This window comes from Falco rusticolus, chromosome 10 (assembly GCF_015220075.1).
Source record: "Falco rusticolus isolate bFalRus1 chromosome 10, bFalRus1.pri, whole genome shotgun sequence".
Classification (NCBI taxonomy): Eukaryota; Metazoa; Chordata; class Aves; order Falconiformes; family Falconidae; genus Falco; species Falco rusticolus.
This window is the reverse complement of record NC_051196.1, coordinates 36,959,288-37,027,609: the sequence shown is the minus strand read 5'-3', so window position 1 is coordinate 37,027,609 and position 68,322 is coordinate 36,959,288. Positions and strand designations below refer to the sequence as shown.

At 53.8% G+C, this 68,322-nt stretch overlaps 3 protein-coding genes across 4 annotated transcripts; 2 read left to right on the top strand and 1 right to left on the bottom strand.

The window, feature by feature from the left end:
• Positions 1-19,670: 19,670 nt before the first annotated feature.
• On the top strand, positions 19,671-24,359 carry SRSF6 (serine and arginine rich splicing factor 6). The gene is made up of 6 exons (XM_037402435.1): positions 19,671-19,996; positions 20,255-20,403; positions 21,696-21,823; positions 22,049-22,257; positions 22,614-22,703; positions 22,825-24,359. The coding sequence occupies exons 1-6, from the start codon at positions 19,890-19,892 to the stop codon at positions 23,186-23,188; spliced, it is 1,047 nt and encodes a 348-aa protein (XP_037258332.1). The 5' UTR covers positions 19,671-19,889; the 3' UTR covers positions 23,189-24,359.
• Positions 24,360-31,787: 7,428 nt separating this feature from the next.
• On the top strand, positions 31,788-58,504 carry L3MBTL1 (L3MBTL histone methyl-lysine binding protein 1). Of its 2 annotated transcripts, none has more exons than XM_037402860.1 (23): positions 31,788-31,892; positions 38,885-39,082; positions 40,266-40,428; positions 41,299-41,522; positions 42,294-42,438; positions 42,592-42,730; positions 43,427-43,550; positions 44,199-44,286; positions 46,444-46,535; positions 47,168-47,272; positions 48,137-48,272; positions 48,569-48,669; positions 50,360-50,511; positions 51,440-51,516; positions 51,908-51,993; positions 52,578-52,688; positions 52,968-53,082; positions 53,327-53,426; positions 54,332-54,529; positions 54,856-54,902; positions 55,864-56,021; positions 56,858-56,920; positions 57,903-58,504. In XM_037402860.1, exons 3-23 carry the CDS (start codon positions 40,293-40,295, stop codon positions 58,035-58,037), a joined length of 2,532 nt encoding a protein of 843 aa, XP_037258757.1. In that variant the 5' UTR covers positions 31,788-31,892; positions 38,885-39,082; positions 40,266-40,292; the 3' UTR covers positions 58,038-58,504. The 2 variants fall into 2 exon arrangements, with proteins under 2 accessions (XP_037258757.1, XP_037258758.1); XM_037402861.1 differs by lacking the exon at positions 31,788-31,892 and adding an exon at positions 37,554-37,716 and having other exon boundaries at positions 48,578-48,669.
• Positions 58,505-62,009: 3,505 nt separating this feature from the next.
• LOC119155135 (immunoglobulin superfamily member 1-like) lies at positions 62,010-64,694 on the bottom strand. Its single transcript, XM_037403376.1, has 6 exons — positions 64,569-64,694; positions 64,443-64,478; positions 63,992-64,261; positions 63,458-63,742; positions 62,630-62,824; positions 62,010-62,231 (listed from the first exon to the last, which is right to left on the bottom strand). The coding sequence occupies exons 1-6, from the start codon at positions 64,600-64,602 to the stop codon at positions 62,212-62,214; spliced, it is 840 nt and encodes a 279-aa protein (XP_037259273.1). The 5' UTR covers positions 64,603-64,694; the 3' UTR covers positions 62,010-62,211.
• Between the last annotated feature and the right edge of the window lie 3,628 nt (positions 64,695-68,322).

Here is a 68,322-nt window from a genome sequence, read left to right as displayed (position 1 = left end):
AATTATAAGTAATCACACAAGCAAAGAAATGGGAGTGAATGCCTATAGGAACCTGAACACACGCCTGAGCACAAAGACAAGGCAACAGCTATAAAAGGGGGATGACAACGAAAGTATTTAAGAGTCATTATATTGAGTTAATCTGCTGCTCCTCAAGTACCTTCCTCCACCGAAGGTGCATCCTGGGGCACTGAAGCTCCACAATACTCCCGAGAAGTCCTACGGGTGAAATCATGGGCTGCCTCTGGCAAGGGGACCGCATTGCCCAGCAGCGTTCACTCACCCACCGAGCCAGAAGAACCGGAGTGCAGCCTCCCACCCAGGGCACACCATGCTTCTCCCACCTTCTCCCACCTCCTCCGTGGGTCTAAGCCAAGCTGGCATGTTCTGCAGGGCCAGAGAACACGCACGTCCCCTGAGGGCAGAGCTTCCCCACAGACAGGTGCCCCAGGCTCCCTGTGGGGTGGCAAAGGGTCTGCAGGGACAGACACCCCGGGTGGGAACCCGAGCCCCGCAGCTCGTCGTGTCCCAAGGCCACATGGTGGCCCACGTGAAGTGAGCCGAGTGGCCTGTCTCTGAGATGGCAGTGGGCCTGCAGCACTGCGGGGAAAAGGGAAAAAATCCTTTTGTTCCTAGAATAATCAGTGTGGGAGAAAGGAGGTGGGGAAACAGGAGGAGAAAAGTAGGTTACACTGAAAATCTCACGGTCCGCATTGGAAAAGCAAGTCCCGTGCTCCTGAGGGCTGCGTGGAGATGATGGTCAGGAAAGATGGAAACAGTCAAATTAATGTGTCCTTACCCAGAGGACAGTTAACCTGCAGAGCTCCCTGTGCCAGGAGGTCCTCGCATCAAGTACGAGGTGTCAGGCCATGGAAAGGGGATGGCACTGGACAGTATAGGGTGCCTCCTTGCTGAGATGTGGTCCGACACCTGACCTGGCCCCACTGAAGACAAGACTTGCTGTTGTCCTGAGGCCCTAGACACCACCTGGGCAGCCGGGTACCAGGAGGGCAGCAGCACAGAGGAGGCACCTGGCCAAGAATCAGCGTTTCCCAGTGGCCAGAGCATGGGACCGTGACTTGGCCCATGGCACAGGCAGGCAGGAGCCTTTGCACCAGCCACCCTGGCTCAGTCACCGCTTCCACTGCACCCGTGCGTGTGGCTCCCACCTTACGGCAGGCAGGCAGAGCCTGTTCAGGGAGCTGGGTACAGGAGGGCTCATGGTGCTGGGTAGCCATGAGTTGTGCTACTGGGAACCTGCCCTCCAGGCTAAACCCCCTGCCCAGGTCCAAACCAGCCCCAGATGCAGCAGCATCCACGACATTTAAACCCAATTATTCCCACTTGCAGTAAGGACCAGAGCGTGCTCTCCCTGAAATGCCGAGTGCTGCATATGAATCAATAGCTCATTTCTTTCTCTTATCAGAGGGGATCGGGGAGGGAGAGACCATCAACATGAGGAAATCAAAGAAAATGGAAATGGCATAGCAACAAGCTGATGTCTGAGTGAGCCTCGCGATATCAGCTGGAGGTCGTTCTTCTCTTCATGCTTCACGAAGAGTGCCAAGGGACTGCCACATCACTAGCAAATTCAGAGGTGCTGGGAGATGCAAAAGCCTTTTGTCACCAAGTTTTGTAAGCACAGCACCAAGTTGCAGCTCGCCCAGGGGGTGGGAGCTCTGGTTTGGCCCCATGCTGAAGAAACAGCCTGAGGCCACCAACCCAGTAGGGACAGACTCTGGCCAGGAGCCACAGCACAGCTGGGCACCCAGCAGAGGAATGGCTGGAGCTTGTGCCCAGCACCACATGTGTGGTTCCTGGGCATGGCCAGTGGTTATGGGGGACGAGATCCTGCCTCAAGTCATATCCCCTCCCTCCAGAGCTGGCTGCACTGGGAGGGTCAAACTCAGGCAACGTGGTGCAAGGCTGGGGACTGAACTGCCTAGATACTGACCTCCTGGGGCCATGGTGCTGCTCTCGGTGCCCAGCAGAGATGTATGCTGGTGCAATACATACCCACATCCATATCACCCCCTGCCATACCATCCCCTACCCATAGCTCCAGCACTAAAGCCCCACAGAGCCCAGACGTGGCTGCAGCGCTGCTAAAGCACACTTTCCTCCAGGGCAGCCTTGTTCTCAGCAGTAATGATCTCACCCTTCATAGACAAATCCCCACAGGTTTCTGAAAGAAAGTAACTGCTTGAATGTGTCCCAGTCCCCAGAAATGGCGAGGGGGAAATTGCTAGCCTGCGATTAAACATTTTTCAGTGATAAAAGCAGCATCCCAAGGATGATGGCATTGCCCAACCTTGAAGTCTCTGTTTAGCAGACACAGCCAGCATGCACCAGTGGGTGCTCTTCCCAGGTGGCCGTGTCCATCAGGCAGCTGGGGAGGCTCACGTGCACGCTGCTGCACCCCAACCCTGTACTGCTCAGTCACTCCGTGGCAGGGATAAAGGGCCATCCAGTGCCACTGCTGGAGGGCCCAGCCATCGAGCCTGTCCCCCCTCAGCCAGCACTCTAGGAAAGTCCATCAGGTTTTTAACTTCAGTAAATTCTGACCACTAATTGCACCCAGTTAGCCATTCCAATAAGCTATAAACTCCCTTGTGAATGTTACAGCCATCACCAGCAGTCCACTGGGCCATAATGATCACCGGTATCATTTGTAAACACAAAATTACCCTGATGTTCTGTAGGAGGATGCTGCTCCCCTTGATCCAAAAAGAACCAACTCCCTTTCAGGGCAGTGATGCCCTGCGGAGGGGACAGGGAGCATGGCATCCCCAGCTGAGGGACCCTGGGTCAGAGCCTGGCAGCACCCACTGACTCTCACAGGCACCATCTCGTAAGAGATGATTTCAATGTTCATCTACCTTGCATCAGAGGCTGCTTTTGAAAATCCTTGCCTGCCTTGCTGTGCCCAGATACCTCTGAGGTGGCCAAAGGTAAGTAAGATTTGAGAGGAATCATGTCTGAACCACCTGTCTCCCCCAGGATCACACGCTATGCTGTATTTGCCCTCAGTCCTCAGCAGAAGGCAGAAGCTCTGCACAACAGCCTGGAGAAGGACGACCAAGATAAGCACATGAAGTAATTAAGCTCCAGCTCACATCTCCCCCATGTCCCCCAGGCTTGATGTGTGCTCTGGACACAGGAGAATCACACACTGGAGTTGTATCAAATGCTGGAGGGTAGGAGAGATGCTCACAAGAAACAGTACATATTTTTCTGTTGAAGAGAATTTTTCAAGGGGAAAGCAATATACCCAGTTAAAAAAAAGAAGCGAGACTAACAGCAGCCAGCCAGCCTGGCTGTGGTCATCACCCTCTGAGCGCCTCTAACACTCCGGATACAGCTCAGCACCTTGCCTGGTGGATCACTGTTAGCTGCAGCACTCTGACATGGGAGACGGCTGGCAGAAAGGCATCATCTTCCTTGCTGCTTGGTGTGGCATCTCTGCAGAGATGCTCTTCAACAAGAGCTGCCAGCCAGGGTGCTTCGCAGCTCCTGTGAGACCGTGTACCCACAAAGAGCCCACCCCAGCAAGAGCTCAGCCAGCCTGGCACCAGCTCCTCCTGCACGAGCCCCAGCACAGCCGGCAGGTGGGCAGCAGGGTGCTGAGGGGCACCAGCCTGACCCAGCTGCGGGCAGCTGCAGCCCTTCCTCCCAGGAAGAAGAGGCTGGGACCCAGGAGACCCAGACTTGCTGTGGCCACCAAGGGAAGTCAGGAGCAGGGCTGACTGTGGGGAGAGTTTGGGGGCCAGGGGAGCGGGCAGGTATGGGCTGGATGAGGGAGGATGGGGCAGCTCTAGGCTGGGGCTCTGGCAGCGGGGCTCGTCATTAAGACTCGCCAGTCCTAATCCGCCCCTCCTTCCTCCTGCCCGAATAGCTGGGGTCTGGGTTTACCTCGGGAAGGAGAAATGCTATTTATCATATTTCTTGCAAATGTTCTTCTGCCTCAGCAAACCAGCACTGGCTTACGTAAGAGACCTCTGGGATATTTGCAACAGGCGAAGGCATTTGAGCATGCAGGAGGTGTGTTTTGTAACACAGTGTACGCTCATGCAAGCAGGCTGGGGACGCAGGCAGGAAGCTGCTGCAAAGAAAGAGCCAGCACTACAGTCCCAGAGCTGTGATGGCGCTTTTAGGTCCTCTTCCCCAGAGAAAAGACCAAAGAGCAAGGGATGGCATTCTCCCTGCCAGCTTGTACTTAAGCAGACTGCCTCTGAAAGGCAAGAGTCTGTGAACAAGAGCACTGAGGCCTGTCACGGCCCTGAAACCTCAGGGTCTGTCTGATACCTGACAGGATCTTTTGTCCACAGCTCACGGTGCTTAGGGTCCAGAGCCAGAAGAAAATCATCAGCATCAGCTCTCCTTGTTCACTCATTTGGATTCAGCACAGCATCTCCTTTCCCATCCCATCCCTAAGCCAACCCTGCCACCAAATCTCCCACACGTTCCAGGCAGCACCATGGCTGCTGGGTTAGAGACACCTTCCCAGCAAGAAGAATCCTGTAGCATCTGTGCTAACCATGAACATGTCTGCAGCTACAGCTGCGGGACTTCAGGGAAGCAGCAATCCTGTCTGGTTTATTCAACAACTAGTATAAAATCTTTGCCATGATTCAGTTGACTCTGGTGCAGAAAGAGTCGAAGAAGCTCTAGGTACACCCTTGGGCTTCAGATCTGGGGGTGGTGCAGCAGGGGTATCTAGTGGTTATAGGACTGGTTATATTGGTTATAGGATGTTTATAGGTTCCAGCATTTAGGTCACCTGGGATCAGTCTCAGTTTCATGTGCATTGGCCTCTTGTCTGACCTTATTTCAGTCAAAGCAGCAGGAATCCCGGACACTTTGGCATCAGGCTGTCCCAGGGCTCTCACCGGGGAGATGCAGAGGGATGCCAGGAGCTTTGGAAACTCGACTGGCAATCCTTCCATGCCTGGTTCTGCATTTGTACCATGGGGTTGCAAGACAGCTGCCTGGCTCTCATTTGCTTTGTCTCCTTCTGTGGTGATGCTCTGGTGCTGGGACCAAGTCATGACAGCAAACCAGGCAGCTGCTGGGCTGAGACCTTGTGCTTGTGCATTTCAAGCAAAAGCTGACAGCTAAATAAGACCTTGTGCTGGACTGCTGCACAGGTAAACCCTCTTCCATGGTCAGATTCACTGTGCTCCGCCTGCAAAGATAAAGACAGAAATTTAGTGCAGAAAACAAGAAGGACTTCTTGAGTGGTGGCTGCACTCAAGTGGTGAGTGGTAACAACAATAGGTTGTTACAGGAGTGTGGGCACCTTCGAGGTCAGAGCATTCCTCACTCTGCACTGGCAAAGGATAAATACATCTAGTCCAGCCTTCGTGGTGGCTGCTCGTTCAACCTGTTAGTCAGACGCCTGCACTTAATGGACTCCTCAAGGCCCTTTGGCAGGCTGGGGTATAAAAGCTGTCTTGAACCTGCAGCAATGCCCAAGGGTTATGAGCTGGGTGCTGCAGGCTGGAGCCAGGCTGCTCGGTCGGCACATCCCTCTGCAGTCCCTATAATTTAGTAAACAACAAGGAGAGTGGTGCTGGCAGGCGGAGGTGGCTTGCCCTTACACATGAGATTACTGAATTTCAGGGCTATAAAAACAGGACTCGCAGCCGGAATAAGGCAAAAGACTGGTGGATCACTCACCTGGAATAAGTCAGGTATGATCCCACAGCAGAGGTGAAGGGAAGATTTAATTCCTGCTTATCTTCCAAATGCTCTGCTGGGCTAGCTTTAAAATCACGGTGCTTTTAAGGGAAGCTATGGCAGTTGCTGAGCAGGAAATCCTGCAGTGACAACCACCTGAACTCACTGGAAGAGATTGTGGCCCTTGCACCCAGCCACACAGTCCCTTGCCCTGCCCAGTCTCCCCCAGCTCCTCTGCTGGTGGAATTCCCCTTATGCCATCCCATACCGTGTCAGAGGCAGCACACACTTAAGCCATCACAATGCACTGCACTGGTTTATACTGTTTGCATATACCTCTTAGCATTATAGATTTGGCCTTTGTCTTTGTTATTTGTGTCTCCAGTTCTTCCCCTACTAAGTACATTAGTTGCCATGGAAACAATTATTTCATTGGTATAAGTAATCTTCACAACAACCACAAAAGCACCAAAAAGTCAGTTCATATGCTGTACCTTCCACTTAATTCAGTTAGTTGCTAATTAGCTCTTCCCTTTAAAGTGATCAAAATCTCTGCCACCAATAATCTGTAGGGAAAAGTAAAGAGTTTTGACTGGGTGCTTTGATTGTTTTGTGCAACCACCATCCAGCCGCTCAGGCTCAGCGTGGGAGGACCAGAGGACATCAGCTGGATGTAGGAAGCACCCGGCAACTCGCAGCATCAGTGCCCAAACCGCTGAGCAAAGCAGAAGGACCCAGCACAGTCCCAGTGCCATGGAGCTGACACAGTCATTGCACCGGGGCAGAGGGTGCAGCATCCCCGCGCAGTGACGTGGGGATGCCGTGGGGACACCTCGCTTGGGAACCCACCAGAGCTAGTGCACTCCAGACTGAGCAACCCTCACTCAGCAAGCTCCTCTTTTGCGCTGTGCAGGCAGTGAAAACGCTGTTTCCTGCTGCATGCCAAAATAATGGGTCCTCAGGTGACGAGGGAGAAAGAAGCGGGTAGCAGGGGCCCTGCGGGCATCTCGCTGCTGGGCATCGCAGCTGGCGGTTACTGCCTGCAGCAGTGACAGCAACAGCTTTGCTGGGCCAGCCTCTGCTGCACCCCGCATCACACAGGTCCTGCGCCTCAGCATCCCTGGGCAGGTCTTCAGAAAATGAACCCTGCTTTGCAATATACCAAAGTTTATCCAAGGCTTTACATTAATGAGAGATGATTAAAGTCCCAAATCAGGCTCTCACAAGGTCTGATGGCACACCTGGAGCTGGCCTCTCAGCACAGGACACCAGCTGAGCCACCCAGTGCACGAGTGCCAGCTGGGCACTGCTGGTTGTGGGGCTGCAGGGCCAACATGCGGGGTGGTTGATTGGTGGAGAGGGCACTTTGCATCAAGCCCTAGCTAGATTTGTGGAAGCAGGTTTAGGTGGATCCAGGGGTGAGAGGGAATATGAGCTGGGCACATCGTGCCACCTCTGCCCGATGAGAGAGAAGTGGCTCACCTGAGGATGCTCCAGGCTGATAGCCTCGTCATCCTCTCAAGTGCTGCTGAGTGTGAGATGTCAGATGAGCACTTCTGGGTGTCTGGTGAGAGCTGATTATGCAGAGCCAGGCTAATATTAGCAGTCAGACAAGCTCTTTGGTCTGGAAAGGAATAGGCAAAAAGCAGACTGGAAAAACTAACCTGATCATAAATCACTCCCAAAGAAGCTGATGTCTCCAGTGATCCATCCACAAGAATAAACCCAGGGACACCCCCTGGACCGTGATCAGCCAGGCTGGATCTGCAGGTTACAACAGCAAGGGCTGAATGTGTCAACGGGATGGGACAGACTGAGCCACTGGCTTATTTCTCTTCTTTGTCTCTGCACAGGGAAAATTTACTGCAGCTCAAATAACAACACGGCAATTAATTCTTCCTGCCTTCTCTATTTGGCAGTCACTGCAGCAGGGAACTGATAGCAACATTTCTGAAGGTTAGGAGCAGTGCTCAGGAGGTCACAAGCCTGGCAATCCATGAATCCTGAACAGAACTACACCATCACCTCTTCTGGATGTTATCATGTCTTGTTTTCTTTTTACTCATGAGAAACTTGTTCCTCTAACATGTGCTGCTAACTCCTCAAAGACTTTGAGATGTTCTGGGATCAGCACCAGCTGGCTGGTGGCTGGAGGGACCACAGAATCCTCCAACGGCTCCTACCTGCTTGGTGCTGAGGGTGTGAGTGCTGGAGCTACTCTGGTCTCACCACATTTTTTGGTCAGCTGGGGAAATCAGTACTGTTCACTGTCAGCAAATGGCGCCCCTGGGGAGATGCTCCTGGAGGACCTGAGACGAGCAAATCGCTTCAGAGATAACTGAAGCAGCTGTGACTGCTGCTCCAAGCCCATTGCAAGAGACAGCGGTGGGGACAGAAAGACAAAAAAACATCAGTTTTTTAAGTCAGTCAGCTGGTTAAATCAGAGGCCAATTCAGCAGCCAACAATTATTTGGACAGAAGAAGTCCAAAGAGATCTCCAGAGTTTGGGGAGACCCCAAACACTCTAATACAAAGGGCCCAGTCCCAGATGGAGAAAAGCCTTTGGTGGCAAAGGGATGTGAAGAAAACCCTTAATTATCCCTGGGAGGAGAGAGCTCATGTTTGCCAGCTGACTGTCACATTTCTCTTAGCTTGCACAGCCAACACCTCTCTTTTCTGTGGTTGTATGGCACTGTGGACCATGAAGTTGCAGCCCATGCCTGGTCTTCCAGCATGCTGCCACATCCAGGGAACCCAGAGGGAGCACAGGCAAGGTGTGCAACTGCGAATTCTTTTGCACTAGTGCCCATCTCTAAAGTGGCCCAGTCCTGCAATGTGGGCTGCGGTGGAACCGAGCCCAGTGGGATGGGGCAGCACGGAGTCTGGTTGCTGCTGGCCCAGTTCCCTTGTGCCTCCAGGAGGACTCAGGGAGGGAGGTGAACTGCTTGCAAATGGGGCACTGTCAGGTCAGACAATCTATTTTCTGTCCCCTCCCAGCAACTCTGGCATTATTAGAAGGTGCTGATGTCTCCAGATTGATAAACAGGAGCAGAGGAGCTGCAAGGGAAGGTCACTGGTAATCACATGCCAGACAGCCTGATTGCTTTTTCATATTGCCAAGTGAGGCATTCTGCCTGTGAAGTGTCACCCTCTGGGCTGAACTTTGCACACACAGGGACACCTCATCCCAGAGAGGGCACACGATATGTGGGGTCCAGGCCACTTTCTGACTTGCCTTCCCACAGCTCTCCCTGCCCTGGTGTGGGAGCGCCAGGCTGAAATGCAGCCACTCCACTCCAGCGCCTGTGTTGCCTAAACAAAATCAGCTTTTCTTTCCCACAGTCCCTGCGCAATCCCACAGCTTAGAGTGTCTTCACTTCTAATGCCACCACTTCTCATCCTGCACGCTCTTTCTCTCCTTACGTTCCTGTATCTGCCTGCCTGTTCCCACCCGCGCAGTGTGTTTCACACAGGGACTATAAGCCAGGGCTGCACCAAGGTCTGGCCTTTTTTAAGTGCGTTCTGGGAGACTGGACTTGCTGTAAGGACTTGAAGGCTCAGATTCAGCTGGCCGAGTTGCCCCTAGATCGCTTATTAGCTGCTCAAGGCTTCATTCCCCAGGACCACTCCGCAGAGGTGGAGAACAAGCCATTCAAGCAGCTTCCAGAAGTGGTTCGCAGGTCAGCTCCCTGATGAAGATACCAGCGACATTAACAGTGCTCTGTCTCTGCCCTGGTAACCAGGCCTTTCTTGGGGCTCTCGCGGTGACCACCGATGCGAAGCCCTGATTGAGGGGACTGTGGGTATCTGGCTCCAAGGCTCAGCCTGCTTATGTCAGCTCCCTGCTGGAGCAGGACAAGATGCTGGAGGCAGTGGGACAGTCCCTGCACAGCACCCACCCCACCACAGATACAACATGTGGTGAGGTCACCGTAGCCCCACCAAGAGCCTTTCAAGGTCCTCTGTGCTGTCTCATGGCAGATCTCAGCTCTACACCCAGCTTCAGCCAAAACCCACCGATCTGCCGCCCGCAGCCCCAAGGAGCCTGGGCAAGCTCTGTGCTGCTGTACATGGGTACCACCAAGGTGCCAGGAGTGTCCTCAGCTCCGATGTCTTCATAGCACATGGGAAATGCTACAGGCATGGCTGATAACCCAGTTTTTATTTTTCTGGAACAATGGATGCATTTTAGATTTTACGGGGGGGGGGGGGGGGGGGGCGGGAATAATTAGCTTATTAAATGACTCCCAAACAAACTTTTACCTAGGTTTGTACAGTGTACACTAAACCATTCTTATAAACAGGCTTGTCAGCAAGGCAGCAAGTCATTAGAAAAGGGTAAAATTAAGCCATGAATGACAATATTCTTATAAGAAAATCTGTAATGCCTTCAAAGTGAAAGCAAACTAAAAAACCATCAAATCAGTAAAATCTGGGGAGAGGAAAACTAATGAACTATTCTTACAGAGGTTACCCATCCTTGAAAAATCCACAAACACACCAATTTCCTATTCTGTGCCACCTAAAAGGTACAAAAATGTTCTTGTTTCAGTAGCACCTTCCATCCCAGGCTCTGTAAGCACAACACAAGACTGTCCAATTGTGCAAGCAGTTACCTGCACCACAGTCATTCTTCTGTTTAGTTGTGTGTGGCATTAAGTACCTCTCTCTCGCACACATGGCATAAGCCAGAGATGTTTCACTGGATTTACCAGGTTAATTCTGAAGTCTGGTCACATAAAGCTGTGGCAGAGAAAAATAAACTCCAGACATCTTAATTCAAAGCCCAGAGATATAACCTTCATGGAAAGTACTTTGCACTGCTGAGAATAAATCTATATCTCTGCTCATGTATAAATATCCAAGAATAAATTATTTGATAATGTTTATCCTTGCAACATGTGTGAAAGTCTTATATCATTCATTAGATGTTTGGCTTTCAGGATCAGCAGATGAGCACTGGCTGCTGCTCTCTTGACTTGATAGAAATTCAGAGCAAAATAATTATTTTCCCCTCCTAGGATAGTAAAGGGCCATTGCCTAAAAGCCATGGCCAAGCTCAGCCCTGCTCCCGTGTGGCAGGATGCCCCCGTTTGCCCACCAGCCCTGTCCTGGAGGGGTGGCACCACCCCATCCACCACCATCGCATCTCCTGCCTGCTCTTCCCCAACACCTCTGCTCTGTTCACTGGATCTCCTGGGGCTCCTCCATCCGTCTCCAGAGCCTCTGACAGCTGGGTCCAACCCTCCTGCTTGGCTTCATCATAGTGCTCCGGCTGCAAACCTTGCCAGCATCCCAAGGACAGCCTCTCCCTCAGCAAGCCAGCGCAGCCTGGCAGACTGAAGGGCATGTGCCCAACCCCACATGCCACCAGTTCCATGACAGCTGCACTAGCAGGTCGGGCATTTTGCTGTCAAGCCTTAGCTCTCCACTTCCTTCCAGAAGCATTTTGTTCATGATCTCCCTGTTGCAAACCCTGCTCCTTCACTGTGGTTTGGAAGGAGCTCTGACAGGTTGCTTCTCATAGAGAGATCATCTCATTGAATTTCCAGCCCATAAGGGTTTAGGTTTTATTAACACTGTTGGGAGTGGGATTTTTAATGCTAAATAAGTTTCAGCCTGAGCCAAGAAGGCCAAGTATCAAGGGAAGCATAGAGAAGGAATCATTGATGTTAAAGAGGGTTGTTTTTTTTAAAAAAAATGAAAAAAAAGAGCTGTGATTAATCTGCTTAATGCAAAGAGCATTTTCTGTGACATCGGTTTAATGAGTCAACACTTTTGCCACCGCGCTGCAAAGTCCCTCCACTCATTCAGCTCCTGGAGTCCATAGAATTTCTGCTTTCTATTCAGAACAAAAATTGTTGAACGCCAGGGGGAGGGAGAATAGCTGGAGAAGGGGATAAAAGCCCCCTAGGATGGCGTGCAAAGAGACTTGGCAAATCACCACCCTCACACCAGACTTGAGGTTTCGGAGCCCCATCCCCACCCACCTCCCAGCCACTGCCTACAGCAGGCTCTTCCCACCCCCTACCCCAAGACCCCCCATGCCAGCAGCCACCCTTGTCCCTGCAGTGTGGTCGGAGGGCTGGGAGGGCAGGACACGAGCCTCCATGGGACGGGGACACAGGCACTGCCTGCGGGGACAGCCAGGGCTGGCCGCGGGCAGACCCTGCCTCTGTGGCAGTGGCCAGGCTGTGGTAGCCACCCTGGCCACGGCCCCCCAGGCGGCACCAGCAGCGCTGGGGACGAGCGAGCGGGTGCTGAGCAGGGCGTCCCGGCGGGCTCCATGCGCTGTGCTCCACAGAGCCATCCCGCAGCCACACACTTCTGCAAGGCCTGACACGAACCCAGAGCAGATCGACAGAGGCTGGAAAGCAGATGGAGAGAAGGAAATTTGGATGCAATTTGAAGGCCCCAAAGTGTCTTGTTAGAAAAACACATGCCACAGGCAGCTGCTGAGCAGCAGAGCAGCCTGCAGCCAGCCACGAAGGCAAAGGTGGAAAGGGGAGGATGCGAGAGGAAGCAAAGCACCGCCACCACTCATGAGCAAGTCACGACCTGCTCCAGCCACCAGCAGGCTCGAAGGACAGCCAGGGCTCAGAGCAGTACCACGCACCTCACCTCAAGCTTGCTGGCTGGACCCGGCAGGGACACAGGCAGCAGCTTTTCCCAGCCCTTGCAGGCGTCCAGCCCACACGCTCCAAGCAAACCAAGCCAGGAAAGGCTGCGACCTCTGCCAGCCCCTGAAACAGGCTGCTTCGCCCCCGGCAGCAGCAGAGCACCCCTGGGGGTTTCCTTTAGCTCATCATGCCCCGTGGTCAGGCCTTGGAGCAGGCTGCCCAGGGAGGCGGTGTGATTGCCGTCCCTGCAGGTGTTTGAAAAAAACAGATGCGGTGCTTAGGGGCAGGGTTTAGTGATGGACTTGGCAGTGCCGGGTTCGCAGTCGGACTTGATGATCTGAAAAGCCTTTTCCAACCTAAATGATTCTATGAATCTGTGCTCTTGGCCAGAAACCCCCGTGCTGGCCAGCGCCAGGCCAGCGCCTGGTCCATGCTGCCTGCGGCATGGAGTGATGGGCACAGTGCTGTGCCCGCAGCGGGGCAGGGGTCTGGGCCACTGCACCGCCAGCTCCTGGGTAGCTTGGTGGGCTTCTTCTCACCTCCTCCATCACCCCCACCCCTGCCGCCCCTCTCCGCAGGGTCGGGGCGGCAGCCGGGCCCCTCTTAGCTTGGTTTCTACACCCCTCTGCTGGGCACGTCATTTATCGCTAAATAACGTGGCAGAGAATCGCAGCGGTGGGCAGGAGTGAGGGCTGGCAGGGAAGGAAAGAACACCCGACAGAAGACATGTTTTCAAAATGGAAATGTCCCTGAAAGAAAAGTAACCTCAGCAAAACTTCCCAGGATGGAAGGTCTCCACCGGCCCTACGGGCAGACGAAGTTGGGGTCCGCACCGACAGCCCCCAGCCCAGGTCTGCCTGGGGCCGGGACAGGATCAGATGGGAAATTTTCATCAGAATCACTGAAATAAAAATAAGCTGGAAATCCTTGCCCTGCTCCTCTAGATACCTGCATGTAAGAGCTGGATAGCAGGCATATAGAAAAAAAATCATCACTCGTCTTTATATTCTTGTAAGGCAGCACAGGCTGGGGATTCAGGCTTGAATACACCCCAGATGGGAGGGGGTTCAGCCCAAGTTCAGCCCAAGGTGTCCTGGCATCCTGTGGCACCTGTGCGGTGGTTTAACCCCGGTCGGTAGATCAGCCCCCCACGGCCACTCCTCGTGAAGAAAAAGCCACGTGCAAGCCAAGCCCGGCAAGGCGTTCATTCTGCACTGCCCGTCGCGGGGCGGTGCTCAGCCACCCCCGGGACAGCCGGGCTCCATCCTGTGTAACGGGGACCTGGGGGACCAACGGCGTCACTCCGAGTGTCCCCCCAGTTTATGCGCTGCGTGATGCCACATGGTTGGGGTGTCCCTGGGGTCAGTGGGGGTCAGCTGTCCCGGCCGTGCCCCCTCCCAGCTCCTGGTGCCCCCAGCCTGCTGGCTGTGGGGTGGGCGAGGAGCAGCAAAGCCCTTGGCCCTGTGTGAGCTCTGCTCAGCCCTGAGGAGAACGCCCCCCTGCTATCAGCGCTGTTCTCAGCACAATTCCAAATCACAGCCCATCCCGGCTGCCACGAAGAAAATTAACTCTACCCCAGCCAAAACCAGCACAACATGTTATAAACCAGCAGTGTGCCAGCTGTATCTAGGCTCCCCATACAGACAGATCAAGTGGTTTTACATAAATATACATAGGATGAGCTGAAATATTCAGTCTCCAAATTGAATAATACAATAAATTTGGGTTCAACATGTAATTAGTGCTTTGTCTGGGCACAGAATGGATGGCATTCTTCCTGTGTCCTTCCTCAGGGGCACACAGAACCTCCACCTGGAACGGAGCAAGAACTTTTGCTGAAGTCTATGACCATGTGGGAGATGCAATCACCCACATAACATCAGCCACTGGTACTGGAGAGAAGAAAAAAATGCTTTCACAGCCCAAGGGTATCCATTTCTCCCTGTATGTGTAAGTTGTAGCTGTATAAACACTCATTCAGACCCACTCTGGGTGCCCCTGCTCAGATGGAGGGTCCATGGGGGAATGAAACCCATTTACAGAAGAGAGAACAACAGACTGAAAGCCATGAAAGCCCACATGCATCTACACTTGGCTGCTGTCCTAACAAGGTGCTTCAAAGACTGTGCCTATAGGGGACCTGCAGCATATATAAGGGCATTCACTCACATATTGCAAAAAAAAGCAGTAGGAAAAAGTCACATCCTAGCAACTCATGCACAGAACCAGCCATGGTCAGCTCAGCAGCTCTCTACGTGTGTGTCAGGAGGTCTCAGTCCAGTCCAAAGCCCAGACTGATGCTCATGAGTCAGTGGCTGGGCTGACCTAGTGTGGTGGCTCCAAAGGAGCTGCTAAGGCAGATAACGAGCTGCTTGAGCAACAGCTCTGGGCAGCTGTTAATATCTCCCATGCCTCGGCTCCCTTGGAGACACTTTTTATTTTGTACTGTGACTCGATGATGACAGCTTTTGGAGCTATTATGTTTTAACAGGTTGGTGCAGCTGGAGGACTAAAAATCCATACAAAAACATCCATTTCAAGCACGCTGATTTGCAGTGACCTGTCTCTGAGACAGCACTGCTTTGTCAGTTTGCTTTCTTCCCGCCATCCCATGGAAGAGACCTTTATACCCTCCAATGCTGCCTGACCCTGAACTTTGGGGAGGAGGACCCATGTGTGAGAAGAAGGGACCCTTGCAGGCACAGCCTGCTGCACAGCCAGGGGGGGGACCTCACGCCCTCTGGTCTCCCTAAGCCTCCCTTCCTCACAAACAAATGAAGGTGCAGGACCGTCCGCAGAGAAATACCCAGTGATCATAATACCTGAATACACCTGTCAAAGACCTGAACTGAATTGCCCATGTTTCGCGTGTGAATCCCGACTTGCTCTCCAGGGTCAGTGTCTATGGGATTCACAGCAAGGAGCCACAGGGAAACATGAGGAAGCCAGCCAGCCTGCCAGCCTGCCCATCCACTCTGCCTCCTGAGCAGCACCCATGTTCTGAACCGGGTTCTCCATCAGAGATGTGACAAGGATGAGGTGATGGGAGAGGGAAGTGTAACACTTGACAGCAGCATGCCGAGACACCAGTCTTGGCAACAAACAGCTGGTGCGTGACAAATTCATGATATGCATATTTTATACTGTTTTCATGAAACGCTCACATACGGCCATACCCACTGCTGGCAAGACTGGAGAAAGAGCATGAATTTCACACCAAGGGCTCCTCTAACAACAGATTATAAGAAATAATCACTAGACAAATATTAGTCCTCAACAAGACAGACAAATTACGAGTGATACTTTTTATTGGACTAGCAATAAAAGAAGCGTAAAAGGTGACCAGAGCTCTGTTTCATATCTCACAGATTATGATTAATCACAGACCTCAAACCTTTGTACCAAGAGATTAGAGCCTTTTGCCCTTAGGAGGAAAAAAGATTAATTGTAGTTTCTTCTTATGACCCTCCTCTCACCTTCCACTGTGGAAGTGGCATGAAAAGGTTGTAAAGCTTATCTTTCTGCATTTCTCTCTTTGTCTTAAGGGCCCAGGAAAAACCACCAACAGTTTGAACTACAGAGCTGCGGTTTCCAGTTCTGCAGTGTGGGTTGATTTGATGGATCAGGCCACAAAACTAATGCATTGGAGACATTTATCCGGGCCTCCCAGGGGTCAAGAACACACGTCCCTCTGTGCGTGAGAAAGGCTATTGATTCAGAGGCTGAACCTGCTGCTGTGCATGCTCGGGTACGTCAGGAATATGACTGTTAAGTCAAGGGCGTGAAAATAATTGGACACAACAGAGAGAGGTCAGGGAAATGGCCTGGGCCCACTGATCCAGAAGGATGAAGAAGATAATTGGATCTTATCTGCATCTCCTTTGAGCAACATCCACCAGCCTGCCTGGACTGCGTAAGAGGTGAGGCTCATCTCTGTTCACTGTGTCACTGCTTTACAGCCACTTCTTTCTGTTCAGGGTTACCAACAGACCATAAGAGAAGGCACAAGAGAGCACAGGGCTGAGGCCATTCTAATTAGAGCCAAGGCTGGTCCATAAATGGCCTTGGAATAGGAGGAGGTTTTGTCATTCTCCTACTGGGCACCAGGCTGGTCCTAACACAGCCATCAAGCTCCCCAAGGTGGGAGAAGGCTAGAGGAAGAAGAAACGATGGTGAAAGCCAGATAACTGATTACGTGGGACAAACAGTGAACAAAGGGCAGGGGTGTGAGAATCAAGGATTCAGAAATGGCTTGAGGGGGCACTGGAGCGGGACACGGAGCGTGGCACCCAGTGAGGTGGCACCTAGAATGCCCTTTATTCCTCCTCAAGTATAGGAACAGAAAAGCAAAACAAGTCTGCAACATCCTAACATGAATCCTCCCTCCCTTCTTCCATGTGGCCTCAGCAAATCTCTCTCTTTTGCCACCTGCCAAGAGCTTTGAGATGTCCTCCCAGAGAGAACCATCATGTAATGGGGGCCCTTGGAAGCCTGACATACCAGCCAGCAGCAGTGTATCAGTATCGCATGGAACATGGGACTTCACATCCTATGTGGTCACATCCTCTGTATGCTTACCAAAAGTATATGGGGCACAGGCAATGATACTCCTCTGGAGAAACAGGCACCGCACACGTGGAGGTACCCGCACCGCTCCTTTGTCACTGCATGTGCTTAGCACGTGTATGATGGAGGGCCACCCTGCATGTGTGCTTTACTGGTCCAGAACTGGGGAGGCACCCAGTGCCTGAGGCCCAGGCAGCTCTGCTCACCTCGTCAGCAGGATGTGTTGCTTGTGGTAACGAGCTAGGCCAAGGGGAGACGGAATCAGGCAGCTGTCTCTTCCTTCCCTCCCTAGACACTCCCCTACCTAGCAAATGCATTCCTAGTGCCACTTGTCCCTTTCACAGTCTCTCGCTCTTCTGCACTGCTCCATTGATTACTTGGGTTTTTTCCAATCAATGTTGCTTTTAGAGTGGGTTTGTCTGACTGTCTCACTACAGGAGGACTGTCTCACTCCTGTGCTTCTGTTTCCTACTGCTCAACATTCCAGCACTCGGGATGGGCAGGTCCCAAGCTCTGTCCTTTGCACACATAAAATGAGGCCAGAAAGTGCCGGGACTGTCTGTGCTCACTCATGTTCCATATGGCCCTGCACTGAACAGAATGGTTTTCATCCATTTCTAGGGCATTGTGTGGGGATGTTCTCCCCAGAAAAGACAGTGATATAAACACCAGCTGAAGGCTTAGAGGATGCATGGACAGTGCTTTTGTCATGAAGAATTTATTTTTCCCTCTTGGAAGGGGGAAAGAAATTTCTTATACTAAGAGGCAGAGACATTGAAATGGCCATCATCACCTATGAGACAGCAGCTTTTATGGGCTGTGAGGAAAGTGCAGATCTTTCAGGAAAGGCAGTTATTTAAGGCTCTGATCCTGAGGAGCATCCATTTGTAGGGACACCCCTAAAAGCAGGCTTAGCTTTCCTTCTTATCCTGGTACTTCAGTGCAGGCTTACACGTTATCTTCAACCAAGCACAGGATGTTTTAGCAAGAACTATCTAATTGTGTCGTTCCCAGTGAGTCTTAGCACACAGCTCTCCTACTTCATAGGTGCCAGCACAGACAATTTCAGGTGAATGCTCATATCCAAGGTTTTTAAAAGTTGAGACAGCGAATCATTATCCTCTTAGGAGCAGGAGTGGAAAATAACAGAACATAGCTGTAGTGGGGAAAGGACGTTTATGATCAGATATTATAACCTGCAGCTATCTCAAAGAAGACACAAATGACTGAAACAAATGGATTTTTTTATATTCTGAGTTTTTAGTAGGAGCAGCCATCCTTCAGTCCTGTACATAGAGCGCTCCATGCAGTGGTATTGCTGTCCATGGGAGAGGCTCAGAGATACTATTACATTTTAGCAATCAATAGCTGTGATGCTTTTCCCACTTCCCTGTTTCAGAACTTGTGCTTCAGAACTTTTCTCTAAACAAAACAGCTGAAAGACCATGAGTGTGAGATACATCCCAGCTCTTCCAGGAGAGCTTTTATTTCAGTAGGCTTAGGGTAAGGTACAGCATGTCTTGTGCTGTTCCCTTCTTGGCTGGGCTATTCAGGGCTAAAAAAAAGCCTTTTGAATTGTGTACACAGAGCTGACAAATGCTACGGCCTGGCTAATGGTTAAATTTACCCACAAGTCAAAGTATCTCTTGGTGATATTTTATAGCAGGCCCATAAATTAGTAACTTATCTGCATAAGACTTTCTAAAGCAGACCAAAACCAATGAACTCGTGAAACCTGCCAAGCGCTGTCCACTATAGCAGAAGAGGTCATTCATTGCCTGTTGTATTGGACAAACCAAGTTTTTATTAAGGGGGAGGGAGAAAAAGAAAAGAAAAAAAAAATAGAAGAGACTCTCGAGTGAAAGTCAAGAGATTTCCCCCCACTTCTTTAACCCAAACTTGGCATTTGCTTTATTACAGATTAACACAGGTAACATCCTGGAAACCGAAAGCAATCGTGGTGTCTTTGGGGGGCTGCATTACTGACTAACCCAGATGCCCACAGTACTGAAGCATTAGGCAAACATGAGCTGCTTCTCATGCAGCTGGGAGAAATCCAGTAGTAAATGCAGCCTTTCCACCTTAAAAAAATTGTGTAGTGTACATTAAAAAGATATAAAATAGTGTATATGTAAAATAGTGTTATCTGTAAAAATGTTACATGTTATTATAACATAATCTACACTTACAGTTTCTATCAAATAAACAAATCCTAGTATACGCCATGAGATAGCATTACAATGCACAGCCCAGCAGACTGAGACAGTGGTTTCAGTACTGCAAAAGAAATTAACTAATGCTGAAGGCGAGCCCGGACACAGAAGTTGTAACCTCGGGCGAGTACTGGGGACCACGATTAGGGTCCCACGTAGCCGTGTCTACACAGCAACTGCACCAACAAGAGGCCCCCGGGCTGCCCCCGCCTGAGGGGCCCCCCGAGGGCCCCGGACCTTCGGGCGGGCCACCCTCCCCGGCACCAGCCCCGGCTGAAGCGGGCCCGCTCGGAGACGACTGCCGGGCCGCAGCAGCGGGAGGCACTGCCCTGCGACCTCCTCCGCTGCGCCGGGAGGTGCAGCCCCCCGCCCCTGCCCCCTGCCCCCTGCCCCCTGCCCCCCCGCAGTGCAGCCGCCACCGCGCAGGCCCACAACGGCGCGGCCGCAGCCTCAGCCCCACCCGGCGCCAGGCGCATGCGCACCGCTGCCCCCTCGCCGCCGGCGCGCGGCGGCGTGATGACGTCCACGCTGCGTCCCGCTTCCATCCGGGCCTGCGCCGTAACGTCCGCCCCGGCCCCGCCCCTCCTATAAAAGCGGCGGCGGGCGGCGGGCGCCATTGTGCTGCGGAGCAGGCCGCGGCTGTGGTGCGTACGGGCCTGCAGCGCCGGTCCCCGCGCCCCTCTCGCCGCCTCTCGCGCTCTCTCTCTCCCCCTCCCTCCCCTCCTTTCTTTCTCTCTCTCTCTCTCTCTCTTCTTCTCCTCCCTCTCCTCCTCCTCCTCCTCCTCTCCCTCCCCTTCCCCCCGCCGCGGACATGCCGCGCGTCTACATCGGCCGCCTGAGCTACCACGTCCGGGAGAAGGACATCCAGCGCTTCTTCAGCGGCTATGGCCGCCTGCTCGAGGTTGACCTCAAAAACGGGTGAGCTGCGCCCCGCGGCCCCAGGGCCGGCCCCGCCCGGCCCACACACACACACACACGCACGCACCCCGCCGTCCCCTCCGGCCCGGCCGGGCCCTGCCCGCCGCCCCCATGTCGCGGCCGTTCCCGCCCGCGCTGCCGCGTGGCGCGCGGCGCAAGATGGCGGCGGCGCGGGGGGAGCGGGGGCGCTGCGGCGGGGCCGGCCCCATTGTCCTGCCGCGGGCGGGCGGCTCACCGGGCCGTTCTCCCATCTCCTAGTTACGGCTTCGTGGAGTTCGAGGACTCCCGCGACGCCGACGATGCCGTTTACGAGCTGAACGGCAAGGATCTGTGCGGGGAGCGCGTGATCGTGGAGCACGCCCGCGGCCCCCGCCGCGACAGGGACGGGTACAGCTACAGCAGCCGCAGTGAGTACGGGCCCGTCTTCCTGCGTGGTTCGGAGGCCGCTTCGGGCGGGGGGGCGCGGGGGGCGGCTCGGCCGTTGGCGGGGGGGGTGCCTGGTGCAGCGCCGGAGCCCGCTGGCTGCGCGCCCGGCCCCGCGCTGCACGCAGGTACCCCCGGCGGCGAGCGGGCGAGTGGCGTGAGGCAGCGGTGGCCGCAGCGCTGTGGCCGGTGGCGAGGGTCTGTGGTGTGTTGGGAGCGGCCTCTGCCCAGTGCAGGGCTCCGGCATTCTCGGGAGCGTTTAGCTGATACGGTGATGTTGCATCACTGACGTTAATGAATACCGTTGCATAATTGGGGTGGAAGCAATCAGCTGTGAACTTTCATGTGAATGTTTCAGTTGAATAAATATATATATGGAAGGGGTGGGGGGAGGTTTTCGAGCAGGAATCTGTTGTGCTAAGTGGGGGATATTGTAAATATGTTCAGCTAACTTGTATAGCTCCTTGAGCTGAGCCGTATAAGAACCTAGCTGGCCTAGTACTGTAAGTAAAAGTACTAAGGTCCATCTTTTGGTAGTCTGTAGAAGCTTGGTGTTGGGGGGGTGGGTATCTTGTCTTTTTAAAAAGAATCAAATGTATGTTGTTTAAAATTGTTGCATGTTCAATTCAAACTTTTTAACAAGTCCTTGATGTTTCAATTTAAAAGTGACCAGTGGGGCTGAGGCTGTGTCCACTGAGGCTAAGATGACTGCCTTTCCTGATTGGCCATGGCTTTTCCATACATTGTGTGACCCTTGCCCTATGACCCTTTGGCTGACCTTACCGGAAGCCATGACGACAGCAGCCTTTTGCCATTAGACGCAGGGTGATGGTGAGGATTCCAAGGGTTAGACAAAACTGGTTAAACTGAACTAGGTGACTGTTACCTTGCGTGTTTTGTGGCCAAACCACCACCAAAAACCTCATACTGTGATGTAAGTACTTAGTGTAACTAGTAAACGTTTTTGTAAAATGTAGAAATGCATGTAATCAGTTAAGTTTTATATTTTACAATGTTCTGTAAAATAAAACTTAGCAAGGTGAATCTAATAAGGAGCAGTCACTCTCTAACAGATCTTAGGAGCGCAGACTTGTAGGATTTTAGTCTGTTTGATTTGCCATTAATATAGATTATGGCAAAATTGCAAAGTTTATTGGAGGCTTAGAGAAATAAAGTCCTACTCCAGTAAATATAACTGTTTAACTAACTTTTTCAGAACATTTTATTTTTCCTCATGCTAGGAGACGACCTAACTTTATTTCTTTGTACAATAAAGGTGGGGGTGGTGGCGGATATAGCAGTCGGAGACAATCTGGAAGAGATAAATACGGACCGCCTGTTCGTACAGAGTACAGACTGATTGTTGAAAACCTTTCCAGTCGCTGTAGTTGGCAGGATTTGAAAGTACGTATTAACGTTCTATCATGGAGCCTGTTGTGACTAGCAGGAAGCAATAACTTCCTTTAATATCAATGTTCATTTTGATTTAGGTAGAAGTAATTGAGAAGTATTTGTGCATGAATGTCTACGTGCAATTAATGCTTCTTGCATTTGCTCAGACTTGTCTTAAGTTAACATAGAGTATAAGCATGTGGAATGGTTAAGTAATTTTTCATCTACTCCCTGAAGGATTTCATGAGGCAAGCTGGTGAGGTAACCTATGCAGATGCTCACAAAGAGCGTACAAATGAAGGAGTGATTGAGTTCCGATCTTACTCGGACATGAAGCGTGCCCTGGACAAACTGGATGGCACAGAGATAAATGGAAGGAAGATCAGACTGGTTGAAGACAAGCCACGGTCAAGCCACAGGCGATCTTACTCTGGCAGCAGGTCAAGGTAATGTTCTGGGACGAGCCAGTCTCTGCATCAAGACTACATACACTAAGAATGGGTCTAGGTTAGCTCTGTCTGCACTAGTTACCTTTGGCTGGTATTTTGGGGATAGGAAGATGTCTTAGAATGTAGAAGGTATTACTTTAGGTAATACAGCAAAGCCAGTTTGGAGAGTTTTTCGTCTGTGAAACATCAGATGTCATTCGTTGACAGTATATCGACTGGGTGGATGAATAGTACGTCTTGGTGTGGCCATACCTGTTTTTGAGAAGTTCTTTAGCAGCTTTCCTCTGTTAGGTAGGATAGCAGGGCATGCCAGACGAAGAATAAGGGGCAAATTGCATTTTAAATGTTTGTAGGTCGCGATCTAGAAGACGATCTAGAAGCAGAAGTCGTAGAAGTAGGAGCAGCCGCAGCAGATCCCGTAGTGTCTCCAAAAGCCGTTCACGGTAAGTGATACGTTGCTTTCTGTTGGTACAGGAATTTCTACTTGCTGATTGATAGGTATTATACAGCTGCTGTAAGTACACTTCAGTTCATGCAGAATAAACTCTTGTCTCTTTTTGAAAGATCTAAATCCAGGTCACGAAGCAAAGACCGTTCACGTTCCAGATCTAAAAGCAGGAAGTCTAGATCAAAGAGCAAATCGAAACCCAAGTCTGACAGGGGTTCACGCTCTCACAGCAGATCCAAGGAGAAGTCTGAGAAGTCTCGGTCCAGATCCAGGTCCAGGTCTCGATCTCCCAAAGAAAATGGTAAAGGAGATGCTAAGTCTAAGTCCAGGTCAAGGAGTAGGTCTCGTTCCAATTCTCCGCAGCAGCAGCAATCTGCCAAGGCTCGTTCAGAGTCGCCACCCAAAAGAGCTGCTTCGAGGTCCCGCTCCAGATCTCGTTCAAAATCTCGTTCACGATCAAGATCTAGTTCAAGAGATTAAGACTAGAACTCTCCTCTTACATTGCACACTATTACGGAACATTTTCCTACTTGTCAGGCCATTAGTGTTATGTTAGTACTTCAGAAGTTGGTTTTTTCTCTTGCAGGAGTGAATGGCCTAAGAACTAAGTAATGAGGCATAAAGGTTTCATTTGTATCCCAAATTTGAAAATACAAGATCGGATGGTGGTACAAAGCAGGAAAAGTCCCCCTTTTGTAGAAGTTCAGCTAAAAGTTTGATTTTATAGCATTTCTGCAGGAGTAACTTAACTACTCTTAAGTGCAAAGTGGTTTTTATATTAAAAATAAACTGAATATAAACAGGCTTAAATCTGGGCTTTTTTGAAAGTATCACTTTTTCCTATTTTTTTCATGGTTTTCGAACTATGGGTATCATTAGCTTAATAGGTTACAGCTTGCTACCAAAGGCAGGATTGCCTTGCTGGGCAGATCAGATAATTCTCTGGTTTATCTTAATTTGTGGAAGCAGGCTGCAAACTGTATAAACTGGTAACAATACTACAAAGATGTTAGACCAGCAATAAACTCAATTTGGAGCATTTGTATTGTATCTTAACTTGCCAAAAGAACATTCCCCCCCCCCCGTACTGTGACTGTATTAAAGGTAATAAAGGTACTCCGGAACCTGTATCATACAGTATTGCTGAAAAATCCTAAGTTTCAAACTTGAAAGAACGAAAGCGCTTTTTTTTTTTTTTTTTTTTCTTCTCTCGAATATCAAGTGTCACTGTTGTCAGACACTTAATGTGTCTCTTGGATGTGGTCCAAGTCACTAGTATGTTGTATGGTTTGTCAGCCTCTGAATACCTATTGGTTATGAAAACTAAGTGAATAAAACTGTCTTCCCTCCCTTTTGACTCATTTATGTTAACATTTTGCTTCAGACTAGGAGAACTATAATACTGTTGTGTGTAAGTCTGAACTTTATTGGAAATGTAATCTCTTTGAGCTAGAGTTCTAGTCTTAACAAAGGCTTTGCTAAACCACAGTTGCCAATTCACTTAAATTGTGGAATAGGACTCATCCCAAAAATTCCCCTTTATAGCTAAATTGATTTTTTTTGTAACATGCAATAGCAAACATTAGAACTGCCTTGTACTCTTTATACAATGTGTAGTTTGACTTGTATAAAATTAAATTGGTGACTCAAACTCTTGTGTTTATTGCAGTGTAATGGGATTCTTTTTCTGCCTCATGCTGGGGAAATCACAATTTATCCTACTTGCCTCTTTTGCTGGAGTAACTTATTTGTTTTAGTAAGAGACTTGGGAGTTCTTGAAATGCCCTTGGGTTTGTGGTTGAGACCAGCTAGTGAACCAAGCACTGTTTCTCCCAATACATTGTCCTTTCTTCAAGCGTGACTGGATGTGAAAGCAACACCGCTGACCAACCAGTCAAAAATTTTACACATCTGCTCAGATGAATTGGATCTGGCACAAGGAGCACATCAAGCGCATGTTCAAATGCGACTTGATACCAGCTTTTCTTTCATGGAATTACTTTGATCTACACAGTTTTCTTGAAGAGTAACACTCAGTTTCCATTTCCTGATCACATCTAGAAAGTTTGAGCTTTTGCCTGTTGCACAGGAGTAGCCACACTAGTACAAGAAGGGATCCCAGGATGAGTGAAGTTAGTTTTGCCCAATAAACTCAAGTTCTTAGTGGAACCTGAACAGAAGTGATTACATGGCTTGTCTTGCCATCAGATCGGGCTGCTGTTGCTTTTATGTTGTGTACCTCTGCATGCCTTTTCTATCCCAGGGGTGGAAAAGCAGCTGTATTTGAGCTGCCAAGTCAAGTTTCCCCACAATTGTTCATAAAGCCGTGGAGTCTTAGAAATATTTCTGGCATGACTAAATCCACACTTGTGCAGAGTGCATTTAGTGCTAGAGTTTTATTCTCTGCACCTGGAATGGGGTGACTCCTGTGTTTCATTTGTTGTAAGGGGTTTTTGTTGTTTTAATTGAGGCATTTCAGTTAAGGTCTATCTTAGCATAATGATTAGAAAAAATAGTTGCTGTGGTTCTGATCACTGCAGGTAGTACCTTCTCCACATTGGATTTTTAAGTGGGGGGTTAGTACTGGGGACTTCCTACAGAAGCCAGACTGCACAAGAACAGCTTAATGCAGGTTTACAGCCCTAAGCTACGCTTGTGGAAATACTTGCCTCCCTTAAACTTGACACAAGCATTATCCCCTCTTGATTTTTATTTCTGCCGACCATGGAGTAGGTCAGACTTACTTCATGGAAAATTGCTCTCTGATTAGCCTCCGGGGGTCTTCAGTATAATACAGGTCACACTTAAAACAGGAATAGAGCTCGGTAGATGAGAAGGTATATATGCATATTTCCAATAGCTCTGTGTCTTTCCAGTAATAAGATGTTGGCCATTAGTTTTTTGCATATGCTCGTAGCTGTTAGTAACAGTTTGTTTCTAAAACTGATTTCTAGTGCCAGCATGAGAACGTCTTGGGCTTATAGTAGCCGATCGCACCCCAGTCTTGGTTAGCGATGCATAACAGTGGCTTTTTACCAACTATATTCTTAGCTTTCTGAAGTGAGGTGGTTATGACAGTGGTTATGTTTGAAGTCGTCTTTATTCATGAGGTACTGGGAGGGCCTAGATGGGGTTTAACCAACATGGGGTAACTCCGATATTTAAAGGGAACTCCCTTAGACACTGAAGATTTCTTTTACCGGAGCCACCTTCGATGTCTCCCTTGGCTGCTATGCGAACGAGAAAGGCCCCTTTACTGTGAAAATGAAGGAGGAATTCCTTGGCATAACTTGTATCCTTCTGGATTAGTTTCCTCTGGAAAGCTAGTAGAATTTCAGCAGTGCCAGATACAGAGCCAGTGCAGTTAAGTGCAAGGCTTGTGATAACTAAAGAATCCACCAACAAACCCCAAACACTGTAATCCCTTTACCTCTGTCAGCACCATTTTTTGTAGGAGTGGAAGACTCAATCTGGTATGTATTTGTGACCACAAGTATTTGAGATCTCTTGTAGGTGTTACAAAAGTGTGATTTGGATAAGTGTCTTGAATCTCACGGAAGAGTAAAAGGCTGTGGAAGACTTGCAAGCTTGCTGCATTTTGCAGACGTAGCATGTGCTTTGCTTTGGCCTGCAGTTATAGCAATAGTTGACAAAAGCAATTTGGCATTGCTCATCTTGGTTTTTAAACTAACTGGAGCCATCTTTTCAGAGATGTGCTTTAGTATTGGGCATCCAAACTCTCCTGGGTTTTTTTCTGCGCTTGGTATAACCAATATAAATTTGTTCTTAAAAAGACAGAAGAGAAACATGCCTTCTCACCAAATGTGGAGTGCGGGACTGACTTAAAATGTTTGTGTCCTGTAGTGAATTGTGAAGGAGAAATCAACACTACTGTTTAAAAAAAAAAAAAGTGAAACTTAGACTGCGACTGCATTTGGAGTCTGTTGCTAGCCTTTTCCTGTATTTAGGAAAGCATCCCTCCCTGTATTTTGGTGTTGGATGTAAATGCAAGTTCCATCCTTAAATCAGTGATTTATGTGATGTAAAATACCTGCTTTAAAGTCAGATGATGAAAATAGCGCTTCCCTTTAGTGTGTCTCACTTAAACAAGGGCAGACGGTAGGAACGTGTTTCTGCTTTGTGTAGGTCGTGGGTGGGAGTGCGCCTCGTGATGCCACGTGTGTGGCCTTGGAAGCGATCACAGTCTTTGCACCGTTTCCCTTGGACAGCAGTGATGCCAGCTATTGCACACAAATGGGAAATTCTGGTATTAAATCAAACTCATGCCTGCTCAGAGTTTCTGGGTGCCCCATCAGTTGTGTGCTTTGAGCTTAATCTCCGTTGTGTGCTTTGAGCTTAATCTCCTTGGTGGCCCACGTCAGGAGGTCACGGAAGAGGATTCTTTTGCCCAGTTCAAAAAAGGGTTTTTTTCCATGCTTTGGCTTCCAGCTCAGTGCTTTGATGGAGAAGGGAACAAATCCCTAATGCACGTGGTCTGGTGAGGAAGCAAGCTGCAAAATGTGATTACTCCTGATCTGGGTAGGTGACTGACTCATCCTGAAGCATGAAATGTGGTCGTGCTTTAGGTTTTGGTGACTACAGTGAGCATCTTGGCTGGCAAGGAAGGTAATTTGGTTGTCCCCAGAGCCAGCAAAGGGGGCGGATGAATAGAGATGCTTAATTCCTCTTAAATGCCAAGGCCCAGCAAGGCTCACCTTAGCCTTTGCATCCACGACACGTGATTTTCAGAAGCTGGTAACTACTGTTCGAGTCCATGCAACTGATCCTGCTTCAGTGAGTACCTGTCCACCACAAGTAAGAATGCAGCATGCTTTATTGGGCATACGGGCTTGTTCCGTGCAAAGCATTCAGAAATCATTGCTTAAAAAAGAGCAGGAAATGGACTAAGAATGAGAGGATTTAAAATGTGCTGTCACAAACCATACCCTTTGAAATGGCCATTTGTATTGCATTGCTAAGAGAAAACGGGTACGGTATGTTGGCTTGCTGTAAGGAAGAGCACAGCTTTTGTGTTTAATGTACATGGAAATAAGTATCTCGCCTAGCAATATTGCCGTGCTTAGAGTGAAACTGAGTGACTAGAATAGGTGACACTCCTTTTTCCTGCTCTAACATTTCTACCTCTAAATTTTGCAATTTTAAAGTCCGTTTACAACTGGGAAATGACTGTGTCCCAAATGAGACTGTAACCATCTTTGCACGGGCAACAGGAGGGGCATTTAAAACATGATTGTTGGATTTATTATTCACAGATGGAATAACCTGAACTGTTTCCAGCTCCTACTTCAATCTAGTTCAGGTTGGTGTTGTAACAGCCACATGGCACCCACAGAGCAAATACGTAAGTCAAAGAGCAAAAGCTGGCAAAGTAGGAACTGGGCTCAGGAGCCTGGAAATCCTGAAAATTTAGCTGAGCTGATGTTCGGGATGTCCTTGAGAGATGATGCAAAATGCTGTGATCACTTGAAAGATGCACAGTTCAGATGTTGCTCAGGAGGTGAAGTTCCTGCCACACCATGAGCAGATCTTGGCTGTGTTTCCTGCATGTGTTGTAATGGCTATTTCATGAGAATGGGAATGCATTACTTCAAAAGGGGAGAAGCAAAACTAATACAACTACTGCTTTGCGTAGTGGCAGCTATTAATGGTTCAAGAATTTTAACTATCTGTTCTTGGGATCATAATGGTATCTGTCAGCATTGTGGTCAGCCCTTTCCCCCCATCTTTTGTTTTGTGGTTAGGTGGAAAAAAATCAAAAAGCAGAATGTGGGCTCTTGACTCTCAAAGCTTCTTCACACATTATTATTTTGCTAAATGTGTATGTAAATGTCAGAGGGGAAGTTTCAGTTGTCTCATAATCCAATAAAAAATTGAAATAAACAAACTACTCTGAAGTGGCTCATAAACTTCTCCCCTTTTAGCTACATCTGTCACTAAAATGTGAGCTAGCTGGATGAACGCGGGTGCGCTCCTGGATGAGCAGCAATGGCTCACAGCAGCTGGTATGATCCATGCCACTGACAACGTACTGGCAATAGGAAGATGTCTACAGCTAACGCGTGCTTTGGGGTGTGCTTCACAACAGTTCATACCAATACTCATGTTTTGGGCAAGATTCTGGGGGATTCTCTGACTCAAAGCCTACATCCTCTTGTTCACAGAAAGTGGCTTCTGCAGGGCGGTCTCATTTAGAATGTCTCAAATACTCATTTTTTAATATCAGTATTTTTACTCATTTTAAAAGCAAAAGCTTAAGTTTTGCTCCAAAGTTTTGCCTTTCAGCAATAACTGAATACAGTGATTTCAGTCCCAAATACTGATAATGGTGGAGGAAAAGCTTGGTGGTTGACGCTGGGGTTGGAGGTGGCTGGAAGGTGCAGCCTGTGCTGTCATGTGGATGGAGTTGTGGGGGGAATGACTTGGGCAAAGTCATCAGTGGTGTCTGCAGCTCCTGGAACAGGGTTCTCCTGTAAATATGAGTAAGGAAAGTTGGTGCCATTAAGTCAGCAGGTGTTTTGAACAGGTCACACCTGACCTTCTTGGAGTAATCACAATGTACAGTTGCACCCAGTTGATCTGCTAGCCAAAGAGCAGTGTTTCTCCCTGAAATGGGTAAAGAGCAACAAGCTTCCCCTGCGCAGCGTGTGTATTCCTTGTTCTGCTCCGTGCTGACTGTCTGCATCCTTGCTCAGCACCAACACAAGAGGAAAATGATACGGCAGATGGTCTCTCCTAAGCACGGTAGCGCAACAGTGATGCTGTACAGTTAACCTAGGGGTAGCGATGGAGTGCAACAGCTGCCCTGGGGTGGCATCTCCTGTTCTGCTGGGCTCTCTGGTACAGGCGTGTCACTAGGTGTGGAGTAAGTACCGACAGTAACTGGGGAAACAGGAGAAAATGTTCTGAAAGAGCCCCTCCACTTACCCCGTCTGGGTCTGTTTGCTGACAAAAACTGTTGCTCTGCGAGCTGAAAGTACAGTCCACCATTTGTCATAATTTCGGTGTCATCTAAGTACATCTGATAGCCCAGAGGAGATGTGTTTTGTAGTTCTCTGTATGCGAAGGCCCCCTAGAGCGTGTGAAACTGAGGCACAGAATGGCAGTGACTTGCCCAGTGGCAATAAAAGTCGTGGATGTCAATTTGTACTTCAGGCTTGCTCCTATTGTTTCATGTTCCATAAGGTGTTTGTCAGGGTTTTGGGTCGGATGGGCATGGGATGTAACTGGGGGGGAGGACAGGAGTGGTGGGCATGGCCACCCGCAGGCACTGCCTTCCTGTGAACTGCAGTGCATGGGGATGGGTCCTGGCTGAACCCATCCCAGAGCATCTCTGGGAGATGCTGCAGCCTGCACTGGTTGGGTCCAGTGGCATTAATGGCATAGTGGAGTCTGAGAAGCCACATCTGAATAAATAAAATAATAAACCCATTAGTAAAAGCTAAGTTTAAATAAACAAAAGCTCACAGAACCACAGAGTATCCTCAAGTTGGAGGGACCCCATCAGGATGGTGGAGCTCCCTGCTCCTCGCGGGGCTGCCTGGAACTTGGCTGGTGACTAAGGGGGTATCTGCGGACAGGGGGCACGGCCAGCCCTCGGGCTGCTGGGGCACGCTGCCCACCTGCCCAGACCCTGGAGCTCTTCCCATGGGGCTGCTCACCAGCCCCTTGTCCCACCGTTCATACATGAAGGAAGGTGCTTTACAAGGGGTGGCGGAGGTGGGAGCTGAGGCACTGGGGCGTATTGCGGAGCTGGAGGGCTCCTGAGGGAGCCGGGGGTGCCGCCTCTGCTCGGCCCGAAGCAGCCGTGTCCTGGGAATCCATCACTCTGAATTCCCGATTTTTATGGCACAGCCAGGAGCAGGGAGCAATGGGAGAAGGCGAATGCCGAGCTGCTTTTCAAGTGCCTTGAGTTTCACTCTGCTCCCGATCTGAACCTCCCACTACAGCACTAAAGGACTGATAAGGGAAGATGTTCCGTACTGTGTCCCCGAGGGCTGAGGCGAGACGGGGGCGAAGGCAGCGGCACCAAAGGACGCACCCGTCCCCTGCACCCCCATTTTCAGGATCGCTTCATTGGAGTCTGACTTCATCTTCTGTACTGCGTGATCGGTTGTGGGGTGCAGACCCAAGCTGATCGCAGCTGTCAGACACTGACCCCAGAAACAAAGTGCTGGCCCCTGTGCTCCATCGGGCAAGTGGGGGGCTGCAGGGGCCACTGCCTCCCCCCACTCCCCCTCGTGTGGCTCTTGGCACCCCTCCGTGCGTGGATGGTCCTCGTGCTCCCCTGCTCCCACCCGCGGGCCCGGGGCAGCTGCCAGTGCCCCCCACCGTGGGCAGCCGGAGCCGAGGGACAGCGACCCGCGTTTTGAGCAGGGCCATGGGGAAGCGCCGCGCGGGGCGCCCGCCCCCCAGACCGCGCCGCAGCACCCTGTGTCCCCCCGGGCCGCTGGGGGCTTCGTGCGGACGCCCCCCGGTTGCTGTCCGAGGCTGCGGTGCGGGCGCTGGGGGGGCTGTCAGCCCGGGGGTCCCGGGGGCCGCGTGCCGCAGCCCGGTTGCTGGCTGGGGAGGCACACACGGCACAGGCCAATGTCAGTGACTGGAGGCAGCTGCTGGCGGCCAGTCCCTCGCCCCACGAGGGGCAGGGGGGGCACGCAGCGGCACGTCGCCCCCCGCCCCGCGCAGGGTGGGGATCCGCGGCAGCCCCTCGGGGCGGGGGGAAACGGGGGGCGCCCGGCCTGGCCGGAGCTGGGCGGGGGGGGGGGGGGGGGGGGGGAGATGCTCGGCGTTGCCATGGCGACCCCCCGCCGGCCCCATCCCCGAACCCCTGCGGCGGAGCGAGCGCGGGCGCTGCGGCGCGGCGGCACACGCGGGTTGCCATGGCGACGGCGCTCATTAAGCGCCTGCGAGTCAGCCTCCCAATTACCGCCCCTCCCGCCGCCCCGGCCCCCCCCGCTCCGCGCCCCTCCCGCCGCCCGCGCCCCCCCCCCCCCCCGGCCGGCGCGGCCCCGCTCGCAGCCCCGCTGGCAGCCCGGGCCGGGCCGTGCGGGCGCGGCGGCCCAGCCGTAGGGCGGCTCCGCGCAGCGCACGCCGGGCCGGGCAGCCCCCGCCGCGGCTGGCAGCGAGCGCCCGGGCCGGGCCGCGGCCGCCGGGCCCCGCCGTGGAGGTAAGGAGCGCGCCGGCCGCTGCCTGCCCCGGGCCCCCCCGCGGGCCGGGCCCCGGGCCGAGCGCGGCTGGGGGCCGCGTCACGCTCCGCGCCGCCCCCCGCAGCCGGGGCGGCCCCGGGCCTGCCGGGGGGGATCGCTCCGCCACGGCCGCCGCTCGTCAGAGGCCCCGGTGGTGGCGGGGCCGGGGGCGGCGGGGAGGGATGGGCCGGGGGCTGCCTGCCTCGTGCCCCCGGGGGGGCTGCGGAGCCGCCGCGGGTCGTTCTGCGGCTGTAACGTCCATGTGCAGGGAGGTATTTTTTTTCTCGAGGCACTACGCCCAACAGCAGGGATGTGTGAGCAAAAAATAATAATAAAAAATAAATAAAAAAAGAGTACGTGCATGTGCATGTGCTTATCTTAACAAAATTAAAAAAAAAAAAAGTACGTGCAGGTGCTTATCTTAACAGAAAAAAAAAAAAAGTATGTGCAAGTTCTGGTCTTGCTAAAAAAAATTTAAAAGGAAAAAAGTACGTGCAGGTGCTTGTCTTACCAAAAAATTAAAATAAGTCTGTGTGGGTGCTTGCCCGCTTTGGACAAGTTCTGTGCTGGTGGGCGGTGGGTCTCACTGGGCAGACTGGTCCCAGCTGGGCGCGTGTGGTGCCAGGCGCTGCCCGGGGTGGCCCAGCGGTGTGGGACGGCTCTGCTCTGGCTCTCCCGAGGGATCCTCTCCGGGAGACACGAGGTGGGAAGCCCCTCGCAGGGGGGGCGCTTGGCCGTCTTCAGGCACCGCAGGAGCACAGGCTATCCTGGAGCCCAAAGGTGACACCGCTGTGGCCCTCGAAAGGGCCCTGCAGCACCGGGGGCATCAGCCCAGCCGAGGGGGGCACCCAGCAAACAGTCCAGGCTATGGGGTGGGGGCTTTGGACCTGCTGGGACACGTTCTGGGTTTGTTTCTTTAGGAGTTGTAAAAGACTGCACGTCTTGAAACATTTCGGGATCGTGTATCAATCCTCTTTGGATGTTTCCGCCTGCTTGTAAGTGTCGCTTGCAGAAAACCACCCTGTGTTGAGCCCTGACGCTGGCAGGGTGGGATGCTGCAGCCCGGCTGGTGCTGCTGCCAGGAGCGGCTTATGGCAGCAGAGTGGAAGGTGGGACGTGGGTGCCCCCTTTGTGCCCCTCCAGTGTTGGCTGAGGGTCTGCGCCCAGTCGGAGCTGCCCAAGCTCCCTTCCAGCCTCAGCACTGAGCATGGATGGTGTCACCTTGAGCCCACTGGGGTGGCATGTGAGGTTGCTGGTGGCTGCTCCTTCTCTCCCCCTGTGGCTCTGAGCAGATCCACAGGCCCAAGAGCTAGTCCCAGTGGCAGTGACGCCCCTGGGAACAGCAGGTGATGCCCAGCCCAAGTGTCACCACTTTGTTAGCTGTGCCTGAACCTGAAGCTGAAGGTACCTTGCCACTGTCTTGCCCTTCTTCCTCTGATTTCTTACTTTCACAGAATCTATTAGCTATTTTGAAATGTACAACACGAACGGCATCTTCCTGCATGGAAGGATGCTTCATCCTGCTTTGAGGTGTTAGTAAATACCATGGTCTGTTCCAAACCTTACCCCATGCTGCAGCAGAATTAGGAGGACTCTGTGGCCCCTGGCTCCAGGGGAGGCGTCGCCTCCTGGGTTTGGAGCAGCAGTCAGATTTGGAAGGGAAGAAGCCGGTGTGTTTGCCTTTCTCTGCTGAGCCGCTTGCCTGTGCAAAGGGTGTTACTGACTGTGCTTCTTTGTATATGGAGCAAACACTTTCTGCAGTGCCGTTGGTCTCTTAAACGCCTGCCCTGGGCAATGTCAGAAGATGGGAAGATCCAAGGGAGCAGCTCCCAGCCCACCATGTCTCTGCAGTGCTCTGGTGTACCACTCGTGGTTTTAGCATGATCCCAGCTGGTGCATTTTCTTAAAGGCTCGATGTTGCCACAGGAGGTAATTAATAATCCATACCTCACCCATTGGTAAGGATGGGGAAGCTCTTTGTTGTGGCTGAGGAAATTCCTGAAAAAGTAATTCGCAGATTCACGGGCTGATTGAGGTTGGAGGCACCTCTGGAAGTCACCTTGTCTAGCCCCCCGGGCCATCGGGGCCACCCAGAGCTGGCTGCCCAGGACTGTGTCCAGGTGGCTTTTGAGTATCTCCACAGATGGAGGCTCTACCACCTTCCTGGGCAGCCTGTGACAGTGCTTGGCCACCCTCACAGGGTTCAGAGGGACCCTCCTGTGTCTCAGTTTGTGCCCATGGCCTCTGGTCCTGTCCCCTCTGCCCCCTCCCTCCAGGTGTTTGTACACATCAGTGAGATCCCCCGGCGCCTGCCCTGCTCCAGGCCGAGCAGCCCCAGCTCTCAGCCTTTCCTCACAGCAGAGATGCTCCCATCCCCTCCTCATCTTCACAGCACTTTGCTGGGCTCTCTCCGGCCTGTCCCTGTCTCCCTTGTACTGGGGAGCCCAGTGCTCCAGCAGCGGTCTCCTGGGTGCAGAGCGGAGGGGAAGGGTCCCCCCCTCCACCTGCTGTGATGCTTCTCCTGGTGCAGCCCGGACACCGCTCGCCACCTTCGCTGCAAGGGCACGTTCCTGGCTCGTGGGCAGCCCGGTGTCCCCCAGGCCCCCGGGTCCTCTGTCGGCTTTAGCTTCCCAGCTGGGGACCCCCCAGCACATACCAGTGCAGATTTCAGGAATATTTAAAAAACTCAGAAGCTGCAATAAACATGTTAATATATTTTGAAATATGGTAATTTTAAGGCAATTTTGTGATGAAAAGAAACACTTATTTTGACCAGACTGTGCTTTATGAAGTGCTGACGGGGCTGTACAGTGTCTCTGTGCTGGGAGCTGCTTTTCTCTGAGCTCCTCTGTGGCCTGTTGCGTGCAGTGTATCCCTCCTCTTTCCAAACAGAGGGGCAGCCCCTGGCTGTGCTGTGGCTTTGTGAGAGGGTGGGTGTGAGGCTGTGGCGGAGTCAGAGACTCTGGTGTATAGCAGCCGCAGAAACGCTTGCTTTGCAAGCCCCTGTGTCACCAGTCCGGAGCGCTGCTATGCCAGCACCCAGCGTTGCTGGTTTGATGAACTAGAAACTCTGAGCAGCAGGACCAGTGAATCTGGTGGCCCTAAAACGCGTGTTTGGTGGCCAGTTTCCCCTGTGTGTGTGCACAGATCAGCTGTCCCCAGGCGCACTCTGGTGCTCAGGAGGTTCAGCCCATGTTTCATGCTGACGCCCTCCCCTGCAAGGTGGGGTGCAATGTGGAGACCCTCTTCTCTGTGCAGGTGCTAGGTTTCCCAGACTTGAAGGTTTTACTCTGACAGAGACCACCGTTACAGGGACGTCTAATCTTGCTGTCAAAGCTGGTTGAAATAGGCTGGCGAAGTCTGACTGCAGACAGATGGCTGTACGCACGTACATACTTGTACATGGAGAACGTGGTTGCAAGAACCACTTTACCAGAGCGAAGCAGGCCAGGAAAGAGAGCGCTTCTGTGTGGAAGTTGTCTTGAAAAATTCCTCCTTCCAGCCAGCGTGCTGTGGCAGTCTCTGGAGAGACCACAGGTCAGCGTGTATGCATGGCCAGGCTTCCCTAGGGTGGCTTTTCTTCTTCCTGGCTTCTCCAGAGTGGGAGCCCGAGGTCCTTGGCCGCCCCTCGGCAGAAGGCAGCGGAGAGCAGTGGGTGTGCAGGCTGAAGAGCAGGCTTGTTGGGGCGTGGGGCTGACCTACACCCTACAGAGTCACGCTCAGTACCAGGAAAAATGGAGAACTTGGGGCCTCGCTGATAAGTTCAAAATAGCTTTCGCGTCTACAATTGCTTGCTATTTTAAAATCTGGATGGTGGGATTTTTGAAAGCTGCGAAGTGTTGGCCTAATTATGGTCCTGTCGGCGCAGGTGGAGATTCTTCAGATGTCACTGGGGCATGTGTAGGCCAAAAGCTTTTTAAGATCCCACTAAATGAAAAATTGAGAAAATAAGTAAACCTTCTCTTTATCGTCTGGAGCAGTCACCAGAAAGGGAATGTGTTAGGTAGTTTTGCTAATCGTTGTGCTAATTTGTAGGGAACGTGCTTTCCATGCTGGGAGGTTTTCAAGACCAGACTGGATAAATCCCTGAGCAACCTGGTCTGATCCCATAGCTGACCCTGCTGTGGGCAGGAGGTTGGACTAGAGACCTCCTGAGGCTCTTCCCAGGCCGAGTTATCCTGCCGTCCTTAACGGGCCATACCGTGGCTTGTAGGGGGCCCCTTGAAGTGTTCTCTGGGGTGGTGGGACCTGCCCAGGCTCTGGCTCCATGCACTGAAACAACCAGGCCTGTCTCAGCTGCAGGCATCTTCTCCCTGACATCTGTCAGAGGTTCTGCTCTTGGGCACCAGGGTTGTCCAAAGTGACGTGTGCCAGTGCCTTTTCCCTGCTGTGGCAGTGGTGCTAGGGCAGGTCATAGCTGTGGCTGTGCTGCCTTACAGAGATGCTTGTCCTTTTCTCCCCTTTTCCTCATATGCTGCTTCTGACCTGAGATGCCTCACAGCAGGTTGGGCTTCCAGGTTTTTTTCTGCCAGCGTTTTGAAAACTGTGAACTGCAAACAATGTCTCCAAACCTGATTCTCACTCCTCCAGGTTGGGGATTGAGCTCTGCAGCTCAGGTGTCGTGTCATGCCCACACCCACCCCAGCATCGAGGCTCCGGGGCAGTGCTCTGGGGCTTGGTACTGCTTCTGCAGGGGTTATCTCAGAAATTCCAAGTTAAAAGTTTGCATGTGCTATGGTTGATGTGAGCAGTGTTGGTAGTAAATTGTTGTCTAACACCATGGAAGCCCTTGACAAGAGGTGGGAGAGCCCTGGGAATCCCTAGGATTCAGCTGTGGCAATGATGTGCTTACAAGTTCACGCCAGCGGTGTTCTTGCTGCTCGTGTGTGGCCTTGGAATAGCTTTGGGCCTGTCAGCCCCCACATATCTAAAAATGAGAGAAATGTGGCTTGAGATGTCTGTAAGCATAAGGGTTTGTGGTGTCTAGGACCTCAAAGCCTTTGTTCCCTGTGGGATGGAGCAGGACACGTGCTGGGGGAATTGTTTGCAGAACCTGTGCTCCACACGTGCTGGAAGGGCAGGAGCTGGGGCAAGGTGTTAGGGAAAGGTTTCTGCCAACAAGAAAGAGGTGCTCTGGCCAGAGGTGCTGCAGGAAGCTTGGGCATGGCTGCTGAGGGGCAGAGAGGAGCAGGAGTGACGGTTTGTTGTAGGGCAGGGCTGTGGGCTGGATGGGCTCCTCTGCCTCCCTCAAGCTCCTTGGAGGGCTCTTTACCCTCTGAGCTGGGCTGCTCAGCAGCAGTGGGGGGGACGGACGTGCCCTTTGCTGCCGTGAGGCCTTTCCCAGGAGTCCTAAATCTCAGTTATTTAGTTCTTCCAGTTTAAGGAATAGCACCACAGTCTATAATCCAAATGAATTCTGTTCCCCCTGACCTCACAAGGCACAGGAGAACCAGTCTCAACAGCATTTGCAGGCAAGCCCTACAAGGATTTGGAGAGTGACACGTGATAATTACTGCTGATTATTTCCTGTGCAATTATTGTTCACATTATGGACTGCTCTACAGAGATGAGTTTGAGCATCACCCAGCTTGGGCACTGGATCTAGTTATTTCTTTTCCTTTCTAGGCATTTCCAGTCCCAAGTTCTCTTTAAATAAATAATTAAAAAAAAAGCCAACAGCTCACACAGAACGAGGAGTTGTCCTTGGAACGTTTGACCCATGTGATGAATCAAGAATAAATAACAGATTTAAGTACCTAAGGACGCAAAGAAGTTCCTAGTGGATATTGGGAAGCACCAAGACAGGTTGGCTGCCATATTCATTTTGACTTTCAGTTGGAGTCCGGTGTCAAGCTGAGTTACCCAGTTCCTTTGGTTCTCCTGAGACTTAACAGTCCTTTTCTGGTGCTGCACCTGGAGGGCCTTAAAGATCCGTATCATCTGCCAGCTGAACATCAGGTATTTCTGATCACAAACCTGGCAGGACTGTGAGAGAGAAGTAGTAGTAGATCTTCCCCCTGACGTGAGCACACCGTCCCACTCTTTACCCTCTGGTTGTAACGCCTTTCTCTTAATGCCTCAGGTTTTAAAATTTCAGACTGCCCTTTGTTGCCAAATTCTTATTTAACTGTGCTTCACAGAAATGGTCATCCTGTTTTCCACGTGGCTGTCTTCTCTTTCAAATCCAGGTTGCATTGAAAGCAACCAAGACACAAGCACAGTCCCCTGCTTAGCCCCATAGCTGCCCTGCCTCTGTCTTGACAGAAAGTGCTTTGGAGAGGGTTTGGGAAACAGGGCAGGTCCAAAATTCTTCCCCACCGCGCTGTCCTCAGGCTCCAGTGGTCTCTGGGACACTGCCCACCGGTTTCAGTAGGCGTGGAGACATCTGCCTACCCTGACCGCATCCAGGGATACTGCTGGTTTTCCACTTAGCCCTGTGTACCCATTGCATCTTTCACTGGGGCAGGAGCAGCACCAAGAGTCCTCCCTCACCAGGGCACCCTGGGCACCACAAGGCAATGCTGTCCTTCCCTCCAGTTTGCAGGCAGACCCTGGTCTGGGGACATCCTGGTGTAGGCACCATCCTGCCTGCTGGGGCACAGGAGGGGCCAGCTGCTGCCACAGGAACAGGGAGGTGAGGGGGGCAGCTGGCAGGGCCACCGTGGCCCGCTCCAGCTGGGAGCTCAGGTCACTCAGGCAAGGTCTGAGACCGAGTCAGGATGCTAGCAGCAGGTCAGGTCCTGGCATAGGCAGGCTGAGAGTGGGCTGACATGGGTGGACGTCCCGGGGGTCTGGTGAGATCCAGTATTGCCCTCAGGGCCCTAACACCTTGCCTGCTTCTTGAAATTGATGGCTAAATGGGTTGAATGTCACCAGTCCTGTGAGAAACTCAGCTGCATGCAATTGATGTCATGTTCTGTGCCCACCTGCCCCCTTGGTTAACTCCTGTCACTTGTGAAATTCTCTCTTACAGCCAGTTCGAAGATCAAGTGTGGCAGCCCAGCAGGAGAACTGGAAGGGGAACTTCAGGGACCTCCGTCTTCTCCAGGATAGAATTTGCCAACCCTGAGTCACAGCCTGCATCAGAGTGGTGTAGACCGCAGTGGGAGCTGGGAGCAGCCATAGCTTGTGGTGGACCTGCTGTGCTCGTACCTTCTTATGGTGGTGCCAGGTAAGAAAAAACCCTCAGTGTTTGCAGGCTTTGAGATGGGATCTCGCAACAGGGGTTTTACTAGGTCATGTTGGTGCCACTCAGTGGATAAGGAATTGGCTGGGTGGTCGCGCTCAAAGAGTTGTGGACAATGGCTCAACGTTCAAGTGGAGACCAGTGACAATGGCATTCCTCAGGGGTCCATACTGGGATCGGTGCTGTTCAACATCTTTGTTGGTGAAGTGGACAATGGGATTGAGTGTGCCCTCAGCAAGTTTTCCAAGTGGTGTGGTTGGCATGCTGCAGGGAAGGGATGCCATCCAGAGGGACCTTGACAGGCTTGAGAGGTGAAACTCATGAAGTTCAACAAGGCCAAGCATAAGGTCCTGCACCTGGGTCAGGGCAGTCCCTAGTATCTGGGCACAGAATGGACTGAGAGCAGCCCTGAGGAGAAGGACTTACACATGTTTGTTGATGAGAAGCTTTACCTGACCTGGCAATGTGCACTCACAGCCCAGAAAGCCAACCGTACCCTGGGCTGCGTCAAAAGAAGCGTGGCCAGAAGGTCGAGGGAGGTGATGTTCCTCCTTTACTCCACTCACAAGACCCCACCTGCTGTACTGTGTTCAGCTCCGGAGCCCCAACATAAAAAGGATGTGGACCTGTTGGAGTCCAGAGGAGGCCGTGAAGATGATCAGAGGTCTGGAGCAGCTCTGCTATGAAGACAGGCTGAGAGAGTTGGGGCTGTTCAACCTGGAGAAGAGAAGGCTCCAGGGAGACCTTATAGCACCTTCCAGTGCCTAAAGAGGCTTATAAGAAAGATGGGGACAGACTTTAGTAGGGCCTGTAGCGATAGGACAAGGGGGGATGGTTTTAAACTGAAAGAGGGTAGGTTGAGGTTAGATATTGGGAAGAAATTCTTCACTGTGAGGGCGGCGAGGCGCTGGCACAGGCTGCCGAGAGCAGCTGTGGGTGCCCCATCCCTGGCAGCGTCCAAGGCCAGGCTGGACGGGGCTTGGAGCAACCTGGTCTAGTGGATGGTGTCCCTGTCCACGGCAGGGAGTGGGAACTAGATGGTCTTTAAGGTCCCTTCCAACTCAGACCGTTTTATGAAATGGAGGGACCATCCTCCACAGTGTCTTTCTCGCTTCTTTGTTGTGTTTGTACTTGTACCAAACTTGATTTCTTTCTTGCTGTCTTCCAGTGTCTCGCTCTGTGCCCAGGCAAGGTGATGGACAGCAGAGCAGAGATGGAAGTTGTGAGAAGCACGAAGGGGAATGTTGCTGGGGAGGTCAGCGTCCACGTGGTCACCACTGAGAGCACTGTGCAGAGCACCCACCTGCCAACGACTGCCTTCATCATACCAGGTATGTGGAACTGTCCTCTGTAACTGTGCCTCCCCAGCCTTCTCCCCCTACACTGATACCTCACACTCCTTGCGTATCTGTGCTCCTCCCAAATCCTTGGGAGGCAAAGCTGTGCTGCTGTTGCAATCTTAGAGGTTCTCTGTGACTATCCCACATCACTTGGACAATTTGTGGCTGATTAAAACCTCTTGAGTTTTAAACCAAAGCCCTGATGTCTGGGGCCCTGTGTCAGTGCAGCACAGTGTGCTGGGTGCCTGCGCGCAGGGCATGTGGCCTCCTGGGTTGCTGCGTTGTCGTAGAGTCGTAGAATGTCTCAAGTTGGACGGAACTGATAAGGATCATTGAGCCCAACTCCCTGCTCCTCACAGGGCTGCCTAAACCTAAACCATGTGACTTTCATGAGGTGTGTGAGCAAAGCATGGATGTGTTAGCTGAGGTCAGGGATGTTCTTGCAAAGCAAATCTCCCAGTTTTTGCACTCCCAGTGCCTTGGATCCCAGTGCAGAGAGGCCCTGGACTGCACAGTGAGTTCCTGTGAAATTAAACTGAACTGGGAGATGCAGTCCAGGAGCTTGCCAGCATGCTCCTGCCACATCAGAGCATCCTGCTCGTGGGAACAGTCTGAGATTAGGCTGAAGTAGGAACCCTTGAATGTGGATAGTGTTGGGGCCACCCCCCAGCACAAGCCATTGCTGGCTGCAGATCTTGTTGGGTCACACTGCCTGCTTTGTGGGTGCTTTAGCCCACAGCACAGAGCCCTTGGCAGGGAGACTGTGTCCTCTCTGTCATTTTGTGCTGCCTTTGAGCCTTGTTTGCATCAGTTAAGTGTTCTGTGTGTGCCTCTGGTTGTTTCCTTTCTTCCCTTCTCAAGCAAATGCCACTACCATCAACCTTCCCACGAGCACCTTAGAAATTCAGCGATTCCCCCGGGAACCACAGAGAAGCACAGGGGCTGAGAGGCCAGAGAGGGGAGCAGGGAGTGAGCCCATCACAGCTACTGTCATTCCCCAGATCAGCGGGGTGCAGACCTGCAGCACAGTCCGTGTGCTGGAGTGGAAAGATGGGGTGGCTACTTTGCCTGGGAGTAACCTGCGGGTAAGTGTAGCCCTGGGACACCGTTTCTGCCCCCCGGCCACTCCCTGCAGCTGCTTGCCCTTGTAAGTGGCAGTCCTCCAGCCTGTGGCAGGCAGGGACCACCAGGATGACATGGCCCTGGCAGTCCCTGCGCCCCAACTGGAGGGTCCCTCAGCTGCTCTGGCTCTGCAAAGCTCTTCTTGTGCCCCATCCCTATGCCCCTTCCATCTTATGAGCTTAGCAGACAGAGCATACACATGGTGCCTGAGGGGCTGCAGCAGGTCTGCCATGCACAGGGAGGCAGAGGGATGCTACGTGTGTGGGGTGTCTTTCCTTTCCAAACTGTGCCATGGAATTGGCTCTCACCAAATGGCTGCACTCACCCTGGAAACAGTGGTCTTGCACTCATCAGACGGCAGGTGCCTTTAGGTGTACCCCTCAGTACATGAAGTGGCTTGCACAAAATGCACCAGTTTCTCAGCTGCTGCTCAGCCTCAGGGCACCACATCCCCCAGCCATGTCCCTGCCCCTCATCTCACCCAAGCGCAGGCAGTGTGCTTGCCCTGGCAGGCTCAGTGGCCAGCGCAGGGCAGTGCAGGCAGCTGCAGCAGGGCAGGTGCACTCCGCTGCTGTGCTCACCTCCGTCACCAGAAGAGCTGTCCTCTTGTTGGACAGGCTAATGACTGCAAGCGTCCCTTGTTCTCAAAGCTCACGTGCACCCGCTAGCTATCAAGTTACATTTCTGTCCTCCTTGTTAACTGTTTTTCCTTGTTTTTTGGTTCAATGACATAGTTTCGAATAAACGAGTACGGGACACTGAAGGTAGTGAGTGCTGATAAGATGCCTCCAGTAGACGCTATAAAGGAGGGTCACACAGAGAAGGACGGGGACTCAGAGGTGGCACCCACCAGCAGGGACAATCCTACTGTGGCTCAGGGTAAGGGCACCATGGTAGCACTTCTGGGGTGGGTACCCTCATCCAGCAGGCGCTGTCTGGCGTAGGCCCTGAGCAAGGCAAATATCTCCTGCTTCCTGCTCTCCTTCCCTCACTGCACCTTGTGCCTCACTGCTTCTCTTCTCTGTGACTCAGATGTGCCAGAGCAGATCAAGCTGCCGACAGCAGAAACCATGTGCCACTGTGATACCTGTGGCCGGAGACATGTGTCAGATGGAGCCCGGGAAGGCCGTGGCTTCTGCAGTGAGCACTGTCACCAGCAGTTCAAAGAAAGGTAAAGGGAGCAGAGTCTGCTCTGTGCAGAACAATATCCATCCGTCTGCCCTCCCTCCCCTGGTCCATATGCTCCAGCAAGGGCTACAGGCACATCTGTCTGCAGCAGGTGCTGAGCACCCCACTTGTTTCCTTCTTTCCTGTAGGCAGAGTGCCCTGGCTGCAGTGGTGGGGGGATGAAGGCTTGTCCCAGGGGTCAGCAGGAAGCACAGGGGCCAGATTTTCTCCTGCCCAATTTGTGGCCTCATAAACACGTATCCGCTGGAGCAGGGCTGCAGCAGGAGGTTGCTGCAGTGGGTGCTTTCGGGCTGAGCAGCAGTGGGAGGCATGGATCATGACAGCATTTCTAGCCCTTCTGCTTACTGATGTATGACTCCTGGGTCTCATTTTCCAGCATCTCTGTGTGACTATGATGCAGCTTAGAGCCCTGCTATGAAACTGGATCCCATTTGATCCATCCCTGGATTCAGGTTTCTGACACCCAAGCGTGTGAGGGTGATTCTGGTCTGTAGCATGGTTCTGACCTCTTGCCAACTTGTGTGCTAAGAGGAGCGCACACATTAGTCAGGAGGGATGGGAGCATGTGTGAGTAAGAAATGGGGTGACAGTGATTCTCCAGGAGCCGCTGCACTGGCTGATACCCCAGCTATTGCCACATACCGTGCCACAGTGGTTTATTCTTCCTTCCTCTGTGCAGGTCCGTCATTGTGGAAAACTCTGCCAGCAGCACCAATGCTGCTGAAATCCTCAAACCAGTGAAGAAACGAAAGAGGAAGGACTACCAGAGCCCTTCGGAGGAAGAATATGAATCTGAGCAAATGGTAGGAAGAGGGCAGGGAGGGCACGTGTGGGCATGTGCTGGTGTCAAGGGTGGGCCGTGGGTTGCCCCTGTATGCACTGAGATTGTGCACAGTTCTCATCTGTACTTTTCTGTGCTATGTCAGCTATATGTCAAAGGTGTAACCTCTTGGCTGTTAATGCCCAAAAGACTTGAATGTGTAGAGCATCAGGGCTTCTAGACACTTGGCTAGCTGTTTGGCATGCCGAGCGCCTGGGGCTGGGCATGCCAGACACATCCTCATCGGGCTGTAGGTATTGAGCGCTCTCAACTGCTCTTTTGAGTCTGGGCCGCCAAAGTCAAGTGTCGAAGTAAGAGAGTGTCTGTCTGTGGCGTGTGTCCTGGGCAAGGGAGGGTGACACTGACAAGGCAAGGAAGCTCTGCTTGCCAGCCCTGGCTGTAGCAGATACATGGCAGGTGCAATTGCTACCACTGGGCACCAAAATCCCGCTCAGGCTGCTGTCGTCAGATCCTCTTGGGTGCCCATTTCTGGGCCAAGCATCAGTCAAATTGTAGATGGTGTGGAGGCACAGTGTGGCCCTTGGCAGTAGTGTGATGGTATAAAACTCAGCATAAACCTCTGTGCAGACCTCCAACACGATGGATTTCTGTTTTGTCTGCTCATGTCTAGGAGGAGAAGCAGGAAGAGAGGAAAAGCTCGACGGGAGACTCTGCCATCAGCAATCCGGAGGCTGATACGTGGAATGGGAGCCAGCACGGTATGGAGGGCTGGGTGGGTGGTGGGGTGAGCACTCCTGCCTCAGCTGTGGGGTCCCACTGTGGGGCTGGGCCAGAGGTTTGGTGCTCCAGCAGAGTGCAGCGCACTGGTACATGTTCCTTAAGGCTTGTAAGCTCCTCTGCTTGCTTGATCCTGCTCTCTCTGTCTCTTTCCATTTCTCTCCTTTCCTCTCTTTCTTTCCGTGGGAAAGGTGCACCATTACAGATATGGCTGTGTCTTCTTCAGGTACTGGGCTGTACTGTACAGTGCTCTCCAGTCCCTCCCCTTGTGAGCTGAATTTATTACTCGTGGATACCATGTGTACTCAGAGATGTACAATCCTGAGCAATAATGTGACTCAGTGCCACGTATGGCTTTGCCTTGCCTTTGGACAGTCTTATGGGGAACTTCCCTCGCTTGTTTGGGAGCTCGCAAGTTCTGGAGCTGCTCCTGTAGGTCTGGTGCTGTTGAAGCTGGGTGATTTGGGGTTGTCTCACCTCATGGGGATCTATTCCTGGACTGTAGCAGAGGAGGTCTTAAACGCAGAGCTGTTGACACAAAGGGAAGGGAGACAAGCTGAAAGATGCAGTGTTTGCTTGTTTGGGTTTTTTCCTGCAGCGCGATGGGGGAGAGGGGGAAGGAAAACTTGGGAAAATACTGAAAATAAAGATTTATGGGAAACCTTTCATTTTTGAGTAGTGAAAGGTCATGCTCAAAGTAATTTCAAAATTCAGCTGGTCCAGCTTCATACTCCTCTCCATAACCAAGTGTAGGGACAGTAGCAGGGGCCAGGTGTCATTAAGCCCTGATGTTACAGAGTTAACCACTATTTAGAAGGAATCTCGTACTCTCTTACCAGGTCCTTTTCTCTACAGTCTGAGCTTTGAACATGTAACCTTCCCTGCTGCATACACGGAAGCAGTGCTGAGCCTTGTTATGTCAGCATTTTATTTTCTCTTATTTTAGAAGTACATCAACAAACAAAATGCACACCTGGATGCTTTGGTGCAGCAGAGTCGGTGTATGCTCTGGCTGCAGGCGTATTTGTCATTCTCTAGAAGTGCAGAGCTTGTACTTACAGATTCCCCAAACATGCCCACTGCTTTTTCCTATGTCCTAAAGAATAATAAAGGTGTTTGGCACTCTTAAGTATTAGTGAAGCATCTAGGTTAGTAACCTTGCTTACTGAAGCTCAGCTTTCGTGTCTTCTGCAAGTTCCTATTTTTTCCACCTCCCCTTCCTGTAAGCTCAAGAGAGGAAGGAGCTGGGCTGTTTTTGCCCTGCGTTGCTGGTCTGCCCTGCTCAAGGCTGTCTGCCCTGTCTGCCCTGTGCCTGTGAATTACTCAGCACCATAATAGGCACAGCACTCCCAGAGTCCCTTCAGGCGATATGAAGCAGGGAGAGAAAGTGGATGGAGAGCAAGAGACTTGGTTTGTGTCTTGTGTGCCTTGGGCGAGGCCTTTGTGGCCTTCCCAAAAGGGTCAGAGGCATGGAGAATCATCTCCCTGCCTGTGAAGAGACGATGCGGTCTTCTTTTCATGGATACCTTAAGGGCAAACGCATCTCTAGGGCATCAGGGTGGCACTGGTGTGCCAAGGGGGGCTCAGGTGGTTGTCTCAGCAGAGGATAGCAGAGCTGGTGCCTCTGGAGCAGCAGTGGGAGGTGAGCCCACTGCTGGTTTGACTGGCCGGGAGCCCCTTGCATCTGGGAGTGATTCCCAGACCTCTGGATGGATCCTGCTGGTTGTCCCAAATCCATCAGTGCTGTGGCCGTTTTGGATGTACTGACTGGAGGAGGACTGGTTGTAGAGGTGTCCTGATGCTTTGCACAGGATGGCTTGTCCCTCAAGCTCCTTAGGTGCCTTACTAGAGTATCATGCAGCAACAGAGGACATTTGGGTCATGGGGACCTCTGTGAGAGGGGGGCCTCTTGGCTCTGACCCTCCTCAGCCAGCCAGCCAGGTCTGCTGGAGAAGGGGTCCTGGTAGGACGGTGCTGAGCTTTGGAGGGATGCAGGACTGTGTGCGAGAGCGGGACGTGGCCCCAGCGGGACCCATGCGCTCGCCTGCCCTCCGCTGCCCTGAGGCAGGCAGGCAGGGACAGAGGCTGGAGTGGACCCTCAGCAGCGCGTCTTGTGTGTGCGTTTGTGCTGCGCTCAGGTGCCAGTGAGGAGAAGAAAGAAGGCTGGTCTTGGGCGTCCTACTTGGAGGAGCAGAAAGCTGTCGCTGCCCCTTTAGATCTCTTCCAGGATGTGAGTTGGGATTTTCCTGTCTTTTTCCCTCTTTCATCTTCTCTTTTCTTTCCCTTTTTTTCCCACCCCTCCTCCTTCTCCTCTCTTCCTTGCTTCCCTATTTTGCGCGACTCTGAGCGATAAGCAATCTCGCATCTTCACCTGGAGGTGACCCGTCAGCCTCCAGTTTTGATTTGCCCCGAGTCCCACTCCCCAGCAGGGTGCTGTCCCCCATCCCAAGCAGCCCACGCTGGCCTAGGACATCCCTGTGGCCCTGGCAGGGTGGCGCAGCCTTTCCAGCCCTTCCTGGAAGGCAGGTGTGGGCTCTCCTGAGGCCACGTTGCTGCACCGCACTCCTGCGCTCAGGCACCTGCTCGCCAGGGTGCAAGAGGAGCCAGGCCCGTGCCCCACGTGCTGCGGCCACTAGCGCAGGGACACCCTGCCCTGCCAGCAGCAGGGGATGCAAACCCACAAGGAGCTGGAAGAATGCCTTTTTCTATGGGAAAGAATTAGAATTTGAACCAGAACGTAACCTGTGGCCCACAGTCTCCTGTTCCCAGCAGCTCCCATTGCCTGATGGTTGCTCCTTGGGATGGTTCTAGACCCAATTATCTGTGTCGGTTTTTACACTGTAGTTTAATTTTTGTTTCCAGTACCAAGTAGCTTCCCAGCACAAGAATGGCTTTAAAGTGGGGATGAAGCTGGAGGGGATCGATCCGCAGCACCCGTCTATGTACTTTATCCTGACGGTGGCTGAGGTAAGGTGCCTCCGGCGTCCGTGTTCCTCGGTCCCCTCATTGCGCCCGCGCGTGGGAGGCTCTGTGGCGGGGGCTGCTGCTGGCCGGTCCGTGGAGGAGACCGGCTTTGGTCCCTCGCCTGCATGTCGCTGCATGTGATGCTCCCACACCTTGGTCAAGTGAACAGGGAGTTCCTCCCAGCTCACAGGGCAGGAGACAGTGTTGTGGAGCAGTGGTTCTGCCCCAGCCAAGTTGGTCTGTCTGTCTCTCTGACACGGCAGGGCCACATGGGGGAAGAGACTGTGGTGATGGTAACAGCTTTTTGGAGCTGATGCCCCTCAGACAGGTCTGAGCCCTGGCGATAGCGGGTGCGGAGGCATCCCATTGCTCTTCCTTGTGTCCATGGAGGCCCTGTCTGTGGGGCTCCCCACTTAGCCTTGTGGCAGCTGAACCAGTCCTGCCTTGCAGCGCTCCCCAGGCAGCCAGGGAAATCAGCTGTACAACAGTGGCTGCTGTTCTTGCTGCTGGAGAGATGTCACCAAAACAGCACGGCATTTAGCCAGAATCCCTGCACCATTTCCCCGGGTGCAGAAAAGGGAATCCTTGCGCTTGCTGGACCCAGCAAGGTGCCCCACCATGGCATGTCACACACCAGCCTGAACCTCCCTTCTTAGGGCTGGCTTGGTGGCCTCACACTTACCTTGTTCTGTGCTGTACACCTTTTGGGGCTGGCATGTGCCCCCTGATGTGGGCACTGGCCAATGAGTGACTTGGCTTCCCTAAGTGATATGCTGAGGTTGTGTGCGGGATGGGAGGTGTCCCCTTGGCCAGGGACAGCAGGAGGGTTTCATGCTCCTTTCCTTTTCCTGCCCTTCCTGCTGGCAGGTGTGCGGTTACCGGATGCGCCTCCACTTTGATGGCTACTCTGAGTGCCACGATTTTTGGCTGAATGCTGACTCCCCTGACATCCACCCTGCCGGCTGGTTTGAGGAGACTGGGCACAAACTCCAGCCCCCAAAAGGTAAGGAGTTAGCAAGTTGCTGGGTCCTGTTGAAGCGGAGACCCAAAACGTAGAGCTGGAGGTGGGGACAGGGTGGCTCCATGGAGCCCTCAAAGGGATGCTGCTGTACTGGGGGGGGTTCCACAGGACAACCTTTCGGGCACCCATTGTGCTAAAGATCTCTGCTTGCTCCCATTTTGGGGCAGAGCCCTGCCACCTGGATGTCCCAGTGCCAGGCTGCAGCCAGCAGCTGTGTCCCAGGGCACAACCTCCTGGCTGCTCTCTGTGAACTCACTGCTCTCATTTCTCTTCCTGAGGGGTTGTAGGTTATAAGGAAGAAGAATTCAGCTGGACAAACTACCTGAAGATAACAAAGGCTCAGGCAGCTCCTAAGCACCTCTTCGTGGTTCGAAATACTGTGAGTAGCTAGCAGCCTTTCCTTCCTGCCAGAGCCTGCAGGTTCAGGTGTGGCTTCTTGCCCTCCAGCTGAGCGGAATGCCTCCACCATTGCTGGGCAAAATTTTCTCTGTCCACCCCTGTCACGGTCCGCTCAGTGGACTCGTGATGGTTCATTTACTATGATCTCGAAGCGCAAAAATCAAGGCGACCACGTTGAGGGGTTATGCTTCAATCAATTTTATTGTTTGCCCGTAAAGCAGCGTGCGACAGGGAGAAAGACAGAAAGTGAAGAAAAGGTAAAGTGAAAAGGAAAGAGGATTATAGCGACCACCACGGGTCCAAGGCGTCCCTATGGTCCTCGGTCCAGGCAGCGTCCTGCCGGCCCTTCCGGTCGTCGTGATCCTTGGTGGGGAAGATCTCCTAAAATTCAGTTGCTAAAGAGTCCTCTTTTATGCTGAGCAATACACGTTGCTCCTCCTCTGGCCCGTGGATTGCTGTCAGTCTCCGCCCTCTCGAGCCAGGTTATCACGCATGTTATGGTTCATTGTAATGACGACAGTTGTTATACGACCTTATTGTAGTCGTTCCTTCCAGTCCCAGGTGGCAGGGAGCGGCACAGCACTCCTCGTACCGTGCAGTTCTCCTTCCCAGGGTCTCTGGGTCTCGGTGTCCATGAGGAGCACATTCCACCTCCAGGTCTCTGTTAGCAGTGTTGAGACAATATCGTTCTCTTTAGACCGACTCTTACAACCCCATGCTTCTCAAGTTTGCAGTGCAGAGGGCCAGGAGAGCATACTGCTGGCACTGCTTAATGAGATGAGGCATGCTTTGCTGCTGAGGATCTGTAGCTTGGACACCAGTTTGGTGTGCCCAAAATTGGCATTGGCCTGAGTCACTCTTTCATTCAGGTTGGTCTCATGGACAGTTAAATATGTTGCAAAAGTACTGGTGAGAAGTAACCACTACTCTCAACAATTACTTTGCCAAACTCCCTCGGTTAATATTTCATAAGTGTAACTCTTTTGTTTCTGTTTTGTGTCTTCGTTGTTTCTGTCTCTGCCTTTATTTTTCATATGGCAGCTTGGGTAAGGAAAGTGGGAATGTGGAGTGCAAAATGTTGATGGTTTCTTTGTCAGCTGCTGAGGAAACTCAAGCCTATTGATAAATCAGCCTCTCCCAAGTTATTTATTGTGCCTAAACTCTTCTGTTCATTGCTGCAACAATCCCACTAGCATGTGTGATGCAGCATTTTGCACAGATTTCTGAATTCCAGAGATAAAGGTGAGGTAGGATGAATGATGACCCCATCCATCCCAGCTCCTCCTGCTAAGCCTAGGGCATTGGTTGCTGCTAGCACACATGGAGAGCATGACCGCAGACAAGTGTTTTGTGACAAAATACAAATCACTGGAAGTTTGAGGCTGTTTTTCTCTTAGAGGTTATTGCTTATAGAAGATCCTGAGGTTCTGAAGATGTCTTTTCCTCTTTGTTTGTTTGGCCAAACTGAGTTACCCTCTGCCTTTTTTCTTGCACGCAGAGCAGGGCACTGCCCTTCTGGAATCCTTAGTGGTCCTGGGCCTGCTGGAGGCCAGGCACAGTCTGGTTTTGGGAGGGTTTGGGCAGATGCCTCCTTGCAGCAGGCAAGGGAAGTGGTGAGGAGGGCACTGGGACTGTGGCTCTGAAAGAAACCCGCTCCTCTTTCCTCACAGCATGAGGCTTCCCCAGGCTTTGAGGTGGGCATGAAGCTCGAAGCTGTGGACCGCATGAACCCTTCCCTGATCTGTGTTGCCACAGTGACTGATGTGGTGGACAATCGCTTTTTGGTGCACTTCGACAACTGGGATGATACTTATGACTACTGGTAAGTGCACAGAGGCTCCTGGGGTGCCAGCACTGGGGAGACACCCTGCCGCTGCTTCAGCAAGAGTTGACGGGGTGCTCAGGAGAGCACAGGGCAATCCTAGCATGCTGCTGCAGACAGGCCACCAGTGGTTCCCCTGTGCTGGGAGACAAACCTTTGTCTGTTCTGTGACATGTCTTGGGATGTTGCCATGGCTCTGTAGTTAACGTGAGGCAAAGACAGGTGTGATGGCATATTGTGGGCTGCCCTGAAACCCACCCAGGAGATGGAGCCACCTGCAATGCAGAGGCCAAAGGTCTGATCTTTAAAGGAGCTCCTGTGTCTGTAGGCAGGGGATTGTGACCAGGGCGGGGAGGTGTCCCAGCTGAGGCTGGCTGAGGCTGATTACCATGGCCAATTAGCATAGTCAGGGTCCTGAGAGCAGGTCCTTCCCTTTGTGGCTGGAGCCCTCTGACCTTCTCTGACCTGTCGCCCCGAGGAGCTGTGGGGCTGCATGGTTTCTGTCCCTGGCTGCTCCTCACTCACCCGCGTCTGCTGTGACCTACTGGGAGCCATGACTGTCAGGTTCCTGGATGCTCCGGTGTCATGGCTGCGGGCTCTGGAAGGCACAGCCTGTCTCCCGGCAAAGGGTTGCTGTTCCCCGGGCACTTCTGCAGCAGGGCTTGCAGCCGGCGCGTGTTCATGTCCTGACCCTCCGAGCTGGAGGCCCCCTGCTCTAGCCGTTGCCTTGCCAGCGCCTGTGTTTCCCTGGGTCACTCGGGGACCAGGGTGCTGCAGACGACCTCGGCTTCTGCAGGGGCTTGTGCTGGTGGTGCAGACCTGGGGGGTGCTGCCCCGTGGCCTGCCCTGCGCCCCTGCAGCCTGCGCTGTCTGGCAGCGATACACCAGGCATCTCAGCCTTGTGTAAGGGTTTGGGTGTGTTTTCTAGGTGCGATCCCAGCAGTCCGTACATCCACCCAGTTGGATGGTGTCAGGAGCACGGCAAACCCCTCACACCTCCTCAAGGTGAGTCAGTGGCCCGGGAGCGCAGCCATCACTGGCGCGTCCCTGGGGGACAGGCTTCCCAGGGTGGCGTGGAGGAGCCTGGGGGTGCAAACCCCATGGCCCTGGCTGGCTGCGGGCCCAGGCAGTTTCCTTCAGCCAGGCCACAGTGGGGGAGGTGGCACGCTCCTGCTGAGGCTCCTGGACACGTGTTCAGGTGCAGCGGTGGTTGTGTCAGACCAAGTGTTTCTGCTTTCTTGTACCCTGGGTTTCGTGATGCACGAGAAAACAGTAGCACCTCTTGGTCCCTCTCACATTCCCGTGTGTCTGGCACAGGCTTGGTTCGCAGGACATTCTGGGGTACTTGCTGTCTTCCTGCAGGTGTGTCTCACCATCTGCATATTCCCCCTTCTAGATTATCCTGAGCCCGACAGCTTCACCTGGGAAAAGTACTTAAAGGAAACTGGAGCATCTGCTGTCCCGGCTTGGGCCTTTAAAGTGGTGAGTGCCACAGCATCAGCTCTGCTGTGCCTGGGCAGGAATTGGGGGTTTCTCCATTGTCAGGTCTTTGCTTTTATGAAAAGTCAAGTGGTGTGCATTCAGGTCATTCATGCTTCTGCCACAGGCCTGGGGCTCGGACCTACGCTCAAGTCTCAGAAGTCAGGGCTATCCTGAGCAAATAGTTCAAACCTGGGAAAAATGGAAAGTCTGACCATCCCCTCAGCTAGGCGGGAACTGGTGATGGGAAATTGTTCAGGCTTGCTTGATCGTTGTTGTCTCCAACTGCAGCAACAACAGCTGTGTCCAGCCACGCGTGGCTGCTATATAAATCCCCAAAATGCGTCTCTTGGAGACCTTCTTCCCTTGGGCACAGCTTTCCCATCTTGTTAAAACACAGCTCAGACCCGGGAGGCCTGTCCCCACTCTCTCCTGTTGCCAGTGTGAGCTGGGATGGCTCTTACCCGGACAGGCCAGGGCTGGGAGCTGGGCTTGAGGAGCGCACGCTGCTGGGAAAGCTGCCGAGGGGCGTGGGAGCCCGAAGCACAGTCCTGCTCCCCGCTGACCTGGGTTCTTCCTGGCCCCAGCGCCCACCCCACGGCTTTCTGGTCAACATGAAGCTGGAGGCAGTGGACAAGAGGACTCCTTCCTTCATCCGAGTGGCCAGTGTGGAGGATGTGGAAGATCACAGGATAAAGGTGGGCGCTGGAGCATCGGTGCTGAGCCTGTGTCCAGATGCTGTGCTGGCTTGCTCCTGCCCTTCCCAACTCCTGTTGCAGTGGCAAAGCGTGCGGAGCTCTGCGGAAGCACACCGCTCGGAGGGTGGCAGGTCGCAGTGGCTGGCTCCAGGGGTGGAGGGGGGCCTTGTGCTGCAGTTCAGCTCTACTTTGCTGCTTGCTTTCACCTTGGAGGGCTCCAGAGCTCCTCCAGGAGGTGCCCCGAGGTGTGAAGGGTGACCTCTCTACTTGTCTCCACAGATCCATTTTGATGGCTGGAGCCACGTCTATGATTTCTGGATTGATGTGGATCATCCGGACATCCACCCCATAGGCTGGTGCTCAAAAACTGGACACCCGCTGCAGCCTCCTCTCAGTAAGTCCTGCGCCTGGGTCAGCCCCCCATACCAGCGTGCCAGGTCTCCGCTGTCACTGCCACCTGCCCGTGCACAGAAACAGGAGGGCAGGTGCTGGCTGAGGGTGGGCAGGGAGGAAGGGCCTTGCCACAGAGCTGTTATTTGGAAAAGTCCTCCCTGTTTGATGCAGGCAGGGAGCCCGGAGCCCTGGCTCTGTCTGGCACTGCAGCCGTGACAGTCTCTCTCTTTCCTCTCCTGGTCTAGGGCCAAAGGAACCAGCCTCCTCTGCCCATGGGGGCTGCCCAACCCTGGGCTGCAAGAGCATCCCTCACACCAAGAGCTCCAAGTACAGCTTTCACCACAGGTGAGCTCCCCGGCTCAGCTCCCTGGCTGGCCCTTCCTCTGCACCCACCGCCCCAGGCAGCAGCCAGCCCTTCCCTGCACCCACCCCACGCCTGGCTCTGTCCCCCGCTGAGGGGCAGCCCTGGCACTCCCCTGGCCCCACAGAAGCCTGGAGCCTGTGGCTAGTGTAACACCTGCCAGCTCCTACTTGGTGCCTGTCCTGTGGCACCCAGAGACCCTGGAGCGCCCTACGTGCCCATCTACCTGTGGGGACGTATGGGCTACATAGGGGACAGTGCCTCTAAAATGCTGTTCACTGATACCAGCTCTGAGGATGATGTTCCTCCAGCCCCTCATGGATGCTTTTCACTGTGAGGGTATGAGCTGGAAAGTTCCAAGAAGGAACAATGCCATCTCCACCAGCTCAGTCAGTCGCATGCGTGACCTTTTCCAGGGGAAACGAGGCACGGTGTAGTGCTGACCCCAGCACGGCAGGCTGGTGCCAAGAGAAACGAGTATGGTGGAGCATCCATGAGGATGGGGAAGGCAGATCTGGCTCCCAGGTGACACATTGGTGACACTTGCTTCCCCCTCACTGTGAGGCTAGTCGGGATGCCCATGGGGACAAGGAAGGGAAGATGGAGACTGTGAACCCCAGTGACCTGCTTGGTCGGCACTGTGGCGCACAGGGTGGCTGTGATGGCAGCGGGGAAGTGGGACAGGCGTTTGTAGCTAGAGGGACTGGGCATGCCCTGCCCATGCACGCAGCACACTCGCCCCAGGAATGTGTTCAGCACGCCTTTATTCTGCTTCCCATGGCCAGGGCTACGGCTTCCCATGCTCGGGGGCAGAGGGGTGGCCCTGCTGGCTCGACCTGCAGTGCTGCTCTGAGCTGGGTCCAACGCTTGCCTCCCCTCTGTTCTCTAGGAAGTGCCCCACGCCGGGTTGTGATGGGTCAGGACACGTGACGGGGAGATTCACGGCCCATTACTGCCTCTCAGGGTGCCCACTGGCAGAGAAGAACCAGGGCAGGCTTAAGGCGGACTTGTCTGACACCGAGGCCTCGACTCGCAAGAGGAACCTGATAGGCTTCCCTCAGCGAAAGAAGTCTCGGCACCACGGGAGGTAGGGGCGAGCCCGGTGAGCCCTGTGCAGCAGCGCACGGCCCCTGTGCCACGACCGCCGTCCCTGGGAGGGGTGGCCGAGCTGGAGAGGCTCCTTGGCTGCAGGGGAGCATGGTTGCTGGCAGCTGGCATTTGTCCTTCCAGCCCTGCTGGGCACCTCTCTTGGGTTTTCTTCCTATGTCTTGTGTCTTTAGCTGTCAGCCCCTTGGGTCAGGGTCCAGGAGGTAATCCTTGCTCCCACTGCCAAGGCATTGCTCTGTGCGGTGTGGAGGAGGGCCCTCGGGCCAGTTCCAACCCAGTTGGAAATCAGTCTTCCTGTCTTTTTAGAGGGCGACCCCCAAAGTACCGGAAGATCCAGCAGGAAGACTTCCAGAGTAAGTGCCATCCTCTGCCACGGTGTCATCACAAGGGCAAGGCTGCAGAAGCTGGGGTGGGGGTGGCTGGAGGCAGGTCCCCCTGGACCCACTCGGTCAGACCTCCCCCAGGGCAGCCCCGGTGAGGAGCTTGTGGCTGACTGCCAAAGCTGACCATCTGACAAGGAGCGCCCCTGCCTCTTACCAGAGCTCTGCTCCGTCCCCTGTCATGTCTCTTGGTTTATGTCTGTGAATCTTTGAGTGCTTTAGGGCAGGGAATTAGGATCCTCTCTCTGTGGCAGTGCAGTTTCCCTGGTGCTTTGTTCTCTTCAGACAGGGATGCGGTGCCTTCATCCTGTGGCTGCCCTACCCCAAAATTATCAGTGTGCTTGTGAAGTGCCAAATCGTTGCTGCAGTGCAGAAACTGATGCTGAACAGTTTGCTTGGCATTTAGTTCTGATAACTGACGTGAGACGATGACTGACGTTTATTCCAGCCACTGTCTGTTTTACCATGGGCTGTCCTACTGCCTTCCCCAGCGCTGGTGGTGAATGAAGAGGGATCTCTTCATGGGAGCCATCCTTGACTCCTTGGAGCACAGAGCAAGGGAAGAGCTTTGTTAAAAAAACTGAAATGAACTGAATGATATGGGATGGCATTCTGGTGTGAAATTTGACATGGAAGTCTAGTTCAGTATGGAAAATGAACGATTGAAGGTGGTGAGAATAAGGCAAAGCCAAGCTTGTCTCTAAACTTCTTCCCCCACCATCCCCTATCCCACCAAATGGAACACCTGGATACACTGATATCCTGTTAATCCAAGGGACAACTACTCGCTCTTTATACCCAGACCCATGAGACCATCTGCTGCCAGCCCTGGGCCCTCCCCTGAATGGGGCCCTCCCCGAGGCTTCTAGGATAGGATGGGGTGAGATGTTCTCGTCCTTATACCTTGTATCACATCTTCCATTTTTATTGCCAGCAATTTCTTCAGACAATATGCACCAGTCGCTCTTCATGTCTGCCCTGTCTGCCCACCCTGACCGCTCCCTGTCGCTCTGCTGGGAGCAGCACTGCAAACTCCTGCCAGGGGTGGCTGGCATCACAGCGACTACAGTGGCCAAGTGGACCATTGACGAGGTAAGATGGTTTTGAAGACTGTGTACTGGCTCCTAACCCGCTGGCATGGCTGGGAGCACTCTACCTGGCTGTGCAGCACCATGTATGTACACCAGGCACAGAAGTGCTTTGGCGGCCACTTCCTTGAGCTAGCTGGGCGGTCTGCTGGGCTTGCTTCTGGGGTACAGTGTGGGCAGCTGCCAGATGTGAGCCCTGATGGCAGTTTCTGGGAAGCACATGCAGAACTACCACATTCTCGCTTGGCTTGAATGTGACACTAGCCCGGGGCAGGCGAAGGCAAACAGCAGTCTCTTCATTTAGCAAGTTAACAGTTTTCCAAGGAAATCAGTTTCATCTTTGCCAAGTTAAAAACCTAAACCATAGACTGCAGGTAAGAGGCCGCTTCCCTGTTTCTCTGAAAAAGAAATCTGTACTTCAGATTCTTCGTAGTCGCCCTCATTCAGGTTCTTGGGCGTCTGCATGTAAGGCTTGGGTAGCTGGCACCCTGGCCCCGGCCCCGGCAGCCAGCCCTGCCTGATTTCCCCATCACCCTCCAGTGTGCCCCTTCCTTCCTGCCCCCGCCCCTCCGTGGGAATTGCCTTGCTGTGCTGGAGCTGGCTTGCCAGAGGCGAAGCTGCTGTAGCATTTGCTGCTCTGGGGCTGGAGGAGGCCGGTACCTGTGCCCTCATCCAGGGGTGATCCTTGGGCATGGGAGGGTGCTGCAGCTGCAGCCTTTGCCCTAACAGCCACTTTACGGGGCACAAAATGCTTCTGTGGAACTGAGGGTGTGGGCTCATGGGGGGTCTCCGGCCAGAAACATTGCCTCTGTTGTGACGTTTTTCTCCGTTTATTCCAAGGTCTTTAGCTTTGTTCAGACTCTGACGGGTTGCGAGGACCAAGCCAAGCTCTTCAAGGATGAGGTGAGAAGGGCTGGAGGATGAGTGCAGGTGGCCAAGGTGACAGATCTTTGCTACCAGGGCAGGGAGGAGTTGGCCAGTGGCCTTCCTGCAGCCATTTCCATCAACGCTGAGAGCATATCCAGCACCTGGCAGGGATCCCACCCCGCAGCCCTGGGAGCAGCAGCCCTGCTGCATCCCAGTGTGCAGCTGCCGGCCTGTGCAGATGTGGTGGCAGGAGGGGAGATGCTGACCCCAGGGAGCTCTGCTGCCAGATTCTCCCAGCGTAGGTGAGGGAGAGCCCCTCTGAGGAGGCTGGGATGGGGGAGCGGGAGGAGGATGGGGTCGCAGCCTTCACCATCACCTCCTGAGGGAAGCTGCTTACTCCTCACCCATTCATCCTTCCCTTCCTGCATCCTCTCATCAGCGCAACAGTTCGGTGACATTGCTGTCCGTCAGCCAGGCTCATTGTTTTTAGACCCCTCTGTGGACAGAGGCACAAGGGTGCTGCGGTACCCCTGGCGCAGGGCTGATCCTGAGCACGCTGGGTACGGCACGTGTCCCAGCCCACCAGTAAATGGCCCCTGTGCTTTAAGGGTGCTCAGGCACGCAAAACTGAGCTGGGAGCAGCCTCCACGCGTGCCAGGACGTGGAGCAGGGAACAGCCGGGCGTTTGCCCGGAGCAGGCTGTGTGCTGGCTGCGTGCTGTGCCTGTTGTGCTCCAGCACAGGAGCTGGGCAGGCTGCAGTGTGGGCTCCTGGGGCGGCCCCTGCTGTCTCCCCGTCTCTGCCCTGTTCTGGGCACATGAGCACCCAGCTCTGGCTTAGCCGGGGCAGTGCGGGAGTGCAGCGGGTGGCCCTGGCCCTACTCCTGGGGATCATCTGTGGCACCTGGCTGAGGGTGAGCATGACTGTGCACATCCCCAGGTCATGCCCATGCTGGCTGTCCCTAGGAGGTCACAGCCTGGGTTTGCGGTGAGTGCCTTTGTCCCTGCTCTCCTCTCCAGATGATCGATGGCGAGGCCTTCCTCTTGCTGACGCAGGCTGACATCGTCAAGATTATGAGTGTCAAGCTGGGCCCGGCACTTAAGATCTACAATGCAATCCTCATGTTCAAGAATGCTGATGACACCTTGAAGTGACTTTTCTTGGCCTGATTGGGACCCTCCCTCAGCACTGGTGCTGCCAAACTGTCTGGTCAGGACAGAGATTCCCCCTGACTGGCCGCAGCTTGTCACGTCCTGCTCATGTCCTCTCGGGTGCCGCATCTCCGCTCTCCCACCAGTCCATCTCCCATCCTCTCCGCTCCACGCTGCCCTTCTCTTCCAGCACTGGGTGCAGGCTGACCCCAAGCCTCGGGGTAGCTGCAGGGATGGAGGGTGGACGTGGGGCTAGTCTGTCCTAGTGCAACAGCTGCCCCCCAAGTCCTGCTGTGACTGCACTGCTGTGGGGGGGTGTGTGCAGAGGGACGGGGGAGCAGCGCAGAGGGTCTAGCAGCTGGGGGCTGACACCACAATCAAGTCACCCAGATGAGGGAAGGGACTGACTGCCACATACATGCTTGCACCTGTTTAAAGGCTGGTCTTGGCTTTGCTCAACAGCTGAGAAAGATTTTATTTTTTCTTTTTTGCCCTCAGTGCGTTGGGGGGGGAGGGGGGGGGCTTCTGCTAACACTGTTTCCAAGTGATGCTCTCAAGGAGCTTCTCACTTTGCCTTTTTCTCTGCATTCTTTTGACTTTCCCTTTTAAGGTCAGGTGATGACTTTGCCCCTTCACTGCACTGGGAACCAGTGGCCCACATCTTGCCCCTTCTGGGGAGCAGTGTGTCCTGGCTGCTGTTCTGCCCACCACTGCTGTTTGTGCTTTATTCCTCTAATGCAGCAGCCTCAGGGCCCTGTGGGGCCAGGGCTGAGTCGGTGCAGAACAAGCTCCATTTCCACTTGCGCTTCAGGCTGCCTTGGCCAGCAAGTCTCTGGGAGAAAGGATGCTCAGTTAACTTGTTCCCCTTGCAGCAGTTAAAAAACCTGCAAAGGAGAGTCAGGCCCTCTTTGGTCTCTGTATTAGAAGCAAGGCCCCTTCTAGAGTGGAGACAGCTGCCAAGGGCAAGAAGCATCCATTCCTCCATAGCCAGATCCATGGCTCGCTTCTGAAGGTGTTCTTGAGTTGGCTGACTCCATCCTGCCAAGCCGCCTTCTCCCCCTTTTTTGCCCTTGTGAGGCCCCCAAATTTTGCTGTCTGAAGAGCAGGATATTCTACTGTCCCTGGACTCCTTACTGGCAGAGCTAAAAAATTCAGCAGTTAACTGGTTGGGGGGGTTTCTGTCCTTTTAGTAACACAGCACCTTTTCAGGAAGGGGGCGGATGCTTTGGGAATGCCCGTGTAACTGTCTCTTGTAACGGAGGAGATGCTGAGCAGGCTAGGACTCCAGAGCCAGGGAAGCCAACATGCCTGGGGGGTCCTGGCAGAGTCCCAGGCAGCTGCTGACAGTCCCCATGTCTCCTGGCAGCACCCACGTTGCTCTTGCTGTGGTCTGTCATCCTGTGCACACCTGCGGTGGGACTGTTGGAGCAGTGGTGAGTGGGCAGCGCGGTGCCAGAGCATGGCCACCTGCCCCAAGGGCTCTCCATAGCTTGCAGTGATGTATCAGAGTCCCTGGTCCGCTTTCTTTCCCATTCCCAAGAATGACTTAGTGGTGGCAAAACAATTTTTTCCCCTTCCCCAAGTGCCGAAAGGGAGGGATGAAGGGATTTTAACAAGCGCACCAGCAATGTGTCTCGGAGCAGCGCTGCCTTGGGAGCCAGTGTCACACCTGGGTCAATCTGTTCTAGGCTTCCCATGGAAATGTAGCATTTTGACTCTTTGTTATTGAATATTTGGGGTCACATTTGACCTGCTCTTGAAACGTCTGCTGCTTGCTCTTCATGCGGGACTTGCAACTAGTCTGTGTATTTGTTTTGTCAATGCTTGGGTTTGATTTAGGCAGCTCTCCCTCTCCTTTCCATTTTTATGTTCTTCCATCTCTTCAAGCACTGCAGCATGCCTGGCCGTGGAGAGGGAGCGGGAAGGAACAGCTGTGTCCCTGGGTCCTGCAGTCACTCCCCCAGTCACCCCTGATCTGCAGTAAATGGTCCTGAAGTTGGTCTCTTCAGTTGATGGGGAGTCTTTCTGGACCACTGCGTGCTGGGGGAGGACAGGAGCCCTGGGACCTTCAGCTGTGAGGCCGTGCGAGCTGAGAGCTCTCCAGGTGTGATTGGGGTGGAACGGCTCCCTTGCACAGGACATGGCTATTGAGCTCATAAGGAAACACCGTATGAAAGCGTGTGATTGTCACTGTCCCGTTCCCTCATGCTGTCATCCTGTGTGTTGGGGAAGGGACTAAGCACTGTCCCTGGGTGCTGGGGGAGGAGCTGCTACCCAGGCGTCAAGTCTGAGCCTAGTGTGAAGGATGGAGAGCCTTGTCTCTCACGGGGTCCTGGCGAGCAGAAGTGGTGGTGACTCGGGAGATGCCTGCTGAGGGGGAAGGGGTGCCGTGAGCCGAGCCCTGGCTGGCCTGCAGCACTGGCTACCGCCAACACCAGCAGCACGGGCTCTGCTGTTGGGTGCAGCCAAGCCGTGCTCTGCCTGGGCACCAGCAGACAGTCCGAGGGGTGTGCACTGGGCTGTGCCAGCCGTGGGCATCGGTGGGAAGCTGTGTCCGTGTGGTGCTGCCATGCCTGGGCTCTTTTGACCTCCCTTGGGAGGAGCAGGCAGGCTGGACAGGGCTGCCCAGGCGCTCACCCGTGGCTGCGGGGTCTGGCTGCGCAGCCGGAGCCCAGCTCTCCACTGGGTCTGAGCTCTGCGCAGGAAGCCGCTGTCGGGGACCCCAGCCCCGCCTGGGGAGGTGAGATGCCAGGGTCTCTCTCGCACACATTTGCCTGCTGTCTTGAGCATCAGTTCATCAGCCTCTCGGGCCAGCTCAGCCATGTGGGTACAAAGCTGCTGGATTCATCTGGTGAGAGAGCTTACAGGGTCTGTAGGTGGTAAGGGCTATTTACTGTTAAAACTTACAACCTTCTTCTTCTTTCCTTTCAAACCGAACCGAACCCAAAGCATCGTGTGTGTACGTGTGGATGGGTGTTTGTGGCAGTACCACGATGCCATTTCCCCTACTGTTGATGTGTCGCTGTTTTAATGTGGTGGTCTCTGTGGCTGTGGGGGCAGCAGGCTCTGGTCCCAGGGTCTTGGGTGACGTGTCCTCTGTGAGCGCAAGTTGTCTCTGGTCCCAGCAGGGAAGCCAGGAGAAGGTTTGCTGCAGCCCTGGCCTTGGCAGGTCCTCCACCTCCACAGAGCACTGGTCAGGAGTCCCCGCTCAGGGAGCACCAAGGCAGAAGCACCAAAGGTTTTCATCCTTCCCTTGTTGCCCGGCCTTGCTCCTCCCAGGGGTGGCCGTTGCTGTGTCGCTGAGAAGCTGTAGAGGACAATGGGGCCGTCTGGCCCACCGGTTCCTCGCCAGGGTCCTTCGGAGAGGTGTGACTCCAGCCGAAATTTCTGAGTCGATGAAGAATTTTTCCAAGTCAAATGTTCTTTTCAGTGGAGGCCCCCAAGCCTGTGCTCCTGCCTCCCCTGCCGCTGCTGCTGCCGGCGGTGCTGGCAGGGCTCAGCTGGAGCCGTGGGAGACGTCCCGCTCCGTGCTCCAGCCTTGGGCACGGGGCAGCTCCTGGTCCGCAGGCGACGCTGGGTGGTGGGAACAGCTGGAGCCCCTCGGGACAGTGTTTTCCCTCCCCAGGGAAAGGGGCAGCCCTGTGATGGCGTGAGGCCAAGGGCAGCGGCCCAAGGAGGGCGGCCGTGTCCCCCTCGCCAGACGCAGCGGCCGGCCTCTGCGCCCCCCCCCCCCCCCCCCCCCCGGCATCACCATTTGATCACAAGCACTTTTAGAAAAGAAAGAGACCCTCCAGTGAGGAGGGGGGACTCGGAGCAGCTGCTGCCTGCAGTGGTGAAGCTGGTGCAATGGGGCATGGCGGGGGGGGGGGGGGCTGTAAGCGGGATGGTGCGTGGGGGCTCCTGAACCTGGGGGAGGGGGGCTCTCGGCGGGGGGGAGGGGCTGAGGGCTGCAGCCTGGCCCCCTCCAGCAGCCCCTTCCCTCGCTGCCTGCGGCTCGCTCATCCCGGGAGGGAGGGGGGGCTATTTTGGAAGGAGCGTGATTATGATAACAAAAGCTTTTTTGCACTTTCATTCATTTTGCACTCGTTTTTAATTTCTTTTTTTCCCCACGTTTTTGATATCCACACCTCCTCTTTGTGTTTTCATAACAAAAATACTTTTGTTGTAGCCAGTGAAGCTATTCTGGAGCTTTATGTCCTGAGTATACAGAGGTTTAAAGGTTCTATATATATAAATTTATATCTGTATAAAAGTAAATTTATATATATAGATCATGGTGTGATGTGTTTCGTCAGTGTTTTAAAATAATAAACGAATGTGAGCAATGGCAGTCCGTGGGGCTGGCAAGGGACTGGTTATTGGGGGATGCTGCCACAGGAGCCCCCCACTCTGCACTGACCGCCCCCCTCGTGCCCGCAGTGACCCCCGCAGCCCCCCCCCCCGCACTGACCGCCCCCCCCCCGCCCGCAGTGACCCCCCGCAGCCCCCCCGCACTGACCGCCCCCCCCCCCCCGCCCGCAGTGACCTCCGCAGCACACACACACAACCCCCCCCCCCCCCCCGCTCCCCGGCTCGCGGAGCGGCGGTTCAGTTACCCGTCTGTGCGGCGGCAGCGTGGGATCCCAGTGCTGCTTTACTGGTCCCAGTGCCGGGGCCGCCGGCCCGCCCGCCGCCCGCCGCAGGGGGGGCTGCGCCCAGCGCCGGGGGGGCCGCGGCCACCAGCAGCCCCAGCAGCAGCAGGACCGCGGCCCCCAGCGCCAGGCGCGCCACGTTGCTGCGGGTGTAGTCCGCTGGGGACAGGGAGGGACAGTCACTGGGGGCCCCCGGGAGCAGCCCCCCGGCCCCCCCGGGAGCTCCCAGGCCAAAGGAGTCCCATGGGGCAGCAGGGGGGCCCGAGGGGGTGGCAGGGGCACACGGGGGCTGCCAGGGCAAGCAGGCACGTGTGGGTAAGGGGCACACTGGGGAGCCCCTGGGCTGGAGAGGGACAGGGGGAAGCTTGTAGGGAGCCTCAAGGGCTCCTGTCGGCTCTGCCTCCCGCATTCCTGCCCATGGGACCCCCCACCCACCGGCTCCAGCCTGTCACCCCACGCAGAGGCACCAAAGGCCGCGGGACAGGATCGCAGAGCCAGCACCACTGGGCTGCGGCCAGACCCACACCGGCCCTGGGGCTGGTGGGAGCGGGCATAGGTGCCCCCTGCCCCACAACTGGTAGCCTCGGAACCCGGTGTCTATAGGGTCTATAGGTCATCTGAAGGGTCTCTGAGGAGCTGGCAAGGACCAAACACATCTGAAGGTGGCTGCAAGCCTCTGCCTGGACCCTATTACAGCCGCTGCCTTCTCCCACACCCTCTTTTCTGGTTCCCCCAGGAGGCAGCAGATGCCAGGAAGGGAGCAAAGCGTGGAGGGGGCAGGGGGTGGCTCACCTCTCACCACCAAGTCCAGCGGCTTGCTGGCTGCGGACCACTGGAAGGAAGCATCCCTGGTGAAACACTGGCAGCTGTAGCGGCCCCCATTGCCTTTATGCACGCTGGAGAGGTTGAAATGATCTCGTTCCTTTGAGAGCAGGCTGAGGGCTTCGATCTGGCCCTCCAGGTACAGGAAACAGCCAGCACTGGGGTGCACGATGGTGCAACGGAAAATCACATAAGTGCCTGTGGCCACCTCCTGCCCAGGCAGGACTGAGAGGATAGGTTTGGGTAGATGGAACTCTGTGGGGAGAGGAGAGGGCATGAGAAGGCATGCAGGGCTTTGACGTGGAGCCAGGAGCCCCCCGGGAATCTCCATCGCCCCACCACCTCGCTGAGGTGGAGGTGAAGATGGTCCCCACCTCTCCAAGCCAGGTAAGAGGGGACAGTCCCTGCCCGTCATGTGGACGGGGGAGCCAAGTGGCTACCTGCATCCTGCTCTGCCCATGTGGCGTCTGACCCCACGCGAAGGGGTAACAGCACACCCCTCACCTTGTACCATGATGTCCAGGGTTTCGCTGCGAGCCAGCACGGTGCCTCCACCCAGGCAGTGGCAGGTGTAGGCACCCGCGTCCTGGTGGGAGGCATTAAAGATGGGGAACTCGGCCCTGGTGCCATGCAGCTGCAGGGTACGGAGCTCACGGCCGTTCTTGTACAGCACGAAATTCCCACTGTCCTGCTGGCAACTGCAGCAGATGGTGGCGGAGCCTCCTGGTGGGATCACCCCAGGCGGCTTCAGGAAGACGGAGATTGTGGGGGAACCTGCACTTGGAGAGAGGTGCTGCCAGACGGACGGGGACCCCCAGTGCCCTGCAGCGAGCCTGCCACTGGCCCCAATCACTAGGGTGGGTTTTGTTCTGTGGGGCTGGGGAAGAGCCCTGGCAGATGGGTGGGGGACCCAAGATGTGTCCAACCTCCCCGTCTACTGCCTCCTGATACTCACGTGATGTAGCCTTGCTCTGTGCCACCAGCCAAGCACCTGCAAGAGAAACAGCTGTGTAACAGCTCTGTGGAGTCTCCAGACACCTCATGTCACCCTCTGGGAACCCACACAGCCTCTGGCACTCACCGAAGGCTAGCACCTGCGTCACGGGCAGCACCATGTCCCTTCCGGCTCAAGCAGGGCTTCCTCGGAGGAAGCTTTGGCTGGAGGCGCTGAGCAGCTGCGTGGTGTCTCGTGGGTCCTGATATGCCCTTGATGCCACAGGCCACCTTCTGTTGCACGGCTTGGGTTTCTGCAGACACAGTTGTGAGGCTAGGATGGTTGAACTGGAACCAGAATGTCCCAGTCACCTGCCCAGGGCTTGGACACCCGTGACAACCTGATCGTATGATCCTGTGGACCTTAGGAAAGAAGCTATGGGAACCTTTTTGTTTCTCTTTCTTAGCTCTGGTCACTTGATGGGGAAATAGTTTCCTGTCGGCCCTTGCCAAATAGGGTGATGTTTTGCAATCAAGGCGAGAAGAGACAGCGCAGGACTCTTTCTGAATCTTGGTGAGGAAGCTCCAACAAGTGACATCGTAAAATAGCTGGTTTAATAAGGCAGAAGAAAAAGGGGACTATAGAATAGCAAGTAAATTTTACATCCCTTCAGAGACAGGGCACCCCACTTTCCTGCAGCATTGATGGACCTGGGATAGATTTTGCCACAGCATGCTGTGCAAATCCCATCTCTCCGAGGTCCAGGAAGACCTCTGCACCATGTCAGGCTGCCTCGTCATGCCCAGAAACCCTGCATGGTGTCCCCCTGCTGCAGTGCAGACCAGGTCGGAGAGAAGGAAAGGACACTGTGTCCAGCCATAGGCTTCATCCAGGCTGTGGAGCAGGTTTGGTGGTTCTGGAGTAGAATAGGAAGGAAGCAACTTGTCTTCCCTTTTGTTCTCCTCAGGGGCCATTTTATCCCACCTGGCCTATATTGTCTATTGGAGGAGGGACAGCAATATCTCCCACAGGTCTGGATCCACTCTGTGGCACTGGCGCCATTCCTCATCCATCCTGGCTCACCAGTCCTATGCTGGAGCAACGGCAAGGTCCTCACTCCAAATAACTGCTCTCTTCCACCTCACCTGGAGCCTGGGCTCCAGCCCCTCGGCTGCCAGCTAGTCTGGGCTGACCAGCAGTCCCTGTGGCAATAATGAGGGGTTAATTAAACAGTGGAAGCTGCTTGCACCTTTGGGCAATGTGGGAGGGAGGAGGGCAGGGTAAGGATGGGTTGTGGGACTGCAGCAGTGTGGGACAGGTGGCACCTTGCCCAGGGATCCCACGCTGCTGAAGGCTGTGGCGTCTGTAGCTCCCTGCCACCCTGCAGGCTGCGGGCAGGGACATCCTGCCGTCCGGCTGGGCACAGTCCCTGCTACAACTGTCCCCAGCAGGAACAACACTGCAGGGCTCAGGGCTGGGCAGGCAGTGTTTGTGTGGCTGTTGTCTAGGGGGAAAAGGCAAAGTGGCCACTGGGCTTCTCTAGGGCTCCCGGAGGTGGTCCCCCTAGACCCTCTCTACCCTTTTCTTTCTTCCCCCTTCAGCCCTTTTGGTCTCCCTTGGAGATTTCATGGGGTAGAAGTTTTACAGCAGAGTGCCCTGTGGCCTTCTCCTTTTCTGGGGGCACCTCTTCTGGCCCCATCTCCTGTCTAACCCCCCTTTGCCCCCCCAGGCTTGACCAATTCTTGGCATCTCCTTGGACAGCCCCCCTTTGGGCTCATTCATCTCAATGGCCTCCACTGTCCACACTGGACTAGGGGACACCAGGCTGCATCAGTGGCCCGTGGAGAGCAAGCTCCTGGCTCACCCTGCTGTCCTGACACCAGCCCAGGACAGAGCTGGTGGCATCGCCACCAGGCCAACCCCATGGGCATGCTGGAGTCCTGGGCCTTCCTCCACCAAGCCTTTTCTCACACCATTCGTCACCTCTGGGTGCAAGTCCAGGGTGTGGGACCATGGAAAGAGCTTTTCCCTTTCCACTGTTAGGGACTGCTGCATCCAGCAGCCTGAGGCAGAGGAGGCTGCCGCACCCCACACCCCCAGGTCCAACCAGCTGTGGAGCTGACAGCTGTGGAGCTGACGTGTATTTCCAGAAGACAGAGGTGCATGCACACCTATACGCCAGCCACACAGATCGATATGGGCACACAGAGCACTCTCACACAAACAGCACCAACAGCCTCATCCTGCTCCCTTCTGGCTGACCAGGACGTGCCCCTTACCGGACCCCTTGAGGTGAATTTGAGCTCAAGTATAAAAGGCTTTAATGAACAATGCATCGGGCCAAGTCTTGCCACCTTAATCGGTTCTACAAAGAGTCTGGAAAGATGCAGCACTGAAGAACCAATCCTGCAGGCATGGGTTCACCCCCCAGCTCTACTGGCCAGCATTGCATCAGGGCTGCTGCAGCTCTTATCAGCACAGGAAATTTCACTCCCTGACCACAGGAGTCAAAGTCTCTGGCATTCCTGCTCCCAGCCAGTTTAACCCCTTCTGCAGTCTGACACCCTCACCTTCCCTACGAGGTCACTGCTTGGATACAAGTCACTATTGCTGAGCAGTTACACCTTCACTGGCCCTGGTTCGTCTGTGCTCCATGTACCTGCAGATGAGCTTTTTATCATGTAATGTAACAACTGCCAGTTCTAGGGGACATGGGACCCCAGTGGGACAGCTGGTTCCATCCTTCTGGTGCAGCAGCAGACCCGTGGCCCACTGTCACCCTGGCCAGCCAGTGGGTCCTGGCAATGCTGGGGGCCCCATCTCCATCCCTGCAGAAGAGGAACATCACAGCCCAGCACTGGCACGTATAGTATATGCTGTCCCCAGTCCCACCACAGCTCTGAGGCTCATGGGCATGAAGAGCCGAGTGTGACTCTGCATGGAGAGGGAGTGAAGCCACAAAACGCTGACCTGTAAACCACTGTGGTCAGGAGCAAGGTGGCAGGAGAAAGGTGAGAAGGCTTCCCTGAAGAGGTGCCCCACTGCATTCCCTGAAAGTCGTCCTACACTCACCCCAAGGCAGTGTGTCCTAGGTGTTCTTGCCCTGACACGTTCCAAGACCATATCCTTGCAGCCTTCGTCAGTGCAGTCAGTGTGATTTCCTGTGCCCTCCATACAAAGAGTCCACGTGGCCTAAATTGGTCTCACGTGATCTATACAGTGCAAATGATCTCCATGTGGTCCCCAAGATCCATTTGATACAGCCCCTTCATCCAGGACAGCTCAGATGATTCTCAAGGCCAGTTATAGGCAGGAGACCAGAAACTACCCGCCTGGGGTCCCTGTCCCTCCCAGCCTCGTCCTCGGTGCTGATGGCCCCATGTAACCTCCCCCCAGACAATCTGTGGACACTGGCTGGTGTGCTACCCTGCCCCAGCAGCCTGCACCCTGTAGTGAGATGGTGAGAGACAGAGAGATGGGTGGGTGGGTGTATGAAGAGGGTCTGTGAGGCCCCGGTCTGAGGTAGTTGCCCTCAATAAATGCATATCATGGTCCAACATCTTCCTGGATGCATGTCTGACTCCCATACGTTGCCCCCAGATACGTCTTGGTCCCTCCCCATCCTTGACACATGTACTGTCCTGTATTCCCCACCTGGACACACGTCCTGGTCCTGCCTTGTAAGGGCCCTTTTTGAGAATAGGCTTTGTTCATCGTCTGGGTGCCAGGTGGCAGAGTGATGATGCCTTAAAATGTAGTGAGGAAGCAATTAGCGCTAAATCTGCCTCTCTGAGCTCACCTGCAAATCAGTTCTGTGCACACCTGCCTGCAAGGAGGGGCTGCCCAAAGCCTCCCACAGCCCCAGTCCTGCTCTGGGAAGGGGAGGGCTCCTTGGAGGAGC

Coding starts and splice junctions, on each gene's coding strand:
- SRSF6 (XM_037402435.1), top strand. CDS start 19,890: ATGCCGCGCGTCTACATCGGCCGCCTGAGCTACCACGTCCGGGAGAAG. Junction 20,404..21,695: donor GTACAGCTACAGCAGCCGCA/GTGAGTACGGGC, acceptor TGTACAATAAAG/GTGGGGGTGGTGGCGGATAT. Junction 22,704..22,824: donor GTCTCCAAAAGCCGTTCACG/GTAAGTGATACG, acceptor TCTTTTTGAAAG/ATCTAAATCCAGGTCACGAA.
- LOC119155135 (XM_037403376.1), bottom strand. CDS start 64,602: ATGGTGCTGCCCGTGACGCAGGTGCTAGCCTTCG. Junction 64,479..64,568: donor GACGCAGGTGCTAGCCTTCG/GTGAGTGCCAGA, acceptor TTTCTCTTGCAG/GTGCTTGGCTGGTGGCACAG. Junction 62,232..62,629: donor CGCTGCCGCCGCACAGACGG/GTAACTGAACCG, acceptor CTGTATACTCAG/GACATAAAGCTCCAGAATAG.
- L3MBTL1 (XM_037402860.1), top strand. CDS start 40,293: ATGGACAGCAGAGCAGAGATGGAAGTTGTGAGAAGCACGAAGGGGAAT. Junction 54,530..54,855: donor AAGTCTCGGCACCACGGGAG/GTAGGGGCGAGC, acceptor CTGTCTTTTTAG/AGGGCGACCCCCAAAGTACC. Junction 54,903..55,863: donor CCAGCAGGAAGACTTCCAGA/GTAAGTGCCATC, acceptor TTTTATTGCCAG/CAATTTCTTCAGACAATATG.